Source organism: Arachis hypogaea, chromosome 18, assembly GCF_003086295.3.
Source record: "Arachis hypogaea cultivar Tifrunner chromosome 18, arahy.Tifrunner.gnm2.J5K5, whole genome shotgun sequence".
Classification (NCBI taxonomy): Eukaryota; Viridiplantae; Streptophyta; class Magnoliopsida; order Fabales; family Fabaceae; genus Arachis; species Arachis hypogaea.
Window position 1 is genome coordinate 54,298,319 of NC_092053.1, and position 72,089 is coordinate 54,370,407.

At 38.3% G+C, this 72,089-nt stretch overlaps 3 non-coding genes across 3 annotated transcripts; 2 read left to right on the forward strand and 1 right to left on the reverse strand.

Annotated features, from left to right (window-relative positions):
- Nucleotides 1-18,927: 18,927 nt before the first annotated feature.
- LOC112773643 (small nucleolar RNA R71) lies at nt 18,928-19,035 on the reverse strand. The gene has a single exon (XR_003188183.1). It is a non-coding gene; the product is annotated as a small nucleolar RNA R71 (small nucleolar RNA).
- Nucleotides 19,036-36,618: 17,583 nt separating this feature from the next.
- Nucleotides 36,619-36,726, forward strand: LOC112774062 (small nucleolar RNA R71). Its single transcript, XR_003188574.1, has one exon. It is a non-coding gene; the product is annotated as a small nucleolar RNA R71 (small nucleolar RNA).
- A 17,486-nt stretch (nt 36,727-54,212) lies between these two features.
- Nucleotides 54,213-54,319, forward strand: LOC112774019 (small nucleolar RNA R71). Its single transcript, XR_003188533.1, has one exon. It is a non-coding gene; the product is annotated as a small nucleolar RNA R71 (small nucleolar RNA).
- The last annotated feature ends 17,770 nt before the right edge of the window (nt 54,320-72,089 follow it).

The window sequence follows — 72,089 nt, forward strand, 5'->3', positions numbered from 1 at the left end:
GGCCAATGGCCAGCCAAGTTTCAGCATACATATCAGACATACAACAGCTGATACTTCATTCAACTTGCTTCTGTGCTGATGCGTGGAAGCATCGGTCCAAAAGAATTAGACATGGCTTTACAGCCAGTCAGGCTTCAACATATCTCAGGAAACTCTAGAATTCTTTTTTAAAAATTCTGAAGAACATAGAATAATTTATTTTTTTGAAAAATATTTTTTTGAAAATAAGAATAATAAAAACAAAAAGCTTAAAAGTAAAATAAAATTACCTAATCTGAGCAACAAGATGAACCGTCAGTTGTCCAAACTCGAACAATTCCCGGCAACGGCGCCAAAAACTTGGTGCACGAAATTGTGATCCTTAACAACGGCGCCAGCAACTTGGTGCTCGAAACGTAATTCACACACTTTGTCACAACTTCGCATAACTAACCAGCAAGTGCATTGAGTCATCGAAGTAATAAACCTTACGTGAGTAAGGGTCGATCCCACGGAGATTGTTGGCTTGAAGCAAGCTATGGTCACTTTGTAAATCTCAGTCAGGCAGATTCAAATGGTTATGGAGATTTAACAATTAAAAGATAAATAAAACGTAAAATAAAGATAGAGATACTTATGTAATTCATTGGTGGAAATTTCAGATAAGCGTATGGAGATGCTTAGTTCCTTCTGAATCTCTGCTTTCCTACTGCTTTCATCCAATCCTTCATACTCCTTTGCATGGCAAGCTTTATGTTGGGCATCACCGTTGTCAATGGCTACATCCTGTCCTCTCTGTGAAAATGGTCCAATGCGCTGTCACTACATGGTTAATCATCTGTCGGTTCTCGATCATACTGGAATAGGATTTACTATCCTTTTGCGTCTGTCACTATGCCCAGCACTCGCGAGTTTGAAGCTCGTCACAGCCATCCCTTCCCAGATCCTACTCGGAATACCACAGACAAGGTTTACACTTTCCGGATCTCAGGAATGGCCGTCCATGGGTTCTAACTTATACCACGAAGACTCTAATATCTCGGACTCGGTCCCCTGTATTAGATATCTAAGAGATACTCATTCTATCTCATCTTCATGTAGAACGGAAGTGGTTGTCAGGAACGTGTTCATAAGTGAGAATGGTGATGAGCGTCAGATAATCATCACATTCATCATGTTCTTGGGTGCGAATGAATATCTTATAATAGGAATAAGCTTTGAATTGAATAGAAAAATAATAGTACTTTGCATTAATTCATGAGGAACAGCAGAGCTCTACACCTTAATCTATGGTGTGTAGAAACTCTACCGTTGAAAATACATAAGAACAAGGTCCAGGCATGGCCGAGAGGCCAGCCTCCAAAACGTGATCAAAGGATAATCCAAAGATAAAACTCCAGATGATCAAAAGATGTAAATACAATAGTAAAAAGTCCTATTTATACTAAACTAGTTACTAGGGTTTACATAGATAAGTGAATGATGCAGAAATCCACTTCTGGGGCCCACTTGGTGTGTGCTTGGGCTGAGCATTGAAGCTTTCACGTGTAGAGGTCTTTCTTGGAGTTGAACGCCAATTTATAATGTGTTTCTGGCGTTTAACTCCACTTTGCAACTTGTTTCTGGCGTTTAACTCCAGAATAGGGCAGGGAGCTAGCGTTGAACGCCAGTTTGCATCATCTAAACTCGGGCAAAGTATGGACTATTATATATTGCTGGAAAGTCCTGGATGTCTACTTTCCAACACAATTGAGAGCGCACCATTTGGAGTTCTGTAGCTCCAGAAAATCCACTTTGAGTGCAGGGAGATTAGAATCCAACAACATCTGCAGTCCTTCTTCAACCTCTGAATCAGATTTTTGCTCAGGTCCCTCAATTTCAGCCAGAAAATACCGAAAATCACAGAAAAACACACAAACTCATAGTAAAGTTCAGAAATGTGATTTTTATTTAAAAACTAATTAAAATATATTAAAAACTAACTAAATCATACTAAAAACTATGTAAAAACAATGCCAAAAAGCGTATAAATTATCCGCTCATTAACTATCACCCGACCAGACATCGCTTATCCAGTTTATGTACTTAGCCAGTTCTTGTCAGCTCCTCGTACTACTCACTATGCGGCAGTTCTTCGCATTCTTTGCTACATCAAAGGCACTCTATTTCATGGCCTTTATTTTTCTGCCCAATCCTCTTTGTCCCTTCAAGCATACTCTGATGCTGATTGGGCTGGTGATCCCACTGATCGTCGTTCTACTACTGGTTACTATTTGTTTCTTGGCGACGCTCTCATTTCTTGGCGTGCTAAGAAGCAAACGTTCACTGCTCGATCAAGCACAAAAGCTGAGTATCGTTCCCTCGCTGACACCACTGCTGAGGTTATCTCGATTTGTTGGCTTCTCGAAGATTTGGGTGCTCCTTAGTCGTCCCCTACTAATATTTTTTGTGACAACCGCAATGCTATTCAGATTGTCCATAATGATGTATTTCATGAACGCATGATAAACTCCGATTTCGTGATTTATCTTGAGCTGATTTTGGGGGATTTTATCACCTTTTTCCACATTTATTCAATGAAATAGCATGGTTTTGTAATTCTCCCTTGGATTTTTCTTAAGTATAAAAATATGCTTTTTTAGGCCCCAAATTGACAATTTTAATTCCATTCGATGCCTTGATGTGTGTGTTAAGTGATTTCAGGTTATAAGGCAAGTATTGGATGGAAAAAATGAGTAGAAAAGCATACAAATGGGAGAATGCATGAAGAAACAAAGATTGGGAGTGCATCAAAGGACGCGCACGCACACAAGGCGCGCACGCGCAAAAGTGATCTCGCCCATGGACGCGCACGCATACATGCCGCATCTGCGCGGATGAAAGAAATTGCCAATCGACACGCACGCGTACATGGTGCGCGCGCGCCAATACTCTTACATGGCCCACTTGAAGGCAAAATGCTGGGGGCAATTTCTGAGCTACCCAGGCCCAATTCCAATTTGTTTCTGAGTGTATTTCATGTAGAATTGAAGTTCAAGCAAGGGGGAGCAATTAGTTTAGCCAACATGAGCCTTTAGTTAGTTTTCTAGAGAGAGAAGCTCCCCCTTCTCTCTAGAATTAGGTTAGATTAATTTCCATCTTAGATCTAGATTTAATTACATGTTTTCATCTTGTTTCTTTTATGATTTCTTACTTCTACTCTTTCATTCTCATGATTTGTAATGTTAATTACTCTTTTATTATGTTCATGGATGCTCTTGTTGGATTTGATTTTCTTTTAATGCAATTTAATATTTGATGTTTCTTTATTGTTGAATTGAGTTGTTGATCTTGTTTCCTTGCAATTTGTAGTTGGTAAATTTTACTATTCTTGCACATTTTACTATGCTTTCCATGTATGCCTTCCAAGTGTTTGACAAAATGCTTGGAAGGATGTTAGAGTAGATTTTGAGAATTCTTGGCTTGGAAAGAGTAATTAGGTGATCTTGAGTCATGAAAATCCAACTTATGTTGGTGATCTAGAGTTGTTAGCTAATATTGTTTTCATTGACGCTAATCTTTTGCTAATTTAATTAGTAAGTTGATTAGGACTTTTGGATTGAGATTAGCTAGTCTTATTAGACTTTCTCTCATGGAAGATAATATGATACCTTCTTCCAATGTTGGAGATGACGTAATAATATAAATTCTTGTTTATATTTGTGACATGATTAATTAGTCTTGTTTGACTTTCTCCCTATGTGAAGATGACATGATACCTTCTTCCGTTTGTTGGGGTTGACTAAATAAGGCGAATTGATCTATGCATGACTAGGATAGAAAGCCTATGATCTCAACCCTTGCCATGAATGTCTCTCTCTTTATTATTTGCTTTCTCTTATTTACTTGTCCTCTTTAATTACTTCCTTAATTTACTTTTCTTGTCATTTATTTTAGTGCCCCCTTATCAATCAAAAACCCTATTATCCCTTCATAGCCAATAAGCATACACTTCGTTGTAATTCCTTGTGAGACGACCCGGAGTCTAAATACTCCGGTTAATTCTTATTGGGGTTTGTACTTGTGACAAAACCAAATTTTTGACGTGAGAATTGTTTGTTGGTTTGGAGCTATGCTTACAACGAAGTCTTTATTTCTATAAGAGAAATTCTAAACCATCAAGCGAAACTCGTCCGTCAACGCACCAAACACATTGAGATTGATTGTCACTTTGTTCGGAAACGTATCCTTATTGATGCTATTCGCCTCATTGCTGTTGGGACACTGGATCAGACTGCTGATATCTTCACGAAAGCTCATCACCCGACTCGTTTCTGGACTTTGTTATCCAAACTCAAGATGGTATCCTTAACTCCCACTTGAGTTTGAAGGGGGGGGGAGGGGATGTTAGAGAATCATTAGAATAATTTAGATCAGTTAGTATTATTTATATTTATATAGTATATCTGTATATTAATTGTAGGATTCTATGCTTTTATTACTTTGATCGTTCTAGTACCTATATTGTACTTTTCATCAAGCTGAATAATACACTATTTTAGATTACTCTCTTGTTTATAACATTATATATGAATTAATAGTTAAATTAATCTCTAAAAGATAAAATATTTTTTAAATTTATTTGTGAAATATTTTTTAATTAAATTGATCCTTTAAAAATTACGAATTAATTATATTTATTCTTTCGTCACTTTATTAACAATTTTCGTCAACAATTAATAATGTAAAATACTAATTGAAAGAATTAGTAACACCTAATATGTTTAATTGAATGCTGATTAAATATATTTATCAAAATCTATTCATTTAGTCGTTAGGTTATATTAGCAATATAGTTTATGTAATTAGAAAAAATAACTAAATTAATAGATATTTATAAATATATTTTGTCAATGTTCAATTAGACATGTCGAATATTATGTATGCTGTCAATTAATGTTTTACATCATCAATCGTTAACAGAAATTGTTAATGGAGTGATTGAAGAATAAATATGATTAATTTATAATCTTTGAACAATCAATTTGATTAAAAAAATTTTAAAAACTAATTTAAAAAAATTCATCTTTTAAAAATTAATTTGACTATTAACCCAATATATATATATATATATATATATATATATATATATATATATATATATATATAAACTTTGTGTTATTAGTATAAAAATAACCGTTCCGAAAATAGTTTTATCTCATTATTTAATTATGTATTTTATAATGAAGGATACATTAGTAATGTGCAAAAAGATATGAAAGGATGACAATGTATTTATTATTTATTATACATATATTACTAATTTTATAATAAGTCATATGACATTTTTTTTTATTATAATTGAAATTAATAATTTTTTTTTAAATTAATTAGTTTTTTGGTCTGTCTCTCTTTTTCTATCTCTCATTCTTTCACCTTACTCTAACTTTTTTATGTTGTATCATTATCAATAGCTAATTAGTAATTATAAATTTAGTAATTAAATTATACATTCTCTAACTATAATTAAAATCGAAATTAAAGTATTAAAATTAAAATTAAAATACAATTGTATTATATTACTAATTTAACAATCAAAATATTTCATATGACACTCTTTTATTAAAATTGAAATGAAATATTTTCTTTCAAAACTAACAAACTTTCTTTCTCCATCTTCTTATCTATTTGTTTTCCCTTCTCTATTTCACTCTACCTTTTTTTTAACTGAAAATAGAGAGACTCGAACCCACAATCTCTTAACTGAGTATGGGAAGATTATGCCATTTGAGCTATAGCTCATTGACTTCACTCTATCCTTCTTACTCTATATATAATTTATAATTTATATTTTATATTTTATATTATTAATTTGACAAATCAAAATATATCATGAGATATTCTTTCATTACAATTAAAATAAATTTTTTCTTCAAAATTAACAAATTCTCTCTCTCTCTTCTTCTTTATCTTTCTCTCTTCTTTGTCCTTTCTCTCTTATTCTCTATCTCTCTACATTTATGTTTTATCAAAAATAAAATTAATAAAATAATATAATTTAAATAAATTTATAAAATTATAAAGAATATATTAATTTATAATTAAATATAATTAAAAAATATATTATAATATTATTCACATAAAAATATATTATTATAGGCATTCTTTTTAATTTTTATTTAGTTTTAAATTTTTGTTGCTTATCTTTTTAATTTATATTTTTACTTTTCTTCTGTCAAATATTTATTGTATATCATTTGGAAAGAATACTAATATTGTGATTAATAATTAAAATCAAAATTTAATTATTTAAAAAGAATTATTTTGAGTTAATTTTAAAACTATCAATATAATTTTTTATACTAATATCTAACTATACTTTTATAGAGAGAATTTTTTAATAATAAGAATGAAAATTAATTATTTTTATTTGTTCAAAAGACTTAACACCTAATCAAATATAAAATTATAAACATTAAATTCTTTCAAGTTTTAAAAAATGAATGTTAAAATTAATTTTTAATAAAAGATTAAACTCTTTCACGTGAAAATAATAACTAAAAAATTTATTATTTGATTTTTTTTAACTACAGAGACCTTGATCTTAGCCGACAAGAATTTTTGTCCTCTATAATCTTTTTATAAAAATAATTTAATTTTATAAATTTTTTCTATCATAATCTATAATATCTGGACAAAGTCAACATAATTTCAAGAAATTTATATTTCTATAATGTTATTACAGACGAAAATATTAGTTAAGACTAAATTATACAATTTGTGACTAATTAGTTAGACTGCATTTATTTACAGGTATGGGACATTGAGACAAGGATATTGAAATACAAAATCGTATTTAGCAAATGAAATATGATCAGAAATATTGTATCCAAAGACACTAAATTAGTATATTTTGTGTCCATCCTGATAGGAAAGACACAAAAACACTAACAAAAGATACAATTTTTTTATTATTCTTATTAATTTTTTATAATTATATTTTTTATTATTATATTTTTTTTTCAAATTTTTTAAATAAAAATAATATAATTTATTTTTAATTTATCATCAAATAAAATTTAAAAATACTAATTTTATATTTTTATTTTTTATATCTTTACTTTTAGTGTCTTATCTTATATATCTTGCTCTTATAACCAATCGAACAGATCGCATTGTTCGTAGATCTAGTTAACCCACTTTTCTACTTTATGAAAAATTGAAAACTATTTGTTAAGCTTGAGCGTGTTAATAATAGCTATAAAAATAAAAATAAAACATAGATATTAGCTTTGTTTATGTTGTTCAACAATACCACTATAGTAGCTAAAGTCTCATCATTTATCTTAATAATATATTAATAACACAGTATACAATAATTTTTTTCCCTTAAAATTGTTAATAGAAAATGGACTAGATAAACCGAATCACAGAGTTTGATTTAAAATCATAATGAATAATTATAATCTTAAAAACACGCTTGACACAGAGAACGACTCAAGTTCCTTTTAAGGAACACACTTTAAAGTTGTGTTCACTAAAATCTAAAACATTATTTAAAAGTGACATAAATTATATTATGCTAAAGAGGATTAATATTTAATACTATAGTTAAGTCACCTAAAAAAAAAAAATTACTATAGTTAGTAGAACATGATCCATCATACATACAGTATGATGTTACATGAATAATACAAGTTCAATTATTGTTACAACCATAGGTATCACTTTAATTATGAAATTACATATAAGTTTTTTTTATAATTTTTTATTTTATTTTAAAGATCAGTGCTTGTACGTATACTGTGATCCTATTATGATACTAAGTATTGAATTTAACTAAACTTTCGTCAATTTAGGAGAATGAATAAAAAAACTGATCTGACTTATTTAAAAGCATAATTCTAACAAAAAAAATATTATATATATTTAAAAAATTAATTACTAAATCATTCATTAATATTTATGTGTAAATATATATGTTATTAGTTTATTTTTAATATATACATTTTATATTTTAATATGTATTATATACTAATAATAATAAATTTAGTAATTAATTTTTAGTAATACCTAACATCATTGTTTATTTTAACCAATATATTCAAATGAATAATAATAAATTGAAGAAATTAGTATTTTTCATCCAGAAAGAATTTTAACTATATATACTGTTAGGTACTAGAGATCAAGAGAGGACGAAGATGAATCTTGTTTGAACAAGAACAAGCAGAGTTGAATTTGTTGTAATCACAGAGAGAGAATTTGATGTGAAAGAGAACTTTTGCATCATTGATAGATTGCTTAACCAACTGTACAAGTACACAAGCATGAGTTTATATAGAAGAGTAGCTAATTGAATAAAGAGACCATCCTAACAGAATTATCTAATAACTAACAGATGGTAACCAATAGAATTGGAATATACATTCTTGGATTTCTTGCAGTCTAAGTTATATCCCTTTTACTAGTCCTATGTTCAACACACCTGCAAACTCATGGTCAGTTTGTACAAGACTCTGAGTTTGGTTTTAAACTTATCAAAAGTAGGAAAAAAAAAAAGAGAGAGGGATTTTGTCAGTAAATCAGCAGGGATGTGAACTATCACTAATTGCCTTCTGTTAGCTCTTTCTCTAATTGAATGTAGATCTAAATCAAAATACTTTATTTTATTGTGAAAAATAGGATTAGCTGTATGAATGCATCACTATAAATTATTGGTGTATGATACGGATTCTACAAATTTAATCCACGGCCAAGTGTATCAGGTCGCATCAAGTAATAATTCACGTGAGTGAGGTCAATTCTACGAAGATTGATAGATCAAGCAACTTTTGTCAATTGGCTATTCTAGTTAAACAAATCAAATTCAATGTGGTTTAAGCTAAGAGCTAAATATCTTGATAGTGAAGTAAATGACTGGAGAGTAAATAGCAAGAAAATAAATGACTGAAATTAGAGAGCGAAAAAGTAAATATCTGAGAATTTAAAGTACAAAAAAATAAATTGCAATAATGTAAATGTGGAAAGAATAAATGGCAAGAAATGTAAATTGCTAGAATGTAAAGGAAGTAATGAGAATGAGCATTAAATAGAAAGCAAATAATCAGGAAGGGGAAAGATAGAATAAGGGAGGATCATTGGGGTACAGAGATATTGAATTCTCTGAATCAAATTGCTTTTCATCTCATCTTCAATCATGCAATTCATTGATCTTTTGGCAAATCATAAGTGATCGAAACCCAATTCTTTGGTGAATTAATCTCTCTTAACTTGATCAATTGTCAATTCCAAGATCTAATTGCTCATGAGAAGAGATGAAGATTGGTCTCTAATTTAGAGCCACACAATCCCATAAACCCAAATTGTGGGTTGATTAAATGTCACATTATCAATCTCAAACCCAGATTTAGACAATTGTGAGAAAGAACATCAAGCACTAATTTTATGATTCCTTTCCCAAGGTTCACATAGAATCCATGTAGATTCAAATTCTTTTCCAAGATATTTGAATTCTTGAATTGAAGAACGAAGATTCTTTCTAGCAAATCAAATAAAAAATGAAGAAGAGAAAAAGATAAAATCACAATTGATTTATCAAATTTCAATAGAGCTCTTTTCCACAATGAAGGAAAGTTAGCTACTTATAGCTTACAGAGAAAAGTACAAAAGTCATGGAAAGAAAAATCTAAAAGTAGAGTAAAAATAGAGTACCAAAAGTAAAAATCCAAGTCCCCTATGAAGTGCTTCCTTTAGATTTATATACTGCTCGTACTTGCAAATGTAAATTCAAATTAAACTCAAATTACAATTGAAATTTCATTTCTAACTAACTTATGATTGGCTGATGAGAAGAAATTGTCGTGTCGGCCTAGAATTTCTCTTATAGAAATAAGAACTTCGTTGTAAGCATAGCTCCAAACCAACAAACAATCCTCACATAAAAAATTTTGGTTGTCACATGTACAAACCTCAATAAGAATTAACCGAAGTATTTAAACCTCAAGTCGTCTCACAAGAAATTACAATGAAGTGGGCAATTATTGGCTATGAAGGAACAAGGGGTTTGATTAATAAAAGGACAATAAAATAAATGACAAGAAAAGTAAATCAAGTAAGCATTTAAAGATGACAAGTAATAAAGAGAAGCAATTAGTAAAGAGAGACATTCATGGCAAGGATTGAGATCATAGGCTTTCCATCCTAGTCACTAATAACGATAATTAACAAGAATTTATCTTATTTCGTCATCTCCAATGTTGGAAGAAGGTGTAAGTTATCTTCCATGAGAGAAAGTCAAACAAGACTAGTTAATCTCAAACCAAACATCCTAATCAACTCACTAATTGAATTAGCAAGAGATTAGAGTCAATGGAAATAATATTAACTAACAACTCTAGATCACCAATCTAAATTGGGTATTAATGACTCAAGATTGCCCAATTACTCTTTCCAAGCCAAGAATGCTCAAAGTCTACTCTAAAGCCCAACCAAGCATTTTGTCAAACACTTGGAAGGCATAAAAGAAAAGCATAGTAAAAGTGCAAGAATAATAAAATCTACCAACTACCAATTGCAAAGAAAGTAAATCCACAACTAAAATCATCAATAAAAGAAACATCAAACATCAAATTTTATTAAATGTAAACCAAATCCAACATGAGCATTCATGAACATAAAAGAGATATAGAAGGTAAATTAACAAGAGAATTAAGAGAATCAAGATGTAGAAATAAGAAATTGTAAAGGAAACAAGATGAAATCAAGAAACTAAACCTATATCTAAGATGGAAATAGCCCTAAGAACCCTAATTCTAGAGAGAAGAGGGAGCTTCTCTCTCTAGAAACTAAACTACATGATGCTATTCTATAACTAAGTGCTCCCCCTTTGCTCAATCTTCAATTCTGCATCAAATACCCTCAGAAATAAGTTGGATTTAGGCCTGGGCAGCTCAGAAATCGCCCCCAGCGTTTTGCCTTTAAGTGAGTCACGTGCGAGCATCGACGCGTACGCGTGGGTCACGCGTGCGCGTCGCTTGGCAATTTTTCTATCCACGCGTACGCGTCATATGCGAGTACGCGTCGCCATGCAACTTCACTTTCCACGCGTGCGCACCTGCTGCGCGTGCGCGTGGGTTGATGTACTCCAAATCCTTGTTTCCTCATGTATTCTCCACTTTGTATGCTTTTCTCTTCATTTCTTCCATCCAATACTTGTCTTATGAACCTGAAATCACTCAACAAATACATCAAGGTATCGAATGGAATTAAAGTGAATTAAAATCACCAATTTAAGGGCCTAAAAAGCATGTTTTTACACTTAAGCACAATTTAAGGGAGAATTACAAAACCATGCTATTTCTTTGAATAAATGTGGGAAAAGGTGATAAAATCCCCCAAAATAAGCACAAGATAAACCACAAAATTTGGGTTTATCATTGGCCCAGCTTATTGTGTGAAGAAGGGGGTTGAGTGGCATGCCACTTTGGTGACACGCCCAAGTTGTGCAAGTATTTGATCTTCTCTGGGTTCTTTTCTTGGTGTGCCACGCTCTCTGGCACGCCCATCACATGCCTAGTATTGAGAGTTGGCGTGCCACTTCATAGTGCACGCCCTTGACATGCCCAAGTTTGACCTCTAGAGATGTTGCCTGGCGTGCCAGGCTTTACACACGCCTATGGGCATGCCAGTGCTGAGAAGTTGGCGTGCCACTTGGGACTGCACAGTATATTACACGCCCATGATTGGAGAGAAAAGGAGGCGTGCCATGCTCAGCTGCACGCCCATGTTGAAACTCTTGGGCTACTCTCTGAAAATCTTGCCTGGCGTGCCACACCAGAGACACACCCATTGACATGCCCTAGATGAAAGTTGGCATGCCACTTGAGAAGGCGCGTCCAAGGCCATGCCAAAAGTGAAGAGAACTTGAGAAGAGTTAGCGTGTCACGCCAGGACATGCCATATACACACCCAGGTTAGTGCCTCATGAGGAATGGCCTAGCGTGTGATGCCCAGGGCAACGCCTTCTGATAAGAAAATTAAAAAAAAAAGATAGATAAAGGGTTTTTCCTACTAGACCCCTAAGAAACCTGTTCTTAGCAACCTAGGTCACCGGAAAGGATTCCCTACTAGACCTTCAAAGAACTTGTCCTTGACAACCTAGATCAGAGGGATGAAAATTGAATCACTCAATTTTCTCCATGCAACAAGCGAAGCAAATCACTCACCTCACTTAATCACACTAAAAAAAACGTGCATAAAGCAGTATAGAAATTTTTATTCATCAAAAGTTATCTAAATTATCTCACCAGAAGGTGTTTAAATAGGCACCTAACAAACTAACTAAAAGATAAGATAACTAATTTAAATCAGATTTGATCTTATTGGATTAGATCAGATTTGATTTAAATTTTAAAATCCTAAAGATATGATAACTAATTTAAATCAGATTTGATCTTATTAGATTAGATCAGATTTGATTTAAATTTAAAATCCCTAAAAATACTACTAAGCAAATCAAAAGTAAATCAAATCATCCAACAAACTCTAACAGTAAAACAAATTAAAAATAAATGACTAAAATTCAAAAATTAATAAAAATTGTCTCCCATTGAATTTGAAAAGCTTTATTGGGCTTTTTGTTGTCTTGCTTTAGCCCAATGGGCCTTATGAATTGTTGCCCTTTCAGCACCACTATTTTTGAGACGAACTCTTGGTCTTCTTGATGTCCAAGACTGGCATGACACAATTCTTCTAGAATTTAGATCCTTGAATATGACAAGATTATCATTTTGTCCCTTAGCTCTAAGATGACGAAAATGCCCTCTTGACCACGTATCATTCTCTCCCTCTTCAAAAAGATTCGTCCTTGAATCTTGAATGAGAAGCGCTTCTTCCCTCGAAGGAATCCAAATCCAATCTCCTTGTTCAAATACCATGGTTTGTTGACTCTTCTCCATCCACTGAATTGTGGTTATGTCCTTCATGTGTGCAAGTTCAATCTTTTCAACCATATTTTTACCATCTTGTCCAAGGTGTGCAATTTGTCTTTCTTCCTTTTCATCCCTATTAATGCCTCCATAATTGACCAGCGAATCTACAAAGCCTGGAAAACTTGATATAAAAACACTAGGAATTTCATGGTAGATGTATGAGAAACTAAGGACTCTGTGGATTTCAATGAGACTAATGCACTCTTGTCTAAGATAGAACTTTCTAGATCTCTCTCACAAGTGTATTTATTGAACTCAGTTTCTTTTTCGCTCATTGACTCCTCTCGCTCACTATTCGCATCTTTTCTCTCAAAACTCTCGCTTTCAATCAAACATGGATTCTTTTCACTCAAACACTCAATCTCTTTCTCAATTTCTTTTCTCTCATATTTTTCAAATTGCTCACATCCCAAGGACCTAGTTGAGAAATTCTGCACTGTTGAATCTTCCAAGGACACATCACCCTCTACAGCATACTCAACAAATTCTTCCATCTCTGGATTTGAAGAAGAATGAAAGATAGGCATAGAAGAATTGCTCTTGTTATGGCGATCTATCATTTGTTGCACTTGCTCCCAGTTAATGGCCAATTTGACCAAATCATCCATGGTCGTGTAACGATAACGTTGGACTGTATCTGCAAGTTCTTCGCATAATCTAAACAAAAATCGGTCCATAAGAACCTTAGGACTCCTTTTGATATTAGCCTTGTCCATCAAATATAAAAACTCCTTATGGTACTCCATCACTGATTGTGAACCTTGTTGCAACTTACAAAATCTTCCAAAAAATTCATTGTGGTAAGATGATGGTACAACTCGATTCCTCATGTGGTATGATGATGGCACAAACTGTCTCCTCATGATTTTCTTCATCTTTTCCCAACTGCAAATTGGGCACTTTCCGTACCGTCTTCTAGATCTTCCTAATTCAGTCCACCATATACGGGCATCATCGAAAAAATTGGCTTGTACTAGTCGAACCTTCTTTTCCTCTGAAAGGATGCAATTTGCAAAAATCGACTCTACCTTTCTTTCCCAATCGAAGTAAGCTTCAGGATTGTTCCTCCCTTTAAATGTAGGGATTTTCAACCGAAAATCCTTTTTCACATATGAGATTCCGTCATCATCACTATCGTAATACTCAATCATTTTTTTTCTTTTTTTTTCAGACACTGACTTAAAGATAGAATAATTGCAAAACAAAATTAAAAAGAAATTTTTTTGTTTTTTTTTGGACTCTAACATGAATTTACATAGATTAAAGAGAAAAAAAAAGACTAAACAAGACCCATGGAATGTGTAGATAAATAAGAATTTACCTACGACCTGTAACTGATACCAGATGATAAGAAAATATTTAAAAAAGATAGATAAGGGTGGTTTTTCCTACTAGACCTCTAAGAAACCTGTTCTTAGCAACCTAGGTCACCGGAAAGGGGATTCCCTACTAGACCTTCAAAGAACTTGTCCTTGATAACCTAGATCAGAGGGATGAAAATTGAATCACTCAATCTTCTCCATGCAACCAGCGAAGCAAATCACTCACCTCACTCAATCACACTTAAAAAAAACGTGCATAAAGCACTAAGGAAATTTTATTCATCAAAAGTTATCTAAATTATCTCACCAGAAGGTGTTTAAATAGGCACCTGACAAACTAACTAAAAGATAAGATAACTAATTTAAATCAGATTTGATCTTATTGGATTAGATCAGATTTGATTTAAATTTTAAAATCCTAAAGATATGATAACTAATTTAAATCAGATTTGATCTTATTAGATTAGATCAGATTTGATTTAAATTTAAAATCCCTAAAAATACTACTGATTAGCGGATAATTTATACGCTTTTTGGCATTGTTTTTAGTATGTTTTTAGTAGGATCTAGTTACTTTTAGGGATGTTTTCATTAGTTTTTATGATAAATTCACATTTCTGGACTTTACTATGAGTTTGTGTGTTTTTCTGTGATTTCAGGTATTTTCTGGCTGAAATTGAGGGACTTGAGCAGAAATCAGATTCAGAGGTTGAAGAAGGACTGCTGATGCTGTTGGATTCTGACCTCCCTGCACTCAAAGTGGATTTTCTGGCGCTACAGAACTCGAAATGGCGCGCTTCTAATTGCGTTGGAAAGTAGACATCCAGGGCTTTCCAGCAATATATAATAGTCCATACTTTGGCCAAGAATAGACGACGTAAACTGGCGTTCAACTCCAGCCTTCTGCCCAAATCTGGCGTCCAGCGCCAGAAAAGGATCCAAAACCAGAGTTGAACGCCCAAACTGGCACAGAAACTGGCGTTCAACTCCACAAATGGCCTCTGCACGTGCAACACTCAGGCTCAGCCCAAACACACACCAAGTGGTCCCAGGAAGTGGATTTATGCATCAATTACTTACTCATGTAAATCCTAGTGACTAGTTTATTATAAATAGGACCTTTTACTATTGTATTAGGCATCTTTGGTCTCAGTTTTATTCCATTGTTCATCTTAGGAGACTATTGATCTCGTTTAGGGGGCTGGCCATCTCGGCCATGCCTGGACCTTTCACTTATGTATTTTCAACGGTAGAGTTTCTACACTCCATAGATTAAGGTGTGGAGCTCTGCTGTTCCTCAAAGATTAATGCAAAGTACTACTGTTTTCTATTTAATTCTTCTTATTTCGCTTCTAAGATATCCATTCGCACCCAAGAACATGATGAAGGTGATGATTATGTGTGACGCTCATCATCCTTCTCCCTTATGAACGCGTGCCTGACAAACACTTCTGTTCTACATGAATTAAGCTAGAATGAATATCTCTTAGATCTCCTAACCAGAATCTTCGTGGCGTAAGCTAGAATGATGGCGGAATTCAAGAGAATCCGGAAAGTCTAAACCTTGTCTGTGGTATTCCGAGTAGGATTCAATGATTGAATGACTGTGACGAGCTCCTAACTCGCGATTGCAGGGCGTTAGTGACAGACGCAAAAGGATAGTAAATCCTATTCCAGCATGATCGAGAACCGACAGATGAATAGCCGTGCCGTGACAGGGTGCGTGAGCATATTATTCACTGAGAGGATAAGATGAAGCCATTGGCAAGGGTGATGCCTCCAGACGATTAGCCGTGCCGTGACAGGGCATTGGATCATTTTCCCGAGAGATGACCGAAAGTAGCCATTGACAGTGGTGATGTATCACATAAAGCCAGCCATGGAAAGGAGTGAGACTGACTGGATGAAGATAGCAGGAAAGCAGAGGTTCAGAGGGACGAAAAGCATCTCCATTCGCTTATCTGAAATTCCTACCAATGATTTACATAAGTATCTCTATCCCTATTTTATTATATAATATTCGAAAACACCATTATCACTTTATATCTGCCTGACTGAGATTTACAAGGTGACCATAGCTTGCTTCATACCAACAATCTCCGTGGGATTCGACCCTTACTCACGTAAGGTATTACTTGGACGACCCAGTGCACTTGCTGGTTAGTTGTATCGAAGTTGTGACAATTATGAATTAAGATCAGAGCACCAAGTTTTTGGCGCCGTTGCCGGGGATTGTTTGAGTTTGGACAACTGACGGTTCATCTTGTTGCTCAGATTAGGTAATTTTTTTTTTATTTTCTTTTCAAAAATTTTTCAAAAATATTTCTAAAATTTTCTCATCTGTTTTCGAAAATAATAAAAATGCTTTCAAAAAAATTTTTTTTTTATTCAAAATTTTTAAAAATGAATTCTAGTGTTTCATGAAGCATGTAAAGCCTGGCTGGCTGTAAAGCCATGTCTAAATTTATTTGGACTGAGGCTTGCAATTTGTTATCAAGAGCAATATACTCTCGTGTTAAATGCTGAAGCTTGGCTAGCCATTGGCCATGTCTAGTGTTTTGGACTGGAGCTTTCTTTGAAAGCTTGGTTGGCTAGTGAGCCATGTCTAATTCATGGACTGAAGCTTTAGACTAAGAATGCAAGATTCCTGGAATTCATGTTAAAAATTTTGGAATCCTTATTTTCCTTTTTCAATTAATTTTTGAAAAAAATCCAAAAAAAAAAATTAGAAAATCATAAAAAGCAAAAAAATATTTTGTGTTTCTTGTTTGAGTCTTGAGTCATGTTATAAGTTTGGTGTCAATTGCATATGCATCTTACATTTTTTCGAAAATATCATGCATTCATAGTGTTCTTCATGATCTTCAAGTTGTTCTTGGTAAGTCTTCTTGTTTGATCTTGATGATTTTTTGTTTTGTGTCTTTTGGTGTTTTTCATATGCATTCTTGAATTCTTAGTGCGTAAGCATTAAAGAATTCTAAGTTTGGTGTCTTGCATGTTTTCTTTGCATAAAAATTTTTTTCAAAATTGTGTCTATGATGTTCATCTTGACATTCAAAGTATTCTTGGTGTTCATCTTGACATTCATAGCATTCTTCCATGCATCACATGTTTTGATCTAAAATTCTCATGCATTGCATCATTTTTCTTGTTTTTCTCTCTCTTCATTAAAAATGCAAAAATAAAAAAAATATCTTTCCCTTTTTCTCTCATCAAATTCGAAAATTTGGATTGACTTTTTCAAAAATTTTTAAAATCAAATTGTTTCTCATGAGTCAAATCAAATTTTCAATTTGAAAATCTTATCTTTTTCAAAATCTTTTTCAAAAATCAAATCTTTTTCAAAATTCTTAGTTATTTTCGAAAATTCCAAAAATATTTTTCAAAAATCTTTTTCTTATTTTTGTATCAAATTTTCGAAAATAACATAATCAATTAATGTGTTATTCAAAAATTTGAAGTTTGTTACTTGCTTGTTAAGAAAGATTCAAACTTTAAGTTCTAGAATCATATCTTGTGATTTCTTATGAATCAAGCCATTAATTGAGATTTTAAAAATCAAATCTTTTTCAAAACTAATTTCAATCATATCTTTTCAAAAATATCTTCTTATCTTATCTTTTTCAAAAATATCTTTTCAAATATCTTTTCTAACTTCCTAACTTCTTATCTTTTCAAAATTTGTTTCAACTAACTAACTAACTTTTTGTTTGTTTCTTAACTTTTTCAAAACCACCTAACTAACTCTCTCTCTCTCATTTTCGAAAATATCTTCCCTCTTTTTCAAAAATTTCTTTTTAATTAACTAATTATTTTTATTTTTTATTTTTGATTTCAAAAATTTTCGAAAATTACTAACATTTTTCAAAAACCATTTTCGAAAATCACTAACTCTTTTTCAAAATAATTTTCGAAAATTATCCCTCCCCCATCTCATTCTATTTATTCATTCATATCCTAACATCTCATCTCACCTCTCTTCCATCCTCACAGTTGTGTTTCTTCCATTATATTACATTCTTTGTCTCCCCCTCTTCTTCCACTCACACAGGAATCCCTATACTGTGGTATAAAGGATCTCCATTATTATTATTATTTTTCTGTGCCTTCTTCTTTGTCATATGAGCAGGAACAAGGATACGAACATTCTTGTGGAAGCAGATCCAGAACCTGAAAGGACTCTGAAGAGAAAATTAAGAGAAGCTAAAATACAACAATCCAGAGATAACCTTTCAGAAATTTTCGAACAGGAAAAGGAGATGGCAGCCGAAAATAATAATAATGTAAGGAAGATGCTTGGTGACTTTACTGCACCTAATTCCAATTTACATGGAAGAAGCATCTCCATTCCTGCCATTGGAGCAAACAATTTTGAGCTGAAACCTCAATTAGTTTCTCTGATGCAGCAGAACTGCAAGTTTCATGGACTTCCATCTGAAGATCATTTTCAGTTCTTAACTGAATTCTTGCAGATATGTGATACTGTTAAGACTAATGGAGTAGATCCTGAAGTCTACAGGCTCATGCTTTTCCCTTTTGCTGTAAGAGACAGAGCTAGATTATGGTTGGATTCTCAACCCAAAGACAGCCTGAACTCTTGGGATAAGCTGGTCACGGCTTTCTTAGCCAAGTACTTTCCTCCTCAAAAGCTGAGCAAGCTTAGAGCTGATGTTCAAACCTTCAGACAGAAAGAAGGTGAATCCCTCTATGAAGCTTGGGAAAGATACAAACAGTTGACCAAAAAGTGTCCTTCTGACATGCTTTCAGAATGGACCATCCTGGATATATTCTATGATGGTTTATCTGAGCTATCAAAGATGTCACTGGACACTTCTGCAGGTGGATCCATTCACCTAAAGAAAACGCCTGCAGAAGCTCAAGAACTCATTGACATGGTTGCTAATAACCAGTTCATGTACACTTCTGAAAGGAATCCTGTGAATAATGGGACGCCTATGAAGAAGGGAGTTCTTGAGGTTGATACTCTGAATGCCATATTGGCTCAGAATAAAATATTGACTCAGCAAGTCAATATGATCTCTCAGAGTCTGCATGGAATGCAAGCTGCATCCAACAGTACTCAAGAGGCTTCTCCTGAAGAAGAAGCTTATGATCCTGAGAACCCTGCAATAGCAGAGGTGAATTACTTAGGTGAACCTTATGGAAACACCTATAACTCAACATGGAGAAATCATCCAAATTTCTCATGGAAGGATCAAAAGCCCCAACAAGGCTTTAATAATGGTGGAAGAAACAGGTTTAGCAATAGCAAGCCTTTTCCATCATCAACTCAGCAACAGACAGAGAACTCTGAACAAAATGCCTCTAATTTAGCAAATCTAGTCTCTGATCTATCTAAGGCCACTGTAAGTTTCATGAATGAAACAAGGTCTTCCATTAGAAATCTGGAAGCACAAGTGGGCCAGCTGAGTAAAAGGATCACTGAAATCCCTCCTAGTACTCTCCCAAGCAATACAGAAGAGAACCCAAAAGGAGAGTGCAAGGCCATTGACATAAGCGCCATGGCCGAACCTGTGAGGAGAGGAGAGGACGTGAATCCCAAGGAGGAAGACCTCCTGGGACGTCCAGTGGTCAATAAGGAGCTTCCCTCTGAGGAACCAAGGGACTCTGAGGCTCATCTAGAGACCATAGAGATCCCATTGAACCTCCTTATGCCCTTCATAAGCTCTGATGAGTATTCCTCTTCTGAAGAGAATGAAGATGTTACTGAAGAGCAAACTGCCAAGTTTCTTGGTGCAATCATGAAGCTGAATGCCAAATTATTTGGCATTGATGCTTGGGAAGTTGAACCTCCCTTGTTCATCAATGAACTAAGTGATCTGGATCAACTGACATTGCCTCAAAAGAGACAGGATCCTGGAAAGTTCATAATACCCTGCACCATAGGCACCATGATCTTTAAGGCTCTGTGTGACCTTGGTTCAGGAATAAACCTCATGCCCCTCTCTGTAATAGAGAAACTAGGAATCTATGGGGTGCAAGCTGCTAGAATCTCATTAGAGATGGCAGATAATTCAAGAAAACAGGCTTATGGACAAGTAGAGGACGTGTTAGTAAAGGTTGAAGGCCTTTACATCCCTGCTGATTTCATAGTGCTGGATACTGGAAAGGAAGAGGATGAATCCATCATCCTAGGAAGACCTTTCCTGGTCACAGCAAGAGCTATGATTGATGTTGACAGAGGTGAAATAGTCCTTCAATGGAATGAGGACTCCCTTGTGTTTAAAACTCAAGGATCTCCCTCTGCAACCATGGAGAGGAAGCATGAAAAGCCTCTCTCAAAGCAGAGTCAACCAGAGCCCCCACAGTCAAACTCTAAGTTTGGTGTTGGGAGGCCACAACCAAACTCTAAGTTTAGTGTTGAACTCCCATATCCAAACTCTAAGTTTGGTGTTGGAGAGTTTCAACAATGCTCTGAACATCTGTGAGGCTCCATGAGAGCCCACTGTCAAGCTATTGACATTAAAGAAGCGCTTGTTGGGAGGCAACCCAATGTTTATCTAATTCTTATTTTTATTGTTTTTCATGTTTTCTTAGGTTCATGATCATGTGGAGTCACAAAATAAATATAAAAATTGAAAATGGAATCAAAAACAGCAGAAGAAAATTCACACCCTGGAGGAGCATCTGTCTGGCGTTCAAACGCCAGAACAGAGCATAGTTCTGGCGCTGAACGCCCAGAATGGGAGCATCCTGGCGCTGAACGCCCAGAACAAGCATGGTTCTGGCGTTCAACGCCAGAAATGGCAGCAAAGAGGCGTTGAACGCCCAAAATGGGCACCAACCTGGCGCTGAACGCCCAGAGTTGTGTGCAAGGGCATTTTACATGCCTAAATTGGTGCAGGGATGTAAATTCCTTGACACCTCAGGATCTGTGGACCCCACAGGATCCCCACCTACCTCATCATCTCTCTTTCCATTCATGATCATCCCTTCTGTTTTCCATTTACCACTCATATCCATACACCCACTACCTTCAAAATTCAACACCTCTCTCCCACCCAATCCCACCCATATGGCCGAATACACACTCCCATCCATCTCCTCCATATCTTCTTCATTCTTTCTTCTTTTGCTCGAGGGCGAGCAACATTCTAAGTTTGGTGTGGTAAAAGCATAGCTTTTTTTGTTTTTTCCATAACCATTGATGGCACCTAAGGCCAGAGAAACCTCTAGAAAGAGGAAAGGGAAGACAAAAGCTTCCATCAAGGGTCTATAGCTCAGTGGTAGAACATTTGACTGCAAATCAAGAGATCCCTGAGATACCTCAGGGGATACATTTTCTTCCACACAATTGTTAGAAGCAACTAAGGGTGGAACATCAAGAGCACTCCATCATCCTTCATGAAATCAGAGAAGATCTAAAAGCAATGAAGGAGGAGCAACAAAGACAAGGAAGAGACATAGAAGAGCTCAAGGACATCATTGGTTCCTCAAGAAGGAAATGCCACCATTACTAAGGTGGATTCATTCCTTGTTCTTATTTCTTCTGTTTTTCGTTTTCAATGTTATGTGCTTATCTGTGTTTGTGTCTTCATTACATGATCATTAGTAGTAGTAACTATGTCTTAAAGTTATGAATGTCCTATGAATCCATCACCTCTCTTAAAATAAAAACTGTTTTAATTCAAAAGAACAAGAAGTACATGAGTTTCGAATTTATCCTTGAACTTAGCTTAATTATATTGATGTGGTGACAATGCTTCTTGTTTTCTGAATGTATGCTTGAACAGTGCATATGTCTTTTGAAGTTGTTGTTTAAGAATGTTAAATATGTTGGCTCTTGAAAGAATGATGACTAGGAGACATGTTATTTGATAATCTGAAAAATCATAAAAATGATTCTTGAAACAAGAAAAAGCAGCAAAAATAAACAAAGCTTGCAGAAAAAAAAAGGGGCGAAAAAAATAGAAAAAAAAATAGAAAGAAAAAGAAAAAGCAAGCAGAAAAAGCCAATAACCCTTAAAACCAAAAGGCAAGGGCAATAAAAAGGATCCCAAGGCTTTGAGCATCAGTGGATAGGAGGGCCTAAAGGAATAAAATCCTGGTCTAAGCGGCTAAACCAAGCTGTCCCTAACCATGTGCTTGTGGCGTGTAGGTGTCAAGTGAAAACTTGAGACTGAGCGGTTAAAGTCAAGGTCCAAAGCAAAAAAAAAGAGTGTGCTTAAGAACCCTGGACACCTCTAATTGGGGACTTTAGCAAAGCTGAGTCACAATCTGAAAAGGTTCACCCAATTATGTGTCTGTGGCATTTATGTATCCGGTGGTAATACTGAAAAACAAAGTGCTTAGGGCCACGGCCAAGACTCATAAAGAAGCTGTGTTCAAGAATCATCATACTGAACTAGGAGATTCAATAACACTATTCGAAATCTGAAGTTCCTATAGATGCCAATCATTCTGAACCTCAATGGATAAAGTGAGATGCCAAAACTATTCAAGAGGCAAAAAGCTATAAGTCCCGCTCATTTAATTGTAGCTATGTTTCATTGATAGTTTGGAATTTATAGTATATTCTCTTCTTTTTATCCTATTTGATTTTCAGTTACTTGGGGACAAGCAACAACTTAAGTTTGGTGTTGTGATGAGCGGATAATTTATACGCTTTTTGGCATTGTTTTTAGTATGTTTTTAGTAGGATCTAGTTACTTTTAGGGATGTTTTCTTTAGTTTTTATGATAAATTCACATTTCTGGACTTTACTATGAGTTTGTGTGTTTTTATGTGATTTCAGGTATTTTCTGGCTGAAATTGAGGGACTTGAGCAGAAATCAGATTCAGAGGTTGAAGAAGGACTGCTGATGCTGTTGGATTCTGACCTCCCTGCACTCAAAGTGGATTTTCTGGAGCTACAGAACTAGAAATGGCGCGCTTCCAATTGCGTTGGAAAGTAGACATCCAGGGCTTTCCAGAAATATATAATAGTCCATACTTTGGCCAAGAATAGACGACGTAAACTGGCGTTCAACGCCAGCCTTCTGCCCAAATCTGGCGTCCAGCGCTAGAAAAGGATCCAAAACCAGAGTTGAACGCCCAAACTGGCACAGAAACTGGCGTTCAACTCCACAAATGGCCTCTGCACGTGCAACATTCAGGCTCAGCCCAAACACACACCAAGTGGGCCCAGGAAGTGGATTTATGCATCAATTACTTACTCATGTAAACCCTAGTGACTAGTTTATTATAAATAGGACCTTTTACTATTGTATTAGGCATCTTTGGTCTCAGTTTTATTCCATTGTTCATCTTAGGAGACTATTGATCTCGTTTAGGGGGCTGGCCATCTCGGCCATGCCTGGACCTTTCACTTATGTATTTTCAACGGTAGAGTTTCTACACTCCATAGATTAAGGTGTGGAGCTCTGCTGTTCCTCAAAGATTAATGCAAAGTACTACTGTTTTCTATTCAATTCTTCTTATTTCGCTTCTAAGATATCCATTCGCACCCAAGAACGTGATGAAGGTGATGATTATGTGTGACGCTCATCATCCTTCTCCCTTATGAACGCGTGCCTGACAAACACTTCTGTTCTACATGAATTAAGCTAGAATGAATATCTCTTAGATCTCCTAACCAGAATCTTCGTGGCGTAAGCTAGAATGATGGCGGCATTCAAGAGAATCCGGAAAGTCTAAACCTTGTCTGTGGTATTCCGAGTAGGATTCAATGATTGAATGACTGTGACGAACTCCTAACTCGTGATTGCAGGGCGTTAGTGACAGACGCAAAAGGATAGTAAATCCTATTCCAGCATGATCGAGAACCGACAGATGAATAGCCGTGCCGTGACAGGGTGCGTGAGCATATTATTCACTGAGAGGATAAGATGAAGCCATTGGCAAGGGTGATGCCTCCAGACGATTAGCCGTGCCGTGACAGGGCATTGGATCATTTTCCCGAGAGATGACCGAAAGTAGCCATTGACAGTGGTGATGTATCACATAAAGCCAGCCATGGAAAGGAGTGAGACTGACTGGATGAAGATAGCAGGAAAGCAGAGGTTCAGAGGGACGAAAAGCATCTCCATTCGCTTATCTGAAATTCCTACCAATGATTTACATAAGTATCTCTATCCCTATTTTATTATATAATATTCGAAAACACCATTATCACTTTATATCTGCCTGACTGAGATTTACAAGGTGACCATAGCTTGCTTCATACCAACAATCTCTGTGGGATTCGACCCTTACTCACGTAAGGTATTACTTGGACGACCCAGTGCACTTGCTGGTTAGTTGTATCGAAGTTGTGACAATTATGAATTAAGATCAGAGCACCAAGCTTTGGAGCCATTACCAGGGATTGTTCGAGCCTGGGCATCACAATTTCGTGCACCAACTACTAAGCAAATCAAAAGTAAATCAAATCATCCAACAAACTCTAACAGTAAAACAAATTAAAAATAAATGACTAAAATTCGAAAATTAATAAAAATTGTCTCCCATTGAATTTGAAAAGCTTTATTGGGCTTTTTGTTGTCTTGCTTTAGCCCAATGGGCCTTATGAATTGTTGTCCTTTCAGCACCACTGTTTTTGAAACGAACTCTTGGTCTTCTTGATGTCCAAGACTGGCATGACACAATTCTTCTAGAATTTAGATCCTTGAATATGACAAGATTATCATTCCATCCCTTAACTCTAAGATGACGAAAATACCCTCTTGACCACGTATCACCTTCTTGCTTGCTGCTGCTGAAGAATAGGACCGGCGTGCCATGCCATATTGCACGACAGTGGCACGCTTGTATTAGTGGACTCAAGAACCTCCGTTGGACTTGTTGCCTGGCGTGCCATGCCAGGGACACACTCATGGACATGCCAGTTTTAGAGAGTTGGCGTGCCACTTCTAGGCACGCCATTATTGAAGATATGTGAGGCCTTCTGGATTTTATGCCCAGCGTGCCACGCCTGGGTTGGAGAGTTGTCATGCCACACCCTTGGTATTCCATAGTGCATGCTAGTGTTGAAGACTTCCTAGACATTGATGATGGGATAAATGCCGGTTAGGAAATAACCAAAGAAGTTTTTTCTAATTTCAATATCGCAAAGTATAGTTCCAATCGACGAGATATCCCAGATCAAAGTTTACTTGAGTGTCACAACAATCCAATCAATAACCGAGAGTAGAATCCCGGATCTTTCTTCCAAGGACTTGCATTAGAATGCATATTGTTGGTTAGGAATTTTGGGATTTTGGATTGCTTACGGAAGAAGTAAAATAACAAGCATATAAAAGCAACAAACAACTAACAATTAAAGTGATATAACTAGAAATATTAATCAAGCATTGTCTAACTAGCAAGCATGCATCAATATAGCCACAACTAAAAGCATATAAGAATAAGAGACTTGAAATTAAAGTGAGAGAACTAAGAATTCAAGACTAGTAAAGCTGAATAACAATCAATCAATATAAAGATCTTGGCTAGGGGAGAGAATTAGAGTTCCTATCCTCATTGTCATCATCAATTGTGGTGAAAATTGTCTATTGCTTCCACTTAGTTATCCTCTAACAAATGAAGGAAGGTGAAGTGGATACAATTACCTTGAGCTCACAAGTCCTAGCCAACTCCAAGGGAAAGACTAGCTTAAGTGAGGTTCAAACTAACTAGCAACTTCCAATATTCAATCAACCATAGGCTTTGACAATTCAAGAGTTTTCAATACTCAACCTCAGAGCCAAGAGTATAAATCTACTCCCCAATCATAAGATGCATTTTCACAAATACCTTGTGTACACTAAAAGAAGACATTATAAAATTGAGAAATAAATCCAAATCAAAGCTACCCACTAACAATAATTGCTAATAATGAACCAAATAACATCAATGAACATGAAAGAAAGCTCAATGTATTAATAGGAATCAAAATCCAACAAGATTCAAAATAAAAATAAAAACAAGTAAAATTGCAAGAGTATTAAGTAGAATTGGAGAGTAGAAACTACAATTAAAATAACAAGAACTAAAATTAAAAAGGATCTAATTCAAAAATTCAATTGAGAATGAACAAGAACACTAAAACCAAGAGAGAAGTGAGAGTTTCCCTCTCTAGAATTCAAAAACTATCTAAAACTAAGCTAATGGAATGTGTGTCTCATCCTCCTTCACTCCCAGCCTCTAATCTCCAGACTGGGCTCAAAACTAGGCCAGAAATGAGCTCTGAAATTGCCCCCAGTGTGTTCTCTTTAGCGAGGCACGTGCCACTTGTCACGCGTACGCGTCTAGCTACCACGCGTACGCATCGGTCGACTGCTGCACCTGGTCATGTGTATGTGTCAGACATGCGCACGCGTTGGTACTAGCTTCTCAATTCCCCTATTTCTTGTGTTACTTCCACTTTTGCATGCTTCTTTTCCATCCTCTAAGTCATTCCTGCCCTATAAAACCTGAAATCACTTAGCACACGCATCACAGCATCGAATAACAATAAGAGAGTGTTAAGAATTAGCCTTTTTAAGATCAAAGAAGCATGTTTTGAACCAGAATACACAATTAGGAAGAAATATTAAAAACATGCAATTTACATGAATTAGTGTAACAAGAATTGAAAAAATCCACTCAATTCAATCCAAAATAAACCATAAAATTATGGTTTATCAGACATCCTCTGGAATTTTGGCTTGGCATGCCACGCCATAGACACGCCCATGGCACGCCAGTGTTGTCTTGTGCAAGCGTGTGCCTTTTGGCACCCCAGCCACACGTCATAATACACGCCCTTGTTGGGATCATTGGATGCTTCTCTGGATAATTGGCTTGGCGTACCACGCCCTTGACATGCTAACACTAGGGGAATGGGCGTGCCACGCCTGGGACACGCCCAGAGGCATGCTAGAATTGCTTGTGAGGGTGTGTGGCCTTTAGCACGCCAGCCACATGCCATAATGCACGCCCTTCCATGGTTGACCCGCGAGGTTCCTTGTCTTATTGGCCCAGCATGCCACGCGAGTGGCATGCCCTGCTTTCTTTCTTTCTTTTCATACTCCTTGCTGCCTTTTTTCCTGAAATTTCATGCAAATCAAGTACTTATAGTAATGCTCTCTTAAATCCACAAAATGTCATTAATATCACACCATTTAATTGAAGACTTGCTTATTTCTAACCAAAACCTAAATGATATTTGAAGCAGATGATGCCAATCATTACAACACCAAATTTGAATCTTGCTTGTCCTTAAGCAAGCTAGAGTTATATACAATTGTTCTTACTCACATGTGATGCAAAGAAAGCTTGAGATCCAAATAAGGTAATCAAGAAATAGAGATATAAATTTAGTATTTAATCATGCATGAAGTTTATCAATTGTTGACCTTTCAAGTTGAAACTCTTAGAACTTTGAGGATCCTCATTAAGATCATGCCTCAAGAGACCTCTCTATAAATTGTCACATTGAAGTAGTAATTGCACTTTCTTTTTCTTTTCTTAATCTTTTTGCTCTTTTATTTTCTTTTCTTTAATCCTCTTGTTGCTTGACCACAACTCTAAATGATTTGTCTCAAGATGGATCTTTAAAATAAGCTTTCAATTAACACTCCTAAACCAGTTAGTTTTAGAGTACTAGGTGTTAAAACACCCCTAAGAATTTACTTGCTCAAGCCTCTCTTCTTGACATAATTTCACCACAAGCATTTACTAGGATATCAACTCTTTGAGTTTTTGTTTGTTTCTTATTCTTCCTAGTAATTGATACTCAGAGCTTTGAGCCACATTTCTTTTCTTACTTGTGCTACTACTTCTTTGTTATATTGATATTTGAGGATCTCTTTAGCATTTCTCTCTATGTCCTCCTTTGTCTTATTGTTTCACTATCAAGTCACATATTCTCAGACTTTATTTTATGATTTTATACTCAATCAATGTTTCTTTTTCTTTGTTATTCTTTCTCTAGACTTACACTTCCTTTCTTTTTCTTTAAAACAATTCTTTATACAACTCTTCGCTTAGAATAAGAACAAGCAATTTTTATTTATTGAATATAAAAACCACACACAATTGCAGAATTAAAATGCACACATTCATTAAAGCATAAAGACTTAAACTAAACAATCCTAAAGACACACACAGGATAAACATGCATAGCAAGCAACAGTTCATAGAAATCTATTATTAAGACTCCCAGATTATAGTGTTGAAACCACATGAAGGAACTTGATCACCTTTGTTCGTTGTTATTGATCTTTCACTCCTCATCTTCATCATTGCCTTCTTGTGCTGGTTCCTTTGCTTTGGATGAGGTAGCTTTTATTGTTGGATCTCTAGCGTTTCCTCCTGAAGTTGTCCCCCCTTGACCTTGTTGGCTTTCTCTTGGTTTCCAGAATCCAAACCTTTCCATGGTACTTCTTACCTTTTTTTCATGACCCCTTACAACCTCCTCTTGAGCTTGCTGTAGTTCCCCTATTACTTGCTCAAATGGTGCAATCCTTAGATTCAGAGCTGGTATTGCTACACAGAGGTAATTTATCTTGGCCTGGGTATTGATGTCATTCTCTTCTGTTTATGTCCCTGGCCTATTGAAAACCCCTGAATTCTAGAAAATTTCTATCTTGCGCTGCTTGGTGCTCCATGATTTAGTTGAGGGATCTTTGGATTTGGTCTTAGTTGAATTGGCTCTTATTTGAGGCTTGTAGTCCTTGAAATTGTGGCTCTACACTTGGTCTTTCTTGATGTTGAGGTGGTGGTGGTAGTAGTTGAAGGGTGGTTGAATGACCCTTTAAGCTCTTGCTCTTTGGAGTGGGTTGACAGTTACAACCCTCTCTATCTTTTTTGCTGTGATTGATCGCTCCACTTCCACTAAAGCTTCATCATCTCCCATAACTACTCCAGCTTCATTGCATAAAAGTTGGATGATGCTTGGAAAAGTAAGCCTTGTCCTTGAACTTGTGCTTGTTAACACTCTATGTATGTTGCTTGCTATCAGCTCCTCCACCTTTACCTCTTCATGCGTGATTATGCTGTAAATGAGGACAACCCTCTCCATAGTCACTTCAGATATGTTAGAAGTTGGGTTTAGTGATCTCCTCACAAAGTCCAACCAACCTCTCCCCAATGGGTACAAATCCCTCCTTCTTAGTTGATTAGGCCTTCCACCCGCAACCAACTTCCATTAAATTCCTATAACACAAATCTCGTTAATGATGTTGTCATAACCCGGATCATCACTCTTTATTCTTTCCTTAAAGTTCTTTATAGCTGTAGTTCTTTTTAGTCCTAGAGCTCTCTTTAAGTTTCTAGGGTTGAAGTCTATGACTTTGCCCCTCACAAAGCTTTGGTAGGTGGGTTGTTACCTTGGTTGTGGGGTGGCATTCGTATAGAACTCCTTCACTATATTGATTGTCACTCTTCTAGTTGGGTTGCACAAGGTTGATCACCCTCTTCTGTTGATCTCTACTCCTATTTTTGGATATTCATCCCTTTTTAACATGAAACCCACTTCTGGGATGAGTAGCCTCTGGCTTACCAAACCAAAAAATTGATTCTGGTGAAAATTGGAGAGGAATTTATGCTCATCATAGCTGGCCACGCTTGAAGATGCTGGCTCCTTACCCTTTCTTTTCTTTGATCCTGAAGCTTTGGGTGTCATTTATGGTTAAAGATGGTGGTTAGGGCTAGTGATATATGATGATGGAAGAAGAAGAAAGAGCAAAAGAACTTTGCTCCTAGACACCAAACTTAGGGCTTGCTTGTCCCTAAGCAAGAGAATGAGAAAGGAGATAGAAAAGGTAAAGAGGCCTCGTGGATAGGAAGAGAAGAAATAGGGAGGGAAGTGTGAGAATGTGATACAAGGAGAGGGTGTCAAAGATTGAATGAGTTGAAGTGAAGTGTTAAGGGTGGGGCCAAAAACTTGGTGCATGAAATTGTGATCATCAATGGCGCCAACATCATGGTACGCACAATTGTAATCTCAATTCTCTATCACAACTTCGCACAACTAACGAGCAAGTGCACTGGGTCGTCCAAGTAATAAACCTTACGTGAGTAAGGGTCGGTCCCACGGAGATTGTCGGCTTGAAGCAAGCTATGGTCATCTTGTAAATCTCAGTCAGACGGATTCAAATGGTTATGGAGTTTAAGATAATTAAAAGATAAATAAAACATAAAATAAGATAGAGATACTTATGTAATTCATTGGTGAGAATTTCAGATAAGCGTATGAAGATGCTTTGTTCCTCCTGAACTTCTGCTTTCCTATTGCCTTCTTCCAATCATTCATACTCCTTTCCATGGCAAGCTGTATGTTGGGTTTCAACGTTGTCAATGGCTACCTCCCGTCCTCTCAGTAAAAATGGTCCAAAATGCGCTGTCACCGCACGACTAATCATCTGTCGGTTCTCGATCATGTTGGAATAGGATTCATTGATCCTTTTGTGTCTGTCACTATGCCCAACACTCGTGAGTTTGAAGCTCGTCATAGTCATTCCTTCCCAGATCCTTCTCGGAATACCACAGACAAGGTTTAGACTTTCTGGATCTCAAGAATGACCACCAATAATTCTAGCCTTTACCACGAAGGTTCTAATCTTAGATTAGAAACCCAAGAGAGTATACTCCAGCTGTCGTCCAATGACTATGTTGAACATCATGTAGATCGCTTTGTGGTTGTCAGGCACGCGACCTTGGTTAAGCGAGTAACGAAGATTGGGTGATTGTCACGGGTCACCCCTCCATTCTGACTTAACTGAATTAAGTATGAGAGTATATCTTGGAGAAGAAGTAGGCATGAATTGAATAGAAAAACAGTAGTAATTGCATTAATTCATGAAGAACAGCAGAGCTCCACACCGTAATCTATGGTGTGTAGAAACTCCACTGTTGAAAATATATAAGAACAATAGGTCTAGGCATGGCTGAATGGCCAGCCTCCCATAAAGGTCTAAGATAGCATAAGACTAATCAAAGATGAAAATACAATAGCAAAAGGTCCTATTTGTAGAAAACTAGTAACTTAGGGTTTACAGAAATGAGTAAATGATGCAGAATCCACTTCCGGGCCCACTTGGTGTATGCTTGGACTGAGCATTGAAGCTTTCACGTGTAGAGGCTTCTCTTGGGGTTAAACGCCAACTTTTGTGCCAGTTTGGGCGTTTAACTCCATCTTTTATGCCAGTTCTGGCGTTTTGATGCTAGAATTTCTATGTTGACTTGGAACGCAGGTTTGGGCCATCAAATCTCAGGCAAAGTATGGACTATTATATATTGCTGGAAAGCCCATGATGTCTACTTTTTAAAGCAATTGAGAGCGCGCCAATTGGGGTTCTGTAGCTCCAAAAAATCTACTTTGATTACAGAGAGGTCAGAATCTATCAGCATGTGCAGTCCTTTTTCAGCCTCTGAATCAGATTTTTGCTCAGGTCCCTCAATTTCAGCCAGAAAATACCTGAAATCACAGAAAAACACACAAACTCATACTAAAGTCCAGAAATGTAATTTTTATTTTAAAACTAATAAAAACATAATAAAAACTAATTAAAATAAACTAAAAACATACTAAAAACAATTCCAAAAAGTGTATAAATTATCCGCTCATCACAACACCAAACTTAAATTGTTGCTTGTCCCCAAGCAACTAAAAACAAAGTAGGATAAAAAGAAGAGAATATACAATGAATTCCAAAAACATTTATGAAGATCAGTCTTAATTAGATGAGCGGGGCTCTTAGCTTTTTGCTTCTGAACAGTTTTGGCATCTCACTTTATCCCTTGAAGTTCATAATGATTGGCTTCTATAGAAACTCAGAATTCAGATAGTGTTATTGATTCTCCTAGTTCAGTATGTTGATTCTTGAACATAGATACTTTATGAGTCTTGGCCATGGCCCTAAGCATTTTGTTTTCCAGTATTACCACCGGATACATAAATGCCACAGACACATAACTGGGTGAACCTTTTCAAATTGTGACTCAGCTTTGCTAGAGTCCCCAATTAGAGGTGTTCAGAGCTCTTAAGCACACTCTTTTTGCTTTGGACCATGACTTTAGCCGCTTAGTCACAAGTTTTCACTTGACACCTTCACGCCACAAGCACATGGATAGGGACAACTTGGTTTAGCCGCTTAGGCCAGGATTTTATTCCTATAGGCCCTCCTATCCACTGATGCTCAAAGCCTTGGATCTTTTTTATTTTACCCTTGCCTTTTGGTTAAAGGGCTATTGGCTTTTTCTACTTGATTTTTCTTTCTTTTTTTTCTTTATTTTTTGCCTATTTTTCTCTTTTTTTTTCTGCAAGCTTTGCTATTCACTGCTTTTTCTTGCTTTAAGAATCATTTTTATGATTTTTCAGATTATCAATAACATTTCTCCTTTTCCATCATTCTTTCGAGGGCCAACAATTTTAACATTCTTAAATAACAAATTCAAAAAAATATGCACTGTTCAAGCATTCATTAAGAAAAACAAAAAGTATTGCCACCACATCAAAATAATTAATCTATTTTAAAATTCGAAATTCGTGCATTTCTTTTTCTTTTGCAATTAAAAACATTTTTCTTTTAAGAAAGGTAATGGATTCATAGGACATTCATAACTTTAAGACATAGTCTCTAAGACACTAATGATCATGTAATAAAGACACAAACATAGATAAACATAAAGCATAAAATTAAAAAACCAGAAAATAAAGAACAAGAAAATTAAAGAACGGGTCCACCTTAGTGATGGCGGCTAGTTCTTCCTCTTGAAGATCTTATGGAGTGCTTGAGCTCCTCAATGTCTCTTCCTTGCCTTTGTTGCTCCTCTCTCATGATTCTTTAGTCTTCTCTAATTTCATGGAGGAGGATAGAATGCTCTTGGTGCTCCACCCTTAGTTGTCCCATATTGAAACTCAATTCTCCTAGGGAGGTGTTAATTTGCTCCCAATAATTTTGTGGAGGAAAATGCATCCCTTGAGGCATCTCAGGGATTTCATGATGAGGAATTTCCTCATGCTCTTGCCCATGAGTGGGATCTCTTGTTTGCTCCATCCTTTTCTTAGTGATGGGCTTGTCCTCATCAACGAGGATGTCTTCCTCTATGTAAATTCCAGCTGAATTGCAGAGGTGACAAATGAGATGAGGGAAGGCTAACCTTGACAAAGTAGAGGACTTGTCCGCCACCTTGTAGAGTTCTAGGGATATAACCTCGTGAACTTCTACTTCCTCTCCAGTCATGATGCTATGGATCATGATAGCCCAGTATATAGTAACTTCAGACCGGTTGCTAGTGGGAATGATTGAGTGTTGGATGAACTCCAACCATCCCCTAGCCACGGGCTTGAGGTCATGCCTTCTTAGTTGTACCGGCTTCCCTCTTGAATCTTTCTTCCATTGAGCGCCCTCTTCACAAATGTCTATGAGGACTTGGTCCAACCTTTGATCAAAGTTGACCTTTCTAGTGTAGGGGCGTGCATCTCCTTGCATCATAGGCAAGTTAAATGCCAACCTTACATTTTTCGGACTAAAGTCCAAGCGTTTCCCTCGGACCATTGTAAGCCAATTCTTTGGGTCCGGATTCACACTTTGATCATGGTTCTTGGTGATCCATGCATTGGCATAGAACTCTTGAACCATTAAGATTCTGACTTGTTGAATGGGGTTGGTGAGAACTTCCCAACCTCTTCTTCGAATCTCATGTCAGATCTCTGGGTATTCACCCTTTTTGAGCTTGAAAGGGACCTTGGGGATCACCTTCTTCTTGGCCACAACTTCATAGAAGTGGTCTTGATGCACCCTTGAGATGAATCTCTCCATCTCCCATGACTCGGAGGTGGAAGCTTTTGCCTTCTCTTTCCTCTTTCTAGAGGTTTCTCCGGCCTTTGGTGCCATAAATGGTTATGGAAAAACAAAAAGCAACGCTTTTACCACACCAAACTTAGAAGATTTGCTCGTCCTCGAGCACAAGAAGAAAGAAAAGAGTAGAAGAAAAAGAAAATAGAGGAGATGGAGGGGGGTTAGTGTTTCGGCCAAGAGGGAGAAGTAGTGTTTAAGATTTGTGAAAATGAAGGGGTGAAGATGGGTTTATATAGGAGTGGGGATAGAGTACGGTTTGGCCATGTATGGGTGGGTTTGGGAGGGAAAGTGGTTTGAATTTGAATGGTGAGGTAGCTTGGATTTATGATGGATGGATGTGGATTGGTGAAGGGTTTTTGGGGAAGAGGTATTGAGGTGATTGGTGAAGGGTATTTGGGGAAGAGTATTATGAAAAGCTGTGAAGAAGAGAGAGAGTGAGTTGAGGTTGGTGGGGATCCTGTGGGGTCCACAGATCCTGAGGTGTCAAGGAGTTCTCATCCCTGCACCAACTAGAATTGCAAAACGCCCTTTGCTGCCAATCCTGGCGTTAAACGCTAGGTTGCTGCCCATTTCTGGCATTTAAAGCCAGCTTCTTGTCCTTTTCTGGTGTTAAACGCCAGTCTAGTGCCCATTTCTGGCGTTAAATGCCCAGAATGGTGCCAGACTGGGCGTTTAATGCCCATTCTGCTACCCTTACTGGTGTTTAAACGCCAGTAGGCTTCTCCTCCAGGGTGTGCTATTTTTCATTCTGTTTTTCAGTTTGTTTTTGCTTTTCAATTGTTTTTGTGACTTCACATGATCATAAACCTACAAAAAACATAAAATAACAATGGAAAATAAAAATTTAACATAGATAAGTAAAATTGGGTTGCTTCCCAACAAGCGATTCTTTAATGTCAGTAGCTTGACAGTGGGCTCTCATGGAGCCTCACAGATACTCAGAGCATGATGAAGGCCTCTTAACACCAAACTTAGACTTTGAATGTGGAGATTTTGTTTGACTCTGTATTGAGAGAAGTTTTTCATGCTTCTTCTCCATGGTTACAGAGGGAGATCCTTGAGCTTTAAACACAAGGGAGTCCTTATTCACTTGAAGGACCAATTCTCCTCTGTCAACATCAATCACAGCTTTTGCTGTGGCTAGGAAGGGTCTGCCAAGGATGATGGATTCATCCATACACTTCCCAGTGTCTAGGATTATGAAATCAACAGGGATGTAGTGGTCTTCAACCTCTACCAAGACATCCTCTACAAGTCGATAAGCCTGTTTTCTTGAATTGTCTGCCATCTCTAGTGAGAGTCTTGCAGCTTGTACCTCAAGGATCCCTAGCTTCTCCATTACAGAGAGAGGCATGAGGTTTATGCTTGACCCTAGGTCACACAGAGCCTTCTCAAAGGTCATGGTGCCTATGGTACAAGGCATTGAGAACTTTCCAGGATCCTGTCTCTTTTGAGGTAATCTCTGCCTAGTCAAGTCATCTAGTTCTTTGGTGAGCAAGGGGGTTCATCCTCCCAAGTCTCATTACCAAATAACTTGGCATTTAGCTTTATGATTGCTCCAAGGTACTTAGCAACCTGCTCTTCAGTAACATCTTCATCCTCTTCAGAGGAAGAATACTCATCAGAGCTCATGAATGGCATAACTAAATTCAATGGAATCTCTATGGTCTCTGTATGGGCCTCAGATTCCCATGGTTCCTAATTAGGGAACTCGTTGGAGGCCAGTGAACGTCCATTGAGGTCTTCCTCAGTGGAAATCACTGCCTCTTCCTCCTCTCCAAATTCGGCCGTGTGGGTAATGTTGATGGCCTTGCACTCTCTTTTTGGATTCTCTTCTGTATTGCTTGGGAGAGTACTAGGAGGGAGTTCAGTAATTTTCTTACTCAGCTGACCCATTTGTGCCTCCAAATTTCTAATAGAGGATCTTATTTCAGTCATGAAACTTTGAGTGGTTTTAGTTAGATCAGAGACTACAGTTGCTAAGTTAGAGTGGCTCTGCTTAGAATTCTCTGTTTGTTACTGAGAAGATGATGAAAAAGGTTTGCCATTACTAAACCTATTTCTTCCACCATTATTATTGTTGAAGCCTTGTTGAGGCCTCTGTTGATCCTTCCATGAGAGGTTTGGATGATTTCTCCATGAAGGATTATAGGTGTTTCCATAGGATTCTCCCATGTAATTCACCTCTTCCATTGCTGGGTTCTCAGGATCATAAGCTTCTTCTTCGGATGAAGCTTCTTTAGTACTGCCTGTTGCTGCTTGCATGCCAGACAGACTCTGAGAGATCATATTGACTTGCTGAGTCAATATTTTGTTATGAGCCAATATGGCATTCAGAGTATCAATCTCAAGAACTTCTTTCTTCTGATTTATCCCATTATTCACAGGATTCCTTTCAGAAGTGTACATGAATTGGTTATTTGCAACCATTTCAATGAGTTCCTGAGCTTCTGCAGGCGTCTTCTTCAGATGAAGAGATCCTCCAGCAGAGCTGTCCAATGACATCTTTGACAGTTTAAATAGACCATCATAGAAGATACCTATGATGTTCCATTCTGAAAGCATGTCAGAAGGACACCTTCTGATCAATTGCTTATATCTTTCCCAAGCTTCATAAAGGGATTCACCTTCCTTCTGTCTGAAAGTTTGGACTTCCACTCTAAGCTTGCTCAATTTTTGAGGTGGAAAGAACTTTGCCAAGAAGGCATTGACTAGCTTTTTCCAAGAGTTCAGGATCTCTTTAGGTTGTGAATCCAACCATGTTCTAGCTCTGTCTCTTACAGCAAAGGAAAAGAGCATAAGTCTATAGATCTCAGGGTCAACCCCATTGGTCTTAACAGTACCACAGATTTGCAAGAATTCAGCTAAGAACTGATGAGGATCTTCCAATGGAAGTCCATGAAACTTGCAATTCTGTTGCATCAGAGAAACTAATTGAGGCTTAAGCTCAAAGTTGTTTGCTCCAATAGCAGGAATTGAGATGCTTCTCCCATAGAAGTCGGGAGTAGGTGCAGTAAAGTCACCAAGCACCTTCCTTGCATTGTTGGCATTGTTGTTGTTTTTGGCTACCATGGCTTCTTCTTATTTGAAAATTTCTGTTAGGTCCTTTCTAGAGAGTTGCACTTTAGCTTCTCTTAGCTTTTTCTTCAAGGTCCTTTCAGGTTCAGTACAGCCTCAACAAGAATGTCTTTGTCCTTACTCCTGCTCATATGAAAAGAGAGAAGAAGAAAATATGGAATCCTCTATGTCACAGTATAGAGATTTCTTGAGGTGTCATAGGAAAATAAAAATAGAAGGATGAGGTAGAGAAGAGAGAATTTGAACTTATCAAGAGGGGCAGAGTTCGAATTGCTGATAATGGAGAAGTGTTAGTCCTTTAAATAGAAGAATTTGAGAAGAGGGGAAGAATTTTCGAAATTAAAGTAAAAAATTTTGAAATAATTAAAAGAAATTTTGAAAAAATGATTGATGATTTTCGAAAATTAATGTTGAGAAAGTAGTTAAGTGATTTTGAAAAAGATTTTGAAATTGGCAATCAAAAAGATATGATTAAAAGTTATTTTGAAAAAGATATGATTGAGAAGATATGATTGAAAAACAAACAAAAAATAGAAAGTTTTTAAAATTAAAGTTGATTACCTGACTAACAAGAAATTAGAAGATATGATTCTAGAATTTAAAATTTGATCATTTCTTAATAGGCAAGTAACAACTTGAAAATTTTGAATTAAATCATTAATTGTAGCAAGGATTTTCGAAAATAGTAAAAAAAAATGGAAAGGAATTGATTTTGAAAAGATTTGATTGAAAAGATATAATTTGAAAAAGATTTGATTTTGAAAAATTATGAAAATTTGAAAAAGATTTGAATTAAAAACAAAATCTTCCCTCTAGTGTCCTCCTGGCGCTAAACGCCCAAAATGCTACCTTTTTGGGCATTTAACGCCCAGCCAGGTACCCTGGCTGGCGTTTAAACGCCAGTTTTCCTTCCTCACTAGGTGTTTTGAACGCCCAGCTTTTTCTCTGTAATTCCTCTGCTGACTGTTCTGAATCTTCAATTCTCTGTATTATTGACTCGAAAAGACACAATTTTGAAATTTTTTTTGAATTTTTAATGATGAGAAATAATCAAAATGAAACTAATCATGGAAAACTAAGATTAAATCAACAATGCATGCAAGATACCAAACTTAGAAGTTTGTATACTAAGGACTATAATAATTTGAAAATGCATATGAGAAACAACAAAAGACACAAAACAAGAGAATTTAAAGATCAAAGCAAGGAAATCATCAAGGACAACTTGAAGATTAATGAAGAATATGATGCATATATTTGAAAAATGCAAGTAGAATAAAGACATGCAATTAACACCAAACTTAAAATTAGACCTTAGACTCAAACAAGAAACATAAAATATTTTTTTGATTTTAAGATTTTATAAATTTTTTTGTGATTTTTCAAAAATTGTCTGGAAAAGAAAATAAAGAGATTCAAAATTTTTAATGAGAATTCTAGGAATCATGCAATGTTAGTCTAAAACTTCCGTCCAGGAATTAGACATGGCTTACTAGCTAGCCAAGCTTTCAGTGAAAACTTCGGTCCAAAATACTAGACATGGCCAATGGCCTGCCAAGCTTTAGCAGATCATTACGTTCAATAGCAAAATTGATAGAAATCAACAAGCTCTTGTGATGATAAGTTGAAATCTCGGTCCAAAAGATTAGACATGGCTTCACAGCCAGCCAGACTTCAACAAATTATCATGAAACTCTAGAATTCATTCTTAAAAACTCTGAAGAACAGAATAGAAAATTTTTTGTATTTTTGAATTTTTTTTTCGAAAATAAAAAGTAAAAGCTTAAACATAAAATAAAATTACCTAATCTAAGCAACAAGATGAACCGTCAGTTGTCCAAACTCGAACAATCCCCGGCAACGGCGCCAAAAACTTGGTGCACGAAATTGTGATCATCAATGGCGCCAACATCATGGTATGCACAATTGTAATCTCAATTCTCTATCACAACTCCACACAACTAACCAGCAAGTGCACTGGGTCGTCCAAGTAATAAACCTTACGTGAGTAAGGGTCGATCCCATAGAGATTGTCGGCTTGAAGCAAGCTATGGTCATCTTTTAAATCTCAGTCAGGCGGATTCAAATGGTTATGGAGTTTAAGATAATTAAAAGATAAATAAAACATAAAATAAGATAGAGATACTTATGTAATTCATTGGTGAGAATTTCAGATAAGCGTATGAAGATGCTTTGTTCCTCCTGAACTTCTGCTTTCCTATTGCCTTCTTCCAATCATTCATACTCCTTTCCATGGCAAGCTGTATATTGGGTTTCACCATTGTCAATGGCTACCTCCCGTCCTCTCAGTGAAAATCGTCCAAAATGCGCTGTCACCGCACGGCTAATCATCTGTCGGTTCTTGATCATGTTGGAATAGGATCCATTGATCCTTTTGCGTCTGTCACTACGCCCAACACTCACGAGTTTGAAGCTCGTCACAGTTATCCCTTCCCAGATCCTACTCGGAATACCACAGACAAGGTTTAGACTTTCCAGATCTCAAGAATGACCGCCAATAATTCTAGCCTTTACCACGAAGGTTCTAATCTTAGATTAGAAACCCAAGAGAGTATACTCCAGCTGTCATCCAATGACTACGTTGAACATCATGTAGATCGCTTTGTGGTTGTCAGGCACGCGACCTTGGTTAAGCGAGTAACGAAGATTGGGTGATTGTCACGGGTCACCCCTCCATTCTGACTTAACTGAATTAAGTACGAGAGTATATCTTGGAGAAGAAGTAGGCATGAATTGAATAGAAAAATAGTAGTAATTGCATTAATTCATGAAGAACAACAGAGCTCCACACCGTAATCTATGGTGTGTAGAAATTCCACCATTGAAAATACATAAGAACAACAGGTCTAGGCATGGCCGAATGGCCAGCCTCCCATAAAGGTCTAAGATAGCATAAGACTAATCAAAGATGAAAATACAATAGCAAAAGGTCCTATTTGTAGAAAACTAGTAACTTAGGGTTTACAGAAATGAGTAAATGATGCAGAATCCACTTCTGGGCCCACTTGGTGTGTGCTTGGGCTGAGCATTGAAGCTTTCATGTGTAGAGGCTTCTCTTGGAGTTAAACGCCAGCTTTTATGCCAGTTTGGGCGTTTAACTCCAGCTTTTATGCCAGTTCTGGCGTTTTGACGCCATAATTTCTATGCTGACTTGGAACGCCGGTTTGGGACATCAAATCTCGGGCAAAGTATAGACTATTATATATTGCTGGAAAGCCCATGATGTCTACTTTCCAACGCAATTAATAGCGCGCCAATTAGGCTTCTGTAGCTCCAGAAAATCCACTTTGATTGCAGGGAGGCCAGAATCCATCAGCATGTGCAGTCCTTTTTCAGCCTCTGAATCAGATTTTTGCTCAGGTCCCTCAATTTTATCCAGAAAATACCTGAAATCACAGAAAAATACACAAACTCATAGTAAAGTCTAAAAATGTGATTTTTATTTAAAAACTAATAAAAATATAATAAAAACTAACTAAAATAAACTAAAAATATACTAAAAACAATGCCAAAAAGCGTATAAATTATCTGCTCATCAGGCCTTTTATAGAGAAAAATAGATGGCGGGTGCTTTGAAAGAGCACTTCAGGAGTTCAGGTAGTTTTTGGGAACCCGCACGCCCACCTTTGAGGCTCGTGCATCTTGGAAGTGTATTGAACCAAATTTGAAAGTGTGGGAGTTCCAAGAATGCAATTTCAATAGGTGCATGTGATCATAATTGATTGAAGATCTTTTGACATGAATGTTCCAGGAAGAATCTTCAGAATATGAAATTACAAGAATGTCATGTCAATAGGGATATGAAGCAATTTTGAATTTATGCTCACATAACAATCCACACATAAATGCACCACATTTACACTAGCCGATGGAGGTTCAAAATAGACTTTTGTTGGAGCTAAGAAGGGTGCTATTTGGACACCAAACTTGCTTCTTTGCATGTACTTTTTGTGCACTAATGGCTAGGATTCCATGTGCATAAGCCACATATAGCTTGCTTAGAAACTTAGCATTGGTGATCACACCAAACTTAGTTTCTAAGACACTTTTGGATCAATGCTCTATGCATATGCAATATAGAGTATGCTTAGAAACTTAGTTCAAATTTTGGTGTTCACACCAAACTTAATTTCTAAACAAATTTTCAATTAATGCTGTATGCAAGAGTGGACTAGGAAAGTAATTGAAACTACCAACATTCACATAAATTGAAGGCAAAATGTGCAATAAATCTCAAGATAAAGTGAGACAAAAGTAAGTATCACAAGCCAAAAATTGAAGATAAAAACTATCAAAGGAACAAAACTAAAATTTTAAAGACTAACTATCAAAAGAACGAAACAAAACTAATAATTAAAAGACAAAACTCAAGATCAAATGAATTTAAAAGGATATCATGGTTGGGGTGCCTCCCAACTAGCGCTTCTTTAACGTCGCTAGTTTGACGGTGCATCTTTGCTTAATGGAATTGTACTTCACCCTCTGGCTATCCATTGCCTCACTCAAGTAATGTTTGAGTCTATGTCCATTCACTGTGAACATCCTCTTTGATTCTTCTTACATGATCTCTATGTGTCCATAGGGTGAAACCTTGGTGACCAAGAAAAGTCTGAACCATCTGGACTTCAACTTCCCAGGAAATATCCTCAATCTTAAGTTGTGTATAAGGACTTTTTGGCCAGCTTCAAAGCTTCTTGCTGTTATCTTTGATCATGCCATCTTTTGGTTGGTTCTTTGTATATTCTGGCACTTTCATAAGCATCTATTTTAAATTTCTCTAGCTCATTCAATTGCAAAAGCCTTCTTTCACCAACAGCTTGGTTGTTAGAGTTCAATAATCTTGTAGCTCAAAATGCTTTGTGTTCCAACTCTACAGGGAGATGGAAAGCTTTTCCATATAGCAATTGATATGAAAACATACCAATTTGGGTCTTGAAAGCTGTTTTGTAGGACCACAAGGCATCATCTAATTTCTTTGACTAATCTTTTTTGGATGCTTCAACAGTTTTATCAAGAATTCTCTTGAGCTCCTTGTTTGAAATTTCAACTTGTCCACTTATTAGGAGGTGATATGGTGTGGCCACTTTGTGTTTTACTCCATACCTAAGGAGGAGAGCTTCAAGTTGTTTATTGCAGAAATAGCTCCCTCTATCACTAATCAAGGCTCTAGGCACACCAAATCTGCTGAAAATGTTCTTTCTTAGGAAGTTGGGAACCACCTTGGTATCATTTGTGCGAGAGGGAATTGCCTCTACCCACTTGGAAACATAGTCTATAGCAACTAGAATATAATTGTTTGAGTATGAGCTTGGGAATGGTCCCATGAAATCAATATCCCATATATCAAATAATTCTACTTCCACTTTGTAATTTTGGGGCATCTCATTCTTCTATGGCAAGCTTCCTGCTCTCTGACACTCATCACATCTCTTTACAAATTTTCTTGCATCTTTAAAAATGGTTGGCCAAAAGAAGCCACATTGAAGCACCTTTGGAGAAGTTCTCTCTCCCCCAAAATGACTTCCATATTATGACCCATGACAATGTCATAGCACCTCTTGACCTTCTTCATGTGATATGCATCTTCTTATCATACCATCAGAAGAGGTAAGGCTCATCCCAGAGAAAGCACTTGGCATCATGAATTAGCTTCCTTCTTTGTTGCTTGTTGAATGAGTGAGATATTGCTCCAGTGGCTTTGAAATTGGCTATGTCAACAAACTATAGAGCTTCTTGAATCATCAACAATTGCTCATCAGGAAAGTGCTCATTTACACAAGGGTTGAATGCTTCATGATCTTCACAAGGAATTCTAGAGAGGTGGTCAGCAACTTGATTCTCTATCCCTTTTCTATCTCTTATTTTATGTCAAACTCCTGGAGTAGAAGAACCCACCTAATCAATCTTGGCTTTGAATCCTATTTGGTTAGCAAATATTTCAAGACAGCATGATCAGTGAATACAATAACTTTAGATCCAATCAAATATGATATGAATTTATCAAAAGCAAACACTATTGCTAATAATTCCTTCTCAGTTGTTGTATAGTTCTTTTGAGTTCTATTGAGAACCTTACTATCATAATAGATCACATGTACTAGCTTGTCTCTCTTCTGTCCTAATACAGCACCAATGACAAAATTACTCGCATCGCACATTAATTTAAAAGGTAGATTCCAATTCGGTGGTGCTATAATAGGTGCAGAGGCAAAGTCTACTCTTAAGGTTCTCAAATGCTAGCATGCATTCTTCATCAAACTTAAAGGGAACATTAGAGACTAATAAGTTGCTCAAAGGCTTTGAAATCTTAGAAAAGTCTTTAATGAACCTTCTGTAGAATCCAGCATGCCCCAAAAAATTTTTTATTGCCCTGACATTGCTAGGTGGGGGTAATTTTCAATTATCTCCACTTTATCTCTATCTACCTTTATGCCTTTGTTAGAGATTCGGTGGCCAAGAACTATACCCTTAGTGACCATAAAATGACACTTTTCCAGTTTAAAACTAAATTAGTTTCTTAGTACCTCTTTAGAACTAAGGCAAGATGATGTAGGCAATTAGAAAATGAATTTTCAAAAACTGAGAAGTCATCCATCCATGAAGACCTCTATGAATTTTTCAATCATATCAGAAAAAATGGACAACATACACCTATAAGCAAAAATTCCATATGGACATGTGAAAGAAGTTTTCTCTTGGTCTTTAAGATCCACTACAATTTGGTTGTAGCCTGAATAGCCATCCAAAAAATAATAATAGGTATGTCCTGCTAGTCTTTCTAGCATTTGATCCATGAATGGAAGAGAAAAGTGATCTTTCCTGGTGGCTTCATTGAGCTTCCTATAGTCTATGCACATACACCACCCAGTCACAATTTTTGTGGGATCAATTCATTCTTCTCATTAGGCACTACAATGATACCATCATTTTTAGAAATCACTTGGACCGGGCTCACCCATGAGCTGTCTGAGATGAGATAGACCACCCTTGCTCTCCATAATTTCAGCACCTCTTTTTGCATAACCTTTTTCATTATAGGATTTAATCTTTTTTTGTGGTTAAACTATGGGTCTTACATCATCTTCTAAGAGGATTTTGTGCATGCACATTGTTGGACTAATCCCTTTAAGATCAGAGATAGTCCAACCAATGGCATCCTTGTGGCTCCTCAAAACTTCAAGAAAATTTCTCTCTTCCTCCTTACTTAGTGATGAGCTAATAATCACTGGAAAGGTGTCATCATCTCCCAAGAATGCATACTTGAGAGTAGAGGGTAATGGCTTGAGTTCAAGCTTGGATGCTTCCTCTTTATCTTTCTTTTTCTCTAGCACAATTGGGGTGGTTATAATCTCCTCTAGTTCTTCATTATATGGCTCATGAGCAACTTCAAAAGCTTCATCAAACTTCTCCTCTCCCAGGGCCTCATGCACTAAGAATTCAATGACATTAATCCTCATGCATTCTTTAGGAGGTTCACTTGGATAGTTCATTCCCTTAAAGACATTAAACACCATCTTTTCTTCATGTACTCTAAGAACTAGTTCTCTCTTTTGAACATCAATGATAGCTCTGGCAGTTGCCAAGAATGGTCTTTCCAAGATGATTAAGGCATTGACATTGTTCATGCCTTGGGTCGAGTTGCACGACCCGGGCTGATAGAAGACAAGTCGATCGACCTCTTTAGGTCAGGATTACCCGAGCTCTTCTTAAAGAGCTCGGCCAAATAGCTACAGGGAGCCTAAGCAGGCCCAAATAAAGGGACGTAGCCCAATTTAAAGGCGACTCCCCTCAAGATAAGATGACTTCACTAAGAAGATAAGATAAGATAACTAACTTATCTTATCCGGAAAGGTTATCCTACACTACTATAAATACGCTGGAGCACCCAAGTATAACTTATACTCTGATTCTACAATAAACCTACTAAAAGCCCATGCTAACTTAAGCATCGGAGTCTCTTGCATGTACCACCACCCTCCGGTGATCGAGGATCAGCAGCTCCACCAAGTCCAATAGGTCGAACATGACAGCTCCAGCCACCACCGCAGATCTCGACCGAGATCGACCTACAGTTTCAGGTAACCCTCGGAACATTGGCGCCGTTGCCAGGGAATCTGGAAGTCATCTCATCACTATGGTGGACGACCATGACAATGACCATAACTCTGATTTAGAAAATAGAATGCGGACACCACACCCAAAGATACACCTCCACAAAACAGAGAAAAGCATCCTCCAAATTCAGAAATTCTAGAAGCTCCCCGAGAACAACAAGGTTGCCTCAAACAGCTCGAACAGGAAGCAGAACACTAACGCGAAGCTAAAAGGGACCTCCGGAGAGAAACTAGACGACGTCGAGAGCTAGAAGATAAGCTCCTAAAGCTCGAAGCTTTGATGCACGGAAACTTGTCCCTTAACAAATCTCCCTCGGTAAGTATACCGAATTATCGTCAAGTAATAACTCACAAAAGAGTGAGGTCGAATCCCATAGGGATTGATTGGTCAAGCAACTTTAATTGAAAGAATGTTCTAGTTGAGCTAAGCAGAATGTGAGTTGAGAATTGCAGGAAATTAAATGGCGGGAAAGTAAATAGTAGAAAATAAATGACGGGAAGTAAATTGCAGAATCTTAAATGGGGAAGGGAAGTTTAGCATGAAAGTAAATGGCATAAAGTAAATAGAATGGGTAAGATCAGAAATGGGGAATTCATATTGGGCTTAGGAGATGTTGCATTCTCCGAATCAAGTTCATTTTCATCTCTTCCTCAATCAATGCATTCATTGATCTCCTTGGCAATCTTAAGTGATTGAATTCCAATTTCTTAGTAATTCAATCTCTCAAATCAGATCAATAGCCAATTCCTTGGTCTAATTGCTCATGAGAAGAGATGAAGTGTGGTCACTGATTATACCACATGTATTTCTAAATCAAAGTATTGGGAGAATTATATGTCATCATATCCGCCCAAACCCCAATTTGGTCCAACATGAGAAAGCATTTCTAGCATGATCTCTTCATCCCTTTTCCAAGGTTCAGAAGAGATCCAAGTATGAATAGCTTCTTTTCCAAGATAACTACTCAATTGGATGAAGATTGAAAGCTTTCTAGCAAAATCAAGAGAAAAGAAAGAAGAAGAATAATGAAAACTATTATTGATCCATCAAATTACAACAGAGCCCCCTAACCCAATGAAAGGGGTTTAGTTGTTCATAGCTCTGGGAATGGAAAGCAAAGATGGAGAGTACATTCTAAAAGTTAAACTAGAAGTGCAGAGAAAGTAAAATACAGAGAGTAATTCTAATAATGCCAAAAGCTCCTTTCTAGTTCAAAGCTCTCCCTATTTATACTATTCTTCTGATCTTCTAGTTGGCTCTTCAAGTCTTGGATATGGGCCTTTGGATCTTGAGTTGAAGCAGTTATCTTTTTTAGTGGGCTCAGCTTTACTTGTAGAGAAATTGTGAAGTAGGCAGGGACTTTAGCTTAGGGCGTTAGTGGTGTTAACGTTAAGTGAAAATGTGGGGTTGAGAACGTTAGTGACAATCACCTTTTTCACTAACGTCCTAACCCAAAGTGGTCCACGTTAACTTCAACGTTAGTGGCACTAACGTGACCACTAACGTTGACCCTTGACCCTTCGCAAACGTTACTGGGGTTTACCTTTTTCAATAACGTTGAGAGTACCCCTTTCTCCCTACATTAGAGTTCATGTTAGAATAGTTAACGTGGCCTTTAACGTAGGCTTGCCAAATCTTCGAGAGCGTTAGTGACACTTACCTTTGTCACTAACGCTTCAGAACGCCCCTACTTCCCACGTTAGAGTTCACGTTAACTAGGTTAACGTGACTTCTAACGTGGTATTGATAGCCATCTCCAACGTTAGTGACAAAGGTGAGTGTCACTAACGTTGGCTCATCATTCTCTCCTTCACGTTAGCTTCCAAGTTAACTGAGTTAACGAAGCAACTAACGTGGCTCAAAGTGGCTTAGTCCAACGTTAGTGACAAAGGTGAGTGTCACTAACGTTGGCCATTCCTTGCTTCCCCACGTTAGAGTCCACGTTAACTGAGTTAACGTGGCTCTTAACGTGGCCCTTATGAGCTTGGTCCAACGTTAGTGACAAAGGTGAGTGTCACTAACATTGGCTTCCTCGTTAGAGTTCACGTTAACTGAATTAACGTGACTCTTAACGTTGACAATTGCCTCTTTGGAGAGTTAGTGGTACTTACTTTTACCACTAACGTTGGAGTTCTACTTCTCTTCTACGTTAGCTTCCACGTTAACATAGTTAACGTGGCAACTAATGTGGGCTATGATGGCTCACAAAGGCGTTAATGGCGATCACTTTTCTCATTAACGTTGCAAGTTAGCCTCCATTCCACGTTAGTGGTCACGTTAGCTAGACTAACGTGGCTACTAACATGGTTCTTCCTTGCTTCCTTTGTCCTGAAATCAAGCAATAAAGTGCATCAAAGCTCTAATCCAAGTTATGAGAGATGCATCATTCAATTTGTCCTATAATTCATGCATAATTCTCATGAAATCATGTAAAATTCACAATGTTTGCTTGAATCAAGATGTAAGTGATTATTTACCCAAAACTTGCTTATTTCCTAAGAAAATGCATGAAACTACCTTAAAATCATAAAGAAAAGGTCAGTGAAACTGGCCAAAATGCCCTGGCATCACAACACCAAACTTAAAGCTTGCTTGTCCCTAAGCAAGTACTGGAACAAGAGAATGATGAATAAAATGACAAGATGAATGAATCATTATTGTGGAAGTCATGTTCTTGGTTTTATGGGGTTTCATGCATAGCAACTTAGGTTCATTCCTTTACTGGCTTTCAGACCTTTATCATGCCTTGGAATACTCACTTGATTGCACCCTTTGAGACTTTTATTTATTGATCCCTTTGTCTTTCCAAGGTCTATTTCATCCTTAGGCTAAGTGTTCTGTGAGGGGGCGACTCTTTAAGATAAGCTTTCAGCCAACACTCCTGAACCAGTTGGTTCTAGGTGCTAGGTGTTAAAACACCCCTAAGGACTTACTCCCTCAAGTCTCTCTCCCCCATACATGCACACCACAGGCACATGGTTTGTTATTTTCTTTCCTTGAGGTCTTGGTGTCCAGTACCTCTTTGGGTTACTAAATATTCTGTAGCAAGGTTGCTCTTGATAGTGAATTTTCAGTTGATAATCCCGGGTTAGTTAACCCAAGTTACCAAGTGATGAAGCACTCCTAAGAACTTATTCATCCAAGCAGATCTTTGGTACAAGAGCACCACAGACACATCCCTTAAGTTTCAAGCCCTTGGTGCCTAGCCTTATTCTTTATTAACTTTTCTTTCTTTTTCAAATCTTATTGTTCTTTTCCTTTTTCTTATTAGGATATTATTATTTAGCTAGTCTCATGGGGTGTGTTTCAAGTATATGATTCAGGACAGATAGTTGCCTTCCCACCTTGTTAGTGAACCAACTTAGCTAAGTGATTACTACACCACAAATTTAAGAACCTACTCCACAATTTGAACATCACTCTGGTCTTTCATAACATCTCTTTTTTTTTTTTATTTAGCTTAAAAGGACAAGCATACAATAAGCAAGATGAAAATAAAAATAGGCAACTTGACTAGCAAGTATAGACCTAAGCAAAAACAAACATCAAATTCTAGTGAATTAAGCTTAAAGAGTGACTATTAATCAAGGGCACATTCAGACTTCCAAATTGATTATTTCCAAGCATATGGAGTCAAGTAACAATACAACCTTTTGGCGATGCCTTTCAGCTACCCATTTGTTGTCATCCTCCATAGCTTCTGCATCCTTCCTCGCTTCCTTGGATGATGGTGCACTGTTTTTCCAAAAGATTGATTAAATCCCTGCAAAGTTATTGGAAGTTGCTTGTCCCCAAAGCACTTGAGAGATAGTTAGTATGCATGTATGCTTGTGCATTTCAGAACTTAACTTGGTGTGTGAACACCAAACTTAGTTCCTTGCCTAATACAGCAGGTTGAATGCATGCAGAAAATCTCATGTGTTGTTATTAGCAAGACAACTAGAAACTAACTACTGTTAAGTGGTTCCTCTGATTGGTTGGATCTAGTAATTTGCGCTTGAAGGAGTGTAGTGTGATTCTAACTGAAATCTTTGGTGGAACACCAAACTTAGAATTACACACTCACTTTTGTATTGTTTTGGTGTGTAACACCAAACTTAGCTCCTCACAATACGGGGGAAACTACTTGTGATTTTTATTAAAATGCAAATGAAAAGAGAACTACCTTAGGTTGGGTTGCCTCCCAACGAAGCGCTCTTTTAGCGTCGCTAGCTCGACGATTCCTCCATCACTTGAGGTGATACTTCACTTTGGGATTTTCCCCATGTGGCCCATGTAGTGTTTGAGCCTCTGTCCGTTAACAGTGAACATCCTCTTTGAACTTTCCTTCATGATTTCTATGTGCCCATACGGCGAGACCTTTGTGACAAGAAAGGGTCCTGACCACCTTGATTTAAGTTTCCCAGGGAAGAGTCTTAATTTGGAATTGTAGAGGAGCACTTGCTGTCCTTCTTCGAAGCTTCTGGGTGTTAAATGGAGGTCATGCCTTCTCTTTGCCTTTTCTTTATAAATCTTGGTATTTTCATAGGCTTGAGATCTGAACTCCTCCATTTCTTACAGCTGCAAGACTCTCTTGTCACCAGTAGCAGTACTATCAAAATTTAGCAGCTTGAGGGCCCAGAGGGTTTTGTGTTCCAGCTCCAATGGTAGATGACAAGCCTTTCCATACACCAGTTGGTATGGGGACATCCCGATTGGTGTTTTGAATGCCGTTCTGTATGCTCAAAGAGCATCATCCAACTTCTTCGACCAATCCTTCCTTGATGCTCCCACAGTCTTTTCCAGAATTTTTTTTAGCTCTCTATTAGATATCTTAGTTTGCCCACTTGTTTGGGGGTGGTAAGGCATAGAAATCTTGTATTTCACCCCGTATCATAGGAGGAGAGCTTCTAGTAGTCTGTTACAAAAATGGCTCCCTCCATCACTGATGAGTGCTCGTGGGACTCCGAACCGGCTAAAGATATTCTTTCTGAGGAAGTTCATGACCACCTTGTTATCATTCGTTGGGGTTGCAACAGCCTCTACCCACTTGGAAACGTAATCCACTGCTACCAAGATGTACTTGTTTGAATATGAGGTTGGGAAAGGTCTCATGAAATCGATTCCCCACACATCAAACAGTTCCAGTTCTAAGATGAAATTTTGTGGCATCTCATTTCTTTTGGGTAAGTTTCCAGCTCGTTGACATTCACTGCAATTCTTTACCAGTTCTTTGGGATCCTTGAAAAGGGTGGGCCAAAAGAATCCGCTTTGTAATACCTTGGCTGCAGTTCTGTCCCCTCCAAAATGGCCTCTATAGCATGAGCTGTGGCAGTTCCACAAGACCTCCCGTCCCTCTTCTTTCGAGACACATCTTCTCAGAATTCCATCTGAACACTTCTTGAAGAGATATGGTTCATCCCAAACAAAATACTTTGCGTCATTGATGAGCTTTCTTTTCTGGTGTTTGTTGATGTCTGGATGTAACGCCCCAGTTTCCTTAAAATTGGCAATATCTGCAAACCAGGGTGCTCTGTGAATCGTCATCAACTGCTCATCTGGGAAGAACTCATTTACATTTGTATCATGTGTTCCTCCTTTATCATGAGGGATTCTGGATAAGTGATCTGCTACCTTGTTCTCCACTCCTTTCTTGTCTTTGATTTCAATATTGAATTCCTGCAACAATAAGATCCATCTTATTAGTCTTGGTTTTGATTCTTGCTTGGCAAACAAATGTTTAAGTGCTGTGTGATCTGTGAAGACAATCACTTTGGCACCAATGAGGTATGATCTAAACTTGTCAAATGCAAAAACTATTGCCAGCAACTCCTTTTCAGTAGTGGTATAGTTTCTTTGAGTATCATTGAGGACTTTGCTGGCATAGTATATCACATGAACCAAGTTATCTTTCCTCTGTCCTAACATTGCCCCAATTGCGAAATCAGATGCATCACACATCAGTTCAAATGGTAGGTTCCAGTCAGGTGGGGAAATGATAGGGGCAGAGGACAACCTCTTTTTCAAGTTTTCAAATGCCAGCATGAACTTTTCATCAAAGATAAATGGTGTATCAGATACAAGGAGATTGCTTAAGGGCTTGGCTATCTTTGAAAAATCTTTAATAAACCTTCCGTAAAAGCCAGCATGCCCTAGAAAACTCCTAATTGCCTTGACATCACTTGGTGGAGGTAATTTTTCAATGAGTTCCACCTTGGCTCTGTCCACTTCAATGCCTTAGTTAGAAACCTTATGACCAAGAACTATTCCTCCTGTCACCATAAAGTGACATTTCTCCCAGTTCAAGACCAAATTAGTTTCTTGACATCTTTTTAATACCAGGGCCAGGTGATCTAGGCAATTAGGAAAAGAGTCTCCAAATACTGAGAAGTCATCCATAAAAACTTCGATGAATTTTTCTATCATATCTGAAAAAATGGAAAGCATGCAGTGTTGGAAAGTTGCAGGTGCATTGCATAGCCCAAATGGCATGCGCCTGTAGGCAAACACTCCATATGGGAAGGTGAAGGAAGTTTTCTCTTGGTCTCTTGGATCAACCACTATTTGGTTATATCCTGAATAACCATCGAGAAAACAGTAATACGCATGTCCTGCAAGTCTTTCCAGCATCTGATCCATGAAAGGAAGGGGGAAATGATCTTTTCGTGTAGCTTCGTTGAGTTTTCTGTAGTCTATGCACATCTGCCATCCTGTGACGGTCCTTGTAGGGATTAGTTCATTCTTCTCATTGGGGACTACAGTAATTCCTCCTTTTTTTTGGAACAACTTGCACAGGGCTGACCCATGGGCTGTCTGAGATCGGATAGATCACTCCTCCTTGCCACAACTTCATGACTTCTTTCTGTACCACTTCCTTCATGACTGGATTCAGCCTCTTTTGGGGTTGAATGGATGGTTTGACATCATCTTCCAACAGTATTTTATGCATACATATGGCCGAACTGATTTCCTTCAAGTCAGCAAGGGTCCATCCTATGGCATCTTTGTGCCTTTGCAATACTTCAAGTAGCTCTTCCTCTTGTTCTTGGCTGAGGGATGAGTTTATGATCATTGGATAACTTTCGTTTTCTCCTAGATATGCATACTTGAGAGTGGGTGGCAGTGCCTTTAGTTCAAGTTTGGGTGCTTCTTTCTTCCCATTCTTCTCCTCTATTGTACCCTGAACTTGAACCTCAGCTGTTGCAGCTTCTTCGGTTGATGCTGATTCCTCCTCTTCTGTTAATCCCTCAAGTTCTTCTTCTTCAAAAGTCTCTTGTACTACATCTTCCAGTGAGTCTAACCTCATACATTCTCCCGATGGTTCCTGTGGATAGTTCATGGCCTTGAACACATTGATCATCATTGTTTCATTGTGTAGTCTAAGAGTCAGTTCACCCTTTTGGACATCGATGACAGCTCCGACAGTAGCTAAGAATGGTCTTCCCAAGATGATAGAAGCCTTAGCTCATTCCTTCATGTCCAACACTACAAAATCTGCTGGAAAGATAAAGTCTCCTACCTTCACTAGCAAGTCTTTCACTATGCCGTGAGAAAACTTGAATGATCGGTCTGCCAGTTGTAAGGCCATTTTTGTTGGTTTGGGCTCCTCAATCTTCATTTTTCTCATCATAGCTACAGACATTAGATTTATGTTGGCTCCTAGGTCACATAGAGCCTTTTCCACTATTATTTCTCCTATAATACAAGGAATCTAGAAGCTCCCAGGATCCTTCATTTTCTGGGGCAATTTATGCTGAATGATGGCACTACATTCTTCAGTTAGTATCACAGTATCGTTGTTCTTCCAGCTTCTCTTTTTGGTCATCAACTCCTTCAAGAACTTGGCATAGAGCGGCATTTGCTCTATTACTTCAGCAAAGGGTATGTTAATCTGTAGTTTCTTGAATATTTCTAAAAATCTGGAGAACTGGCTGTTATCCCCCTTCTTTTTCAGTTGTTGAGGATATGGGACTTTCGGAACATATGGCTTTAGCTCTCCTTCCTTTTGATGTGAGTTGGAGGTGGGGGCTTGAACTTCATCTTGTTCCTCCTTCTTTCCAATTGAATCTTTCTCTTGTGATTTCTTGGAAGTCTCCTTCAGTTCCTTCCCACTTCTGAGGGTGATGGCTTGACACTCCTCCCTTGGCCTTGACTCAATGTTGCTGCAAAGGTCATGGCCAGGAGCTTGCTGGAATAGGTAGCCAATTTGTATCTCAAGTTTCTTGATGGCAGCATCTTGATTTTGTAGGTTAGATCGCACTTCCTCTCGGAACATCTTACTATCTTGAATCTCCTTGCATAAGCCTTCAAGTAGAGTCTCAATCCTTGATAGTCTTTCTTCCGATGATGGAGAGTTGAGATTGGAAGGATGAGAAGGGCCATTTTGACTTTGGTATGGATGTTGAGAAGTGTTGTTGGGTGGGTGTTGGTATGACCTCTGTGTGGAGTGTTGGTGAGTTGCATTGTTGTTGGGGTTGTGGCATCTCTGATCTTGGCCTTGGTCTTGTTGATTTCCCCATCCAAAGTTTGGGTGGTTCTTCCAACCAGGTTTATACGTTTTGGAGTATGGGTCATGATTCTGCCTAGGTGAATTCTCAATGTAGTTGGCTTGCTCCTGACTACCCTCTGCTTCTTCATTCACTCCTTCTTGAGTTGCTGCTGAAGTAGTGATTGCTGCTACTTGATTCCTCTCCATCTTCTTGGTGAGGTTAGCTAATTGCTTGGTAATCATCTTATTTTGAGCTAGCAGTGTATCCACATTGTTCAGCTCCATCACTCCTCTAGTATTGCCTCTTTCAGAAGCATAGAAGTAGTCATTCTCTGCTACAGTCTCAATGACATCTATGGCTTCTTCAATGGTCTTCTTCTTGTTCAGAGATCCCCCGGATGAGTGGTCTACTGCCTTCTTTGATTCATACGAAAGGCCTTCATAGAAAATGTGCAACTGCACCCATTCATTGAACATATCTGGCGGGCATCTACTTGTCAAGTCTTTAAACCTCTCCTATGCTTCATATAGAGTCTCACCATCCTGCTGCCTGAATGTTTGTACCTCAGCTCTCAACCTGTTGATCCGTTGAGGAGGCTAGAATCTTGCCAAGAACTTGTTCACCACATCTTTCCAGGTTGCTAAACTCTCCTTTGGAAAGGATTCCATCCATTTAGATGCTTTGTCTTTGAGCGAGAAGGGAAACAGAAGTAGTCTATAGGTGTCAGGAAGAACACCATTAGACTTCACAGTATTGCATATCCTCAGCAAGGTGGTTAGATGTTGATTGGGGTCTTCTTGGACACCTCCTCCGAATGAACAATTGTTCTGAACAAGGGTGATGAGCTGTGGCTTTAGTTCAAAGTTGTTGGCATGTATGGTTGGCCTTTGGATGCTACTCCCACAGTTTCCTGGGTTTGGGTTGATGTAAGAACCCAGAACTCTTCTCTCTTGCTCAGCCTGATGTGCTGGACCTTCTCTGCCATGGTTATGAGCCTCTTCTTCATGATGGTTTTCCGTATTCTCATCCATGTCTGGTTCAAAGTACTATTCCTCTTCCTCAGCACCAACTACTCTCTTTCCTCTTGCTTCCCTCCTTAATCTAAGGAAGGTCCTCTCAGGTTCAGAATCAAAGGAATTTGAAGCCCCGCTTCTTCTACCTGTCATACAACCAACAAGGCACAAGCAAGAAGGATAGGTGCTGACAGTAATTTCTACAGAAATGCTGTTAGTGTGAGTGATGCAATATATCAAACAGTTAGTGGGTTAGTGACTGAATTGTAAACAACTAAGAAAATGGGTAGGGGAAAGGAAAGAAAATAGCTAAACAGAAAGTAAATTACTCAAATGAACTTAAATCAAACAAAATAAAAACAAATGCTCAATCTAGTTATCCACCAATTTAATCATTGTTGATACAAAATCAATCCCCGCCAACGGCGCCATAAACTTGATGCACGGAAACTTGTCCCTTAACAAATCTCCCTCGACAAGTATACTGAATTATCGTCAAGTAATAACTCACAAAAGAGTGAGGTCGAATCCCACATGGATTGATTGGTCAAGCAACTTTAATTGGAGGAATGTTCTAGTTGAGCTAAGCAGAATGTGAGTTGAGAATTACAGGAAATTAAATGGCGGGAAAGTAAATAGCAGAAAATAAATGACGGGAAGTAAATTGCAGAATCTTAAATGGGGAAGGGAAGTTTAGCATGAAAGTAAATGGCATAAAGTAAATAGAATGGGTAAGATCAGAAATGGGGAATTCATATTGGGCTTAGGAGATGTTGCATTCTCCGAATCAAGTTCATTTTCATCTCTTCCTCAATCAATGCATTCATTGATCTCCTTGGCAATCTTAAGTGATTGAATTCCAATTTCTTAGTAATTCAATCTCTCAAATCAGATCAATAGCCAATTCCTTGGTCTAATTGCTCATGAGAAGAGATGAAGTGTGGTCACTGATTATACCACATGTATTTCTAAATCAAAGTATTGGGAGAATTATATGTCATCATATCCGCCCAAACCCCAATTTGGTCCAACATGAGAAAGCATTTCTAGCATGATCTCTTCATCCCTTTTCCAAGGTTCAGAAGAGATCCAAGTATGAATAGCTTCTTTTCCAAGATAACTACTCAATTGGATGAAGATTGAAAGCTTTCTAGTAAAATCAAGAGAAAAGAAAGAAGAAGAATAATGAAAACTATTATTGATCCATCAAATTACAACAGAGCCCCCTAACCCAATGAAAGGGGTTTAGTTGTTCATAGCTCTGGGAATGGAAAGCAAAGATGGAGAGTACATTCTAAAAGTTAAACTAGAAGTGCAGAGAAAGTAAAATACAGAGAGTAATTCTAATAATGCCAAAAGCTCCTTTCTAGTTCAAAGCTCTCCCTATTTATACTATTCTTCTGATCTTCTAGTTGGCTCTTCAAGTCTTGGATATGGGCCTTTGGATCTTGAGTTGAAGCAGTTATCTTCTTTAGTGGGCTCAGCTTTACTTGCAGAGAAATTGTGAAGTAGGCAGGGACTTTAGCTTAGGGCGTTAGTGGTGTTAACGTTAAGTGAAAATGTGGGGTTGAGAACGTTAGTGACAATCACCTTTTTCACTAACGTTCCTAACCCAAAGTGGTCCACGTTAACTTCAACATTAGTGGCACTAACGTGACCACTAACGTTGACCCTTGGCCCTTCACAAACGTTACTGGGGTTTACCTTTTTCAATAACGTTAAGAGTACCCCTTTCTCCCTACGTTAGAGTTCACGTTAGAATAGTTAACGTGGCCTTTAATGTAGGCTTGCCAAATCTTCGAGAGCGTTAGTGACACTTACCTTTGTCACTAACGCTTCAGAACGCCTCTACTTCCCATGTTAGAGTTCATGTTAACTAGGTTAACGTGACTTCTAACGTGGTATTGATAGCCATCTCCAATGTTAGTGACAAAGGTGAGTGTCACTAACGTTGGCTCATCATTCTCTCCTTCACGTTAGCTTCCACGTTAACTGAGTTAACGTGGCAACTAACGTGGCTCAAAGTGGCTCAAAGTGGCTTAGTCCAACGTTAGTGACAAAGTGAGTGTCACTAACGTTGGCCATTCCTTGCTTTCCCACGTTAGAGTCCACGGTAACTGAGTTAACGTGGCTCTTAACGTGGCCCTTATGAGCTTGGTCCAACGTTAGTGACAAAGGTGAGTGTCACTAACGTTGGCTTTATCTTCTTCTTCCTCGTTAGAGTTGACGTTAACTGAATTAACGTGACTCTTAACATGGACAATTGCCACTTTGGGGCGTTAGTGGTACTTACTTTTACCACTAACGTTGGAGTTCCACTTCTCTTCCACGTTAGCTTCCTCGTTAACATAGTTAACGTGGCAACTAACGTGGGCTATGATGGCTCACGAAGGCGTTAATGGCGATCACTTTTCTCATTAACGTTGCAAGTTAGCCTCCATTCCACGTTAGTGGTCACGTTAGCTAGACTAACGTGGCTACTAATGTGGTTCTTCCTTGCTTCCTTTGTCCTGAAATCAAGCAATAAAGTGCATTAAAGCTCTAATCCAAGTTATGAGACATGCATCATTCAATTTGTCCTTTAATTCATGCATAATTCTCATGAAATCATGTAAAATTCATAATGTTTGCTTGAATTAAGATGTAAGTGATTATTTACCTAAAACTTGCTTATTTCCTAAGAAAATGCATGAAACTACCTTAAAACCATAAAGAAAAGGTCAGTGAAACTGGCCAAAATGCCCTGGCATCAAGCTGATCTCAAAGCTAAAACAGTTCAGTCCAGACACGAGGACAACTTCTCCAAAGATCAAGATCCCTTCATCAAAGAAATCATGAAAGCTAAAGTTCCAAAGGATTTTAAAGCTCCTGACATGACTCCATAGGACAGTACCTCCGATCTAAGCCATCATCTCAACAATTTCAGAAGCAGAATGTATCTCACCGATGCCTCAGATGCTATTCGTTGTAAAGCCTTCCCAACAACTCTAACAAAGACAACTATTAAATGGTTCGACAACCTGCCTCTCAGGTCCATCACAAGTTTTGATGACTTAGCCAAATATTTTCTTGCTAGATTCTCCATTCAGAAAGATAAAGCCAAACACGCCCAAGCCTGTTAGGAATCAAACAAGGAGATCGGGAGAGTCTTTGTTCTTACATGGAAAGATTCAACAAAGTATGCTTGGACATACAAAGCCTACCAACAGAAGCAGCCATCATGGGTCTCATCAATGGCCTGAAAGAAGGACCCTTTAGTCACTCTATATCAAAGAAACACCCAACATCTTTAAATAAAGTGCAAGAACGGGCAAATAAATATATCAACATGGAAGGAAATTCTCGATTAGGAGAGACCTCAAAATCCGGATTCTCCTACTCATCTCGGGATAAGGATAAAGAGTCCAAGAAAAAGGAAGATTAGCACGGAGAGAAGCCTAAAAAATACCACAATTACACCCCTCTGCGGGTGTCTCTTGTGGATGTTTTTCGGGAGGTATGCCACACTGAGAAGATTCCACCACCCCATCCGATCAAAGGAAAAAAATGAGGGAAAAATCGGACATAATACTATGAGTACCACCGAATTTATGGACACCCTACAAACGAGTGCTTCGACTTAAAAAATGTCATAGAAAAATTAGTAAGAGAGAGGTGACTAGATCGATACTTACCCAACAAATCGGACGAACCTAGAAAAAGAAGAAGGGACGAAGAGGCTGGTCGAGCTGAACGACCACCCCGCACCCCGGAGACGCACATTCACATGATAAACGGAGGATTTGAAGGAGGAGAAATTTCCAAATCATCCCGCAAAAGGCACCTTAAGGAAGTATATCATATTGGGGGAGGAGAGGGATCACCCGACCTCCTTACTATTACTTTTACCCAAGAAGATGCGGCCGGCGTCATCCCGGGACATGATGATCCCATGGTCATTACTATCATATTGGCCAATGCCAATCTCCACCGCACATTGGTGGACCAAGGAAGCTCGGCAGATATTTTGTTTAAACCCACCTTCGACAAACTCGGCCTACAAGAGAAAGAGCTCAGACCATATCCGAACAACTTGTTTGGACTAGGGGATACTCCAATATAGCCACTTGGATACATCTCACTACACACAACTTTTGGCAAGGGAACTCGATCAAGGACACTCAACATAGACTACATCGTAGTCGACATGGGTTCAACCTAAAACGCCTTGATAGGTCGGACAGCACTGAATCAGCTCACTGCGGTAGTTTCAACTCTGCATCTATACATGAAATTCCCAACTGCAGAAGGGATCACCACAGTAAAAGGAGACCAGAAAACCGCGCGACGATGTTACAACGAAAGTCTAAACCTCAGAAGCAAAGGAGAAGAAATTAACACTATTGAGCTTGGGGGAGTTCGAAGTTGGGACGAACTTCGTCCACAACCGGAGGGCGAGATCGAGGAAGTCCAGATCGGGGATGCCCCAGATAAGACAACAAATATTGGGGCGACCTTGAAAGGAGACATAAAAGAGTCTCTGATACAATTCCTAAAAGATAATGTCGACCTCTTTGCGTGAAAGGCTGCAGACATGCCGGGTATAGATCCTAAACTAATGTGTCACAAACTGGCAGTATATCCAGGATCTCGGCCAGTACAACAAAAGCGTCAGAAGCTCGGGCCAGAAAGATCCCAAGCTGTGGAAGAACAAGTACAAGCTCCACTGGAGGCAGGATTCATAAGAGAAGTCAAGTATCCACTATGGTTGGCCAACGTTGTATTGGTGAGAAAGTCAAATGGTAAATGGCAAATGTGCACTAATTACATCGACCTCAATAAAGCATGTCCAAAAGATCCCTATCCACTTCCAAGCATAGACACTCTAGTGGATGCCTCCTCCGGATACAAGTACCTTTCCTTCATGGATGCTTATTCAGGATATAATTAAATCCCGATATACCCACCTAATCAAGAAAAGACCTCATTCCTAACCCCAAAAGTAAATTACTGTTATGTTGTCATGCCATTTGGTCTCAAAAACGTAGGAGCTACCTACCAAAGATTAATGAATAAAGTCTTCCCAGACCATATCGGAAAACTCATGGAGGTATATGTAGACGACATGTTGGTAAAAACACAAAGTGAGGAATCATTACTGTCTGACCTCGCTAAAGTGTTTGATACCATCAAGAAGTATAGCATGCGACTTAATCCTGCAAAGTGTACCTTTGCAGTAGAAGCTGGTAAATTCTTGGGTTTCATGCTAACACAATGAGGAATTGAGGCAAACTCGGATAAATGCCGGGCTATACTCAACATGAAAAGCCCGACCTGCGTCAAAGAAGTACAACAACTCAATGGGAGATTGGCAGCCTTATCCAGATTTCTAGCCGGATCGGCCATAAGATCTCTTCCCTTTTATGCCACCCTAAAAAAGGGAAAGATGTTTGAATGGACTACAGAATGCGCGCAAGCCTTCTAGGATTTCCAAATGTTCCTTGGACAACCAGCCATCCTTACTCAACCACGGGAAGGGGAAGCACTCATATTATACCTCGCAGTAGGAAGTCGGGCAATAGCCTCAGCACTCGTCAGAGAAGACGAAGGTGGGCAACAACCCATCTACTTCATCAGCAAAGCCCTACAAGGGGCCGAATTGAACTATTAAAAGACAGAAAAGTTCACCTACACTCTTATATTAACTTCTCGACGACTTCGCCCGTATTTTCAAGCGCACACCATCAAGGTCCGGACTAACCAACCCATGAAAGGCATTCTATAGAAGACAGACTTAGCTGGAAGAATTCTATAGTGGGCGGTCGAGCTATCCGAATTCGATCTCCAATACGAAGCTCGGACGGCCATCAAGTCTCAGTATTTGGCCGATTTCATTGCTGAGTACACTGACACCCCGGGAACTCCTACAAAATGGAATCTATATGTAGACGGCTCTTCAAAAAAAAAAACCGGGAGTGGTGAAGGTGTGATAATAGAAAGTGACCAGGAAACCCAAATCGAACTCTCCCTAAAATTCGAGTTCCATGCTTCAAACAACCAGGCCGAGTACGAAGCATTACTAGATGGTTTAAGGCTGGCTAAGGAGGTTGGAGTTCAAAATCTTATCATCTTTAGTGATTCATCAATCTCAGAGGAAGAAAAGGTCCTAGCCATATCAGGTCAGGATCATGGATGGATGACCCCCATAATTAACTACCTCAAATCGGAGACACTCCCTGCAGATAAGAACGAGGTGAATAGGCTAAGACAAAAAGCACAGTACTACACCATCATAAACAACATCCTATACATGAGAGGGATTTCGACACCCGTATTAAAATGTGTACCAACCTCTAATACAAAAGAGGTCTTGGAAGAGATACACAGTGGCATATGTGGCAACTATCTTGGAGCACGAGCTCTCTCCAAAAAGGTACTCCGAGCCGGGTTCTTTTGGCCGACTTTGCAAAAGAAAGCAACAGAGTTCGTAAAGACAGGTCCACCATGTCAGAAACATGCTAACTTCCACATCCCCCTACCAGAGGAGCTCATTAGCGTAACATCACCTTGGCCATTCGCAAAAGGGGGACTCGACCTCCTGGGACCCTTTCCCCAAGGATCAGGACAAGTCAAGTTCCTCATTGTGGGGGTCAATTACTTCACAAAATGGATTGAGGCAGAGCCCCTAGCTAATGCCACTGCCCAAAGAATTCGAAAATTCTTATATAGAAATATTGTCACAAGGTTCGGGGTTCCTCACTCCATCACCACAGACAATGGTACTCAATTCACAGACACAGGTTTCAAGAAGTTGGTAGCTGACCTGAAAATAAAGAATCCGTACAACACCCCCAGGCTAATGGACAAGCAGAAGCTGCTAACAAAGTCATACTAGCCAGGTTAAAATGGAGACTACAGAATGCAAAGGGAGCCTGGGCTGAAGAACTCCCACAAGTCCTCTGGGCATATCGGACAACTCTACACTCCACTACAAAGGAATCACCTTTCCGATTGTCTTACTGAATGGAGGCAATGATCCCAGTGGAGGTCGAAGAAGGATCCCCAGAATGATCTACTACTGTGAAGAGGCCAACTCCTAACTTCAGAGGGAAGAGCTCGACCTACTCCCAGAAACCCGAGAAAGAGCTCAGATCAGGGAGAAGGCGCTTAAATGACGAATGGCCTCAAGATATAATCGGAAGGTAGTACAACGAAGTTTCGCCAACAGCGACCTCATCCTAATCCGAAATGATATAAGAACAAGTCGATCGGGAGAGGAGAAGCTAGTAGCTAACTGGAAAGGACCCTACCAAGTCACATAGGTACTAGGAAAAGGCTACTACAGAGTGTCCGAACTCGAGGGGCGAGAGCTACCAAGGTCATGGCACGCCTGCAACCTGAGAAGGTATTATAGTTAGGAGGTAATAAAAGATCTTAAGTCAAGATGCACTCTTTTTCCTGAAAAAGTTTTTTAATGAGGAATCAAGCCAAGATCTGCGAAATCACCTGACTTAGAGGGGCAAGATCCCACATGTATATATTTTGTTTGCCTATATGTCTACTTTCTATTGGAATAAAACTTTTCAGATTCACTACAAAGTTTCTCTACCAAGACGCATTAATCTGAACACTAAAATTCATCGCCCGATAATAAAGCTATAGGTCGGCAAAGTGAAAAACAAACTCACCGCCCGACCACGATGAAACACGAATTCATTGTCCGAATTTCTACAAAGGTCGGTGTTCCAGGGGTTACCTGAAACTGTAGGTCAATCTCGGACGAGATCTTCTGTACTGGTCGGAGCTGTTGTGTACGACTTGTTGGACTTGGTGGTGATGCTGTTCCTTCATCCCCGGAGGGGTGGTGGTACCTGCAAGGGACTCCGATGCTTAAGTTAGCAAGGGTATTAAGCAGGTATTTTTGTAGAATCAGAGTATGAGTTATACCTGGGTGCTCCAGTGTATTTATAATGGTGTGGAGTGACCTTTCTGGAGATAAGATAGTTATCTTATCTTATCTTTGAGTGGAGTTATCTTATCTTTGTGGGAATCGCCCTTATCTCTCTAGGTTTTGAGCTGCCTTTCGACTTGGGTCGTGCTCCTCTGTTTGGGCCTGCTTTGGGCTCCTCTGGCGATTTGGCCGAACTCTTTAAGAAGAGGTCGGGTAATCCTGACCTGAAGAGGTCGGTCGACTCAGCCCGGGTCGGACAGCTCGACCCAGGGTATGAACAGTGCCCCTGCTCGAGCGTGGTCTTCCTTTTGAGGTCGAATCCTGACTTAGGACTTCAAACCTTTTCTAGAGAAGCCGAGCTCGAGCATTGTCGATTTCTTCTTGTAGAGTTTCCCTCTGAATGCGGAATGTCTTTCTTTTCCTTTTGGAAATGCGCGTTTCTTTGCTTTGGGAATGTGCGAGGGTTTTTAATACCCTATTAGCTCTTCTTTTTTGCCGTTTTTCCCTCTTTTTCATTTTGAATTGAAATTCCAAAGGATTTTGCTTCCGTTTCTTCTTCTCTTTGCTTAATGTAACTCCATCTTTTCCCTTCCATTTTTTCTGGCTCGCCTGGGACTTTTGTTTTTACGTTTTCACGCTTCTCTCTGTGGCGCTATTGGTGGTTGTTGGTACTTCGCTTGTTTGAAAGGTGATTCTTGGTCTCGTTTCCCGTCTTCAACCTCTCCGCGTTCGTTGTCTCCCTCCTTTTGCAGGTTGGTTTTCTTTCTTTTACTTTTTTCACCGTTCTCCTTTCTGTTTGCATTGTTCTATTTTTTGGCAAAGTTTTGATTTTGCTTGAATTTACGTTGGAAAGCTTGAACCTTTTCGTATCGTCGTGCTTGATTGTTGCTGTGATGTATGTTTTCTGTTGTTCCTTCGACTTATATATGCTCCTAAGTGAATTCCCTGATAGTTTGATGCTTTAAGGGTTTTGCATGTTGTCACTGCTTCTGCTTCTGATCGTACTTTTTGTGGCTTATGAATTGCTTGCGCCTTTGATGATTTTGACATGTTTGATGTTGACAGTTTCCTTTGCTGGCTTTTTAATTTTTTACTTTCTTCTCGGAGTGTCTTTGACTTTGAAAGAGGGTTTATTTTCCTTGCTGAGATAACTTTGTAGTTTTTTCTAAGTCCTTGCTTTGTTACTGCCTCCAAAGGATTCACCTGGACCCTGGGTTGTGTCCTGGGGTTTCCTTTTGCCACGTGTTTCTTAGGTCAAGTTATATCTAGTTTTGTCCGAGCTGCTTTCTTTGTTATGCCCGAGCTGTTTATTTCATAATCCCTCTCTCTTTTTCTTTGCTGTAGGACTAGTTGACCATGTCTTCTTGCAAAAATATTGTCGAGACCTCCTCCAAAGTCCCCGAGGGCATGTCTGATTGGCTGGACTCCCTCGTCCTGATGTGTGTTTTGGTAGTTAATTCTGAGTACATTGTGGAACTTAGAAAACATCACCGGATCTGTAGTCGTAGGGATCAGGAGAAAAACTATGAATTGGTACCGCCTGACTCCGATGAAAGGGTTTGCTTTCCTTCTCTGACCCAAGGGGAATGTCCCTTCTTCTATGCCTATGACTATTTTTTCAGCCAGCTGAACATTACTTTTCCTTTTACCTCCTTTGAGACTGACTTGTTGCGGTCGTGTAATGTAGCTCCATCCCAGCTCCATCCGAATTCCTGGGGCTTTATCAAGATCTTTCAGTTACTTTGCCAAGAGTTGGATGTCACACCTTCTCAAACTCTCTTTCTATATCTCTTTGTTTTGACCAAGCCTGGAACTACCAAAAAGAAAGCTTCTTGGGTTTCTTTCAGGTCTGCCTAAGGGCACAAAGTGTTTTCTATGTACGATGAATCTTTTAGGGATTTTAAGAACTACTTTTTTAAGGTCTGAGCTGTTGAGGGAGCTCGACCCTTTTTCTTAGAGTCGAATGGTGAATCTGGCTTCCCCTTGTGTTGGCAAAAGAATGTTGTGGTGTCTCGATACTCGTGGGAGATGCTTGATGAAGTCGAGCAGGCTTTTGTGAATGTGTTGGAAGATATTTGGGGGCAACCTCCCCATCTCGATACAAAGAGATTTTTGGGGGACCCCTCTCTTGTTCGAGCTGAGCTGGGTAGTGACCGACTTTCTTTACTCTGTTTTACTTGCTTTTTGCTTATTTTTCTTCTAGTTTGTGACTTGTTTTTTGGTTGATTTGTTTTTTCAGAGATGGCAAAGGAAGGCGAGGAAGGCGAGGAAGGCTACCGCTGCCCAGAACATCTCGACTAAGGCTGTAGGGGAGGGATCTTCTCAAGTTCCTCCTAAGAAGCCGGTCTTGAGCTCTGCTGGGCCAAGGAGGATAATTCCCACTCCTCAGGTCCATTTGGTTGATCCTCCCCAAACTTCTGCTGTTACTTCTTCTCCTACTGTTGGCTCTCCTCCAAAAAGGCAGAGGACTGTTGAGCCTTTTAATTTGGATGCCCCTGACTTTGATGACGTTGGGTTTGTTGATCAACAAATTGTTCCTTATAGTGTTGTTCCTACTGACGATGTCTCCCTCCTTCGTCATTTGGATTTTATTACCTGGAGCAGTATTAAGATGGCACATATGGGAGCAGCTTTATACCAAACTACCCAGAATCTTCCCATTCATGCAACAAAGGCTTTTATGGAGGAGGCCAAATCGGAGTTCGATAGGATCAAGGGGTTGAAGGAGGAGTTTGAGGTGAAGGTGGTGAAGCTGAAAAAAGAGTTGGAGGGTGAGAAGGCTCGGGCTACTGCTGCAGTGGCTTCTGCGAACTTGGCTGAGGAGATGGCACTAAAGCATAAGGAGAGCAATGTCTTAACTTATGGTGAGATGGTAGAGCTCAGGGGGAGGTTGGAATCTGTTCAGGCTGACTACACCGAGCTCCAGGGCCATCTTGTAGGTAGCGTGAATGCTGCTTATGAGAATTTGAAGGCTTAGGTTCGAGTTCTTGTGCACGAGCTTGACCTCTCCCTATTCAGCTTGGACAACATTGTAGTAGATGGTAAGATTGTCCCTGATGGCTCGGATGATGATGATGTAGATGTAGGCCCTCCTCCTGTGCCATCTGCTAAAGCCTCCGCTGCCCCGGCTTCTTCAACTTCTACTACTGAGGTCGGCCAGCCCGAGTCCGACCCTGATGTCCAGATCTTAAACCGGGATGATGGGACTGTTTATGTGATACCCCTTCAAACTCGTCCTCTGACGTTAGGATTTTTTCCAGTAAAGAATGTCATAAAAACAGTCGCGTTGTAGATATAGTCTCTAAACCGACAGAAATCCCTTCGTACAAACGTTTTGGTTGTCACAAGTAACAAACCCCTTTTGAAATTGTTAACCGAGTATTTAAACCTCCGGTCGTCTTCTCAAGGAATTGAAGGGAGGTATGTTATTATTATTGGTTATAAGTTTGTAAATTGGGGTTTAGGAAGTAAGGTGGGAATATGTTGAATGATAAATAAATTAAAATAATAATAATAAAATAATCTCTTGGCAAAGTATGAAGAACTGGAAGTCCTATCCTTGTCAATTACGATGAGAATTGGGTTTTAATCCCACTTTGTTAACCTCTAACTATGAAGGTAAATTAAGTGGATTAATTAGCTTAATCCTCAGGTCCTAGTCAATTCCTATGGAAAGACTAGAGTTATCGGAGCAACTCCCAATTTCAACCACTGCTTTATTTGACAGCTCAAGCGTTACCAATAAATCAACCAAAACCAAAAGGGAAAAATCCAAATTATTTATATAATAAAAAGGAGCAATCATAAGTCTGAAATACCTCAAGATATATTAAATAGAAAATCAATCTAAACATAGAGAGTCATAAACAAAATTGAGAAAATAAATAAAAGAACATTGAACCTGGGAAGAAGTTGAAATAATAAAGTTGAAATAATAATACATCCTAATTCCTTTAAGAGGAATCCTAATCCTAAATCCTAAGAGAGAGGAGAGAACCTCTCCCTCTAAAAACTACATGAAAGGTGAATTATGGAAGCGTGATATGTATGGATGCATTCCCCCACTTTATAGCCTCTAATCTGTGTTTTCTGGACCGTAAACTGGGTCAAAAACAGTCCAGAATTCGCTGGTTTCGAATTTTGCCACGCTGGATTTCCGTCACTGCGACGCAGCCGCATGAATCACGCGGTCGCGTCACCTAGCGTCAGGGGAACTATAGCATATTATATATCAAATCGAAGCCCCGGACGTTAGCTTTTCAACGCAACTGGAACCGCATCGTTTGGACCTCTGTAGCTAAAGTTATAGCCGTTTGAGTGCAGAGAGGTCAGGCTAGACAGCTTAGCAATTTCTCTAACTTCTTGCATTCCTTCCACTTTTGCTTGCTTTCTTCCCATCCTCCAAGCCATTCCTGCCTTATAATATCTGAAAACACTTAACACACATATCAAGGCATCTAATGGTAATAAGAGAGGATTAATAATAAGCAATTATAAGATCAAAGAAGCATGTTTTCAATCATAGCACAAAATCAGGAAGGAAATATAAAACCATGCAAATATTATGAATAAGTGGGTAAAGAGTAGATAAAAACCACTCAATTGAGCACCAGATAAACCATGAAATAGTGGTTTATCAACCTCCCCACACTTAAACACTAGCATGTCCTCATGCTAAGCTCAAGAGAAGCTATAAAGATGAAGAGGAATGGTATGAAATGCAGCCTATCTATATGAATGCAACTACATGCAAAATATTTCTACCTACTTGGTTAAAAGTAAACAAATCTTTTAAGAACAAATATGAACTGGATTTCACTAATTCAAATCATAAAGATCAAGTACAAATAGACTTGCAAGAAGAAAATAGCTCATGAAAGCAGGGAACAAGGGATTGAGCATCGAACCCTCACTGGTAGTGTATACACTCTAATCACTCAAGTGTTTTAGGTTCGATTCTCTCAATTCTCTACTAACCTTGCTTTCTAAGGCTTGCTCTTCATCTAACAATTAACATAAATTTAATGCACAGATACACATATCAAGAGGTCTTTTAAGGGTTGTAATGGGGTTAGGGTCAAGGTAGGATTGTATTTGGCCAAGTGGACTAAAATCTGAATCCTTAATTAACTTAAACAATCCATGTAATCATAATACAAAAAACCCAATTATCCATTAACCATGTTTTCCATGTATTCATGCATTCAAATTTCAAGTACAGTACATATGCATTGCTTTCAACAATTAACTTTGGGGCATTTTGTCCCCTTTTACTTATTTGCTCTTTTTCTTTTCTTTTTCTCTTTTTTTTTATTTATATATATATATATATTTTTTTTTTTTCTTCTTTTTCTTTTATTTTTCTCAATGCATATGATTAATTTATTGAATGCATGAACATGTCCTAAACATTTCTTTCACATTTTTAGAAAATTCTAACATACTTAATTCTCAAACCAAATATTTCCAAACCCACTTTTCCCACACTTAAATCATAAGCACTCTCACTAGTCTAAGCTAACCAAGGATTCAAATTAAGGACATTATTGTTTTTCGCTTAGAGTTAATGATGTGCTAAATAAAAAGAACAAAGGGGTACAATAGGCTCAAAATTGGTTTGCAAGGGATAATGAAAGGTAAGGCCATATGGGTATGTAAGCTCAGTGAAACAAAGGCCTCAATCATGTAAGTGCATGCATACATCAAATAATGGAAATATAGAATTAAGCAAGACAAAGATCACAATTTTAGAGAGAAAAATACACACTAAAACAGAATTTTGGTTGATAAAATGCAACCAATTCAAATAAGCTCAAAAATCTCACAGGTTTTGTTTATTCGAGCTCTAAACCATGTTCCAGTATAATATCTCTTCAAACAAGTGTAACATTAAATTTTATTCAAATTAGTGAAATGCTCTAAAAGGTTTCTTAAAAAAGAAAATATTACTTCAACCAAGTGGTAAAATATGCAAAAAATTAAACAAATATGCAATCAAAAATGCAAATGCAACAATGAATAAGGAAAATAAATCATTGGTGTTGAGATAGAGGAGTAACTAACCCATGGAGATCGGTATCGACCTCCCCACACTTAAAGATTGCACCGTCCTCGGTGCATGCTGAGATTTGCAAGTGGACGGGGGTTGTGGTTCCTCAGCTAGGGCTCTTTTTGTTCCTTTCCTTGCCGGTAGTTTGGGAGTAACTTTCTCTTTACCCTTCTTGGTGGCCATCCTGAAAAAGGAAAAAGAAAGTAATTTATAAAGCTAAGGATTAGAGCAAGGAAGAGAGCGGGAAAGGTGGTAATCAATGCACAATAAAGAAGAATGACGTTAACACACGCTCATGAGTACATGTGAAAAGTCATCGATGGAAAATAGCTAGTGCATATGACAACAATTGAATGCAAGGTGTTTATTGGCATGCAGGAAAAGGCATGAGTAGCATAGATCAAGCATTCAATGTCCAAGTTAGATTACCAAGTCTTTCAAACTAGCAACATGTTTGTAATGACAATTATATTGAATGAATATGATATGAAAAAGGGTTTTGTGAAAAACAGGCATTCAGAGTAGTATGATAAAAGATACTGAAAAGCAGTGCATAATGCCATACGGGCGTTTTCACAAACACATAGCATGCATGGTAAATAATCTAATGAAAATAATAAATTGAACATGCAAGCAACCCTTTAATATATATATATATATATATATATATATATATATATATATATATATATATATATAATTGTCAAATAATTCCTCTAATAATCCACAAGTAAAATTTAGAAATAATGACCTAAATAAATTTCTAACACCAATGAAAATAATGCAATGAATGAAAGTATTAAAATAAAATAAAAAGAAAAATAAGAAGAATGAGAAGGGAAAGAAGATAAGAAAGGAAGAAGAAAGAAATAAGAAGAGATAAGAAAAATAAGGATTAGAGAAGAAAAGATAAGAAAATTGGCTGATCTGGATATGTTGTGCGGCGCTGGCGACGCGGTCGCGTGGGTGACACGGTCGTGTGGTGTGCAATAAGGTCAGGTGACACGGACGCGTAGGGCACGCGATCGCGTGACTCGAATTGTGCTAGTGGCGCGAGTGCAGCCTCGCGGTCGCACAACTCTCTGTTCAAAATTCAGTATTGCCAAAATCCAGGGTGACGCGGTCGCGTGGGGCATGCGATCGCGTGAGTGGCCTTATTTCCAATATGACGCGGACACGTGGGGCACGCGTTCGCGTGGGAGGGCTTGGGCTTCCAGCACGAGTCCAGCCCAACTCCAGCACAACTTTCGGCCATGCATCCTTTTGACGTCGATTTTCAGGTCACGCGGCCGCGGGCACGCGTTCGCGTGGGACGGTTTGTGCCATTGGCACGCCTCCAGCGCTGCTCCTGCGAAACTCTCTGTTCATATTAATATTGTCTCCCATCTCCTTGCGACGCGGACGCGTCGCTGATGCGGTCGCGTCGCGTGCTCGCTTTTTTTTTTTTGTAATATGAAAAATGCAGAATGCAGTGTTAATATGAATGTGATGCAAAACTCCAGGTTCAATATAACAAAATAAAATAAAATTCAAAAACAAATAAAACTAAATAAAAATGAAAAAGGACGATCATACCATGGTGGGTTGTCTCCCACCTAGCACTTTTAGTTAAAGTCCTTAAGTTGGACATTTGATGAGCTTCCTGTTATGGTGGCTTATGCTTGAACTCATCCAGGAATCTCCACCAGTGTTTGTGATTCCAGTAACCTCCGGGGTCCCAAACTAGGCATGTAAAACCCTTGATCAGCTTCAAAAAGATTCTTAGGCTCCTGGGGTGTTGGATGTCAGAACAGATTCCAGGATCCCAAACCTTGCTTTTACACCCATCTTTATTCTGATCATCATGATTCCATCTGGGTGGCAAGCAATCTGAATTCTCACTGAAGTGTCCAAACAACTTTCTAGACCCATTCAATTGAGCTTTATACCAACCTTTGCATTTATACTTAAAGCTTCCAACCATAATGAACCTTGCAGGACAATTCTTACCACTGGCCATCTTCCTCTTACTCTTAATGCCACAAAGAACTCTAAGTTGACCATCCGTCTGCAGTAGCCCATATTCAAGTGGAATTAGAAAGCTAAGGGATATGAATTTTACCCACTTGAATGTTGTGAAGGATGATGGCAACTTAGGGGGAGGTGCTTTTAAGGAAATTGCAAGCTCCACTCCCTTGTGCTCTTCTCTGATAATTACCACCTCTTTGCAAGCTTCTTCAATTTCAACCTCTTCCTCTTGGTAGCTCTCTTTCAATTCAATCTCCTCTTCATTACTTTCCAAGGGCATGGGAGGTTGTGCTTCTTCTTCTTGAATCTCCATCTCTTGATCAATCTCTTCCAAGTCTTCAACTATGATATGCTTTGGAGGTTGTACACCCTCCTCAGAATCAATTTCAACCGTCTTGGAAGGAGGCTCTATGTCTTGACTTTTCCATGGAGGTTCAGCATCTCCTAGATTTTCAACCAACTCTTCTTCCTGAACAATGACATCTTCTTCTACTTGTTCTAGTACGAATTCATTTTCTGTCTTGTCCACTGGAGTTTCTGGTATCTCTTTCATGCTGCGCTCTTCATTAGACTGTCCACATGGGGCTGTAGTTGACCCTTGTATATTTGAGCGTCTAGAAGCCCATTGAATTAATACTTGCTCCAGTTGTTGAACGGTTGCCTGAAATTTAATTACTGTTTCCCTTAGGCGAACCTCTGCTTCTCGGGTTGTCGGACTTGGAAATGATACAAAAGAAAGTGGTGGTGGTTGGGAGTGATTGGATTGGAATTGGGGTGGTTCTATATATGGTTCATATGGCTCATAAGGTGGTTGGTATGGTGGTTGAGGGTTAGGGTCATATGGAGGTGAATGGCGAAAAGGGGCTTGTGAGTGTGGTGGTCCAAAGTCATGTTAAGGAAAGGGTTCATAGGCACATGGTGGTGGTTGTTAATAGTCCATTGGAGGTGGTTGTTGCCATGAGGGTTGATCAAATCCTTGTGGCTCCTCCCATCTTTGATTGTTCCAACCTTGATGCCTGTTCTCATTGTAATTTCTTCTTCCTGCAACATTATTGTAACTAGACTCATAGCCAAAGGGGTGAGAGTTCATAGTAGTAAATAAAAATTAAAAATGAAAATAAAAATAAATTTAAATTAAAAGGTTATTTAAATTTTGAATTTGAAAATTAAATTTTGAAAATTTGAAATTTTGAAATTTGAATTTTGAATTTTGAAAATTTTTGAATTTGAATTTTGAAAAAAAAATTTTAAATTTAAATTTTTGAAATTTGATTTTTGAAATAAGATAAGATAAAATTAAAATTTTAAAATAAAAACCAATAACCTCTTAACTTAAGAAAAAGCAAAAA